This window comes from Zingiber officinale, chromosome 5B, assembly GCF_018446385.1.
Source record: "Zingiber officinale cultivar Zhangliang chromosome 5B, Zo_v1.1, whole genome shotgun sequence".
Taxonomy (NCBI): domain Eukaryota; kingdom Viridiplantae; phylum Streptophyta; class Magnoliopsida; order Zingiberales; family Zingiberaceae; genus Zingiber; species Zingiber officinale.
In genome coordinates this window covers 131,453,946-131,514,893 of record NC_055995.1, presented here as the reverse complement: position 1 = coordinate 131,514,893, position 60,948 = coordinate 131,453,946, and the positions used below count along the sequence as shown (strand labels likewise).

Below are 60,948 nucleotides of genomic sequence, written 5' to 3'. Positions count from 1 at the left end.
TGATTTGATTGTTCTCTTTGGTTAACCTAAAGTTATTTTAGGAAATTAAATATTAGCTTTCTATTAAAGGTTTTGTCTAATCGGTGGTGGTTACTCCCATATCCAAGAAGGCCATGTGCCTCGCCACGTCAGTACTGGGAACCTTTTATGGAAATTGATATTTAATGGAATTAATAACTTAAGGAGACTTGGGTCGAACGTGTTAAGTTCCGCAGGAGATCCAAGTCAAAACCTAAAAGAATAAATAGATTAAGTTTTGGATCAAACGTGTTAAGTTCCGCAGGAGATCCAAAATTTAATTTAAAAGAACACATGGTAGGTAGGAAAAGGTTCAGACCTTTGTACAAAATTTTTGTACAGTGGAACCTATAGGCTTTCCGAGTAGCAACCAACAGGACCAACATGAAGGAGGTAAATCATGGATGACTACTAGCCTTTGGAATAGTGACTAGCACATAAGAGAGACATTTACCTCGACTTTATCGAGATTCGAATCTCAGACCTTATGGTGGCAACACCTTATATGCTAGCCACTAGACCGCCCCGAGGGGACTGGTGCTAGTTTATACAAACCAGCACAAGTAGTGGTTCTGATTTGCGTAAACCAACACGATATTGGGCGCAAACCAACACCTACGTGTCGGTGCTAGTCTTTAAAGATCAGCACATTGGTACTAGTTTGCGTAAATCAACACCAACGTAGTGCGCAAAAGACCAACACCAATAGTGGTGTTACTTTGCACAAACCAGCACCAACGTACCGGTGCTGATCTTTAAAGACCAGCTCCACTTTGATGTTGATTTTTACATGTAAGAGAGAAAGCATACCGGAGAAAGAAAAGAGATATATATATATATATATATATATATATATATATATATATATATATATATATATATATAATTCTTTTTTAGTTTTTTAAAATTTTGATGATGTCAATAAAATTTTATCCTTATCATTTATCGTTTAGGGGAGGTTATAGTATTAAATATATATAAAAAAAAAATTACGTACATACCGGGTAGTTTTAGAGGTCGGAAAACCCTTCTATATACCCATCTTATACCGCACACCCATATGTATCCACAATATTTGACATTAATATCGACTGACCGGGTAGTCTTAGAGGTCGAAAAACCCTCTCTATCCCTTCGACACCATTCCATTCCTCACCACCCCACCGATCCTCCACCACCTTATCTCACGCCACTGGCCGCCGATCTTCCACCACGTTTCAGGGTTTTGATCGAAGAATTTGGTATCGGCTAGATCTACTTTTTTCGATTGATTTCATTTGTTTGCTAGTTCGATTTGCTCAATTATCCTCCATTTCGGCATATTTTAATCCTTGTGTCATCATAATAGGATTTATAGATCTGAAGGTGGAGATGGATGTTTTGCAGAAGCGTATCAAAATAATGGTAAGCCCTTTTGGAACCTCTTCTCCCTCATTAATCTGATGATCGATCTTATGATGCTTGCATTTAGGAAGCGAGCGGGGACGAAGGAGATGAAGGACAAGGAAGTGGAAAACAGATGACGGAGATGGGATCACAGGACGTGGAGGAGCACTTCCAACGCATCTTTGAGAAGGTCGAGCGCTACACTCACCAGGTACGGCATTGCTTACCTCGATTGAATGCAGATCAAACTACATCTCTATCGCGCTGTCCCTCTGTGGATTGCATTGGAAGGTCGAGGAGCTGCTGGAAGCAGGGAGGACGCTGTTTAAAAATCTATCTCCTGAATTCGAAGAGCGTTTGATCTCGTCAGTAACATTGGCTATTCTCTCGTGCCCACTACGTGTTTGCTTGTTTGTTTCGTTTGTCAGATTGATACTACAGTATGAATTTGGCTTTGATGCCGGACCAAAGGATACGCATCTAACCATTGCTTCCGCTCACAACGTCCAGGATTCACAAGGAGCAAATCGAGAAGTGGCAGGATGAGATCAAGGGCCTGCAGTCGCGTCACGCTGCCAATGAAGCAGCTGCAGCACTTCTTGGCAACGCTCATCACTTGCTTCGTAGTTCGCCGCAATTTTCCATCCACGCCACGAGCACACTGAGGGACTCTGAGGTAAAATCTTTCAAAAGCAAGCCTGAGATGTTTGCTTATGCCATGCCGAGTTCTCATCGAATCAATGACTTGATCCAACAGGCTGCTGTGTGAAGTATGCAGGGAAATTTCATAAAAGGAACAAATGTATCCTTCCGATACGATATAGTGTGTTGGAACCTTTGATGATTCTCTCTTTATTATTAATTTTTTTTGGGTATTTTGACAATTAAAATGTAGCAAGACTATTTCCTTCACTTATGTTCAGTTCGACTGTGGTGTGGATGATGCTATACCAGTTCACGGCCGAGAGAAACTATAGTTAAGAATAATGGGCCATTAAGAAGTGTCAAAATGGGATGCTCCTTCTTTTTCATGGTCTTAGTTTGATTCCCACATTTAGCTTGCTTGGCCACAACTTGGTCTCCATCTTGGTGCCCATCAAACTTGTCCACCACAATTTTGCCTCCTTTGATAACTTTGGGGCTGCCGCCTCGATATTCATATTGTGGTCCTTGCGAAGTACCATGCTATCATTTGTGTCAAATCAAGCTCCGCGAGCTGTGTGCGCAATCTACCACCACCCTACAGGCCTACATGGCTACAAGCACACATTAATAAAACAAGTAAACCTAATTTGAACCATTAGGTCACAATTGTATTAACAAGGAGTTAGGGTTAGGATGCGATTTGGAAAGTAGAGGAAACAAAAGATGTAGTGTGGGGAAGCTCCAACAATGTTCACATGAGAAAAAGAAAACAGGTAGAGAGGTACTGGGTAAAAGAAAATGACAAAAACATCTTAGACCTTGGCTTCACCTTCACCCGCATTGTCGCTCCTCAATCTCACGATGCCCACAGATCTCATCAACCCTTCAACTACAGACAAAACCTTCATCAACCTTCCACAACCCCTCCTAAGCCATAGGCACATGCTTTAGTTGACCTCGCCTGAACCCTCATCAAGCCACAGGTCTCATCAACTGCACAACTATGGAAGCAAATCTTCATCCCTACCACAATCACACCTAAGCCATAGCCAATGACACTTGTTCTTGGCTAGCCTCACATGTTGCTTGAATCTTCCTCCTAATGACTCAAGCCATTATCGATAAGCCGCATGGCTAAGTTGAATAGCCACAAACACAACTCACATCACAATGCCCATAGAACTCATCAACCCCACAACTACAGACGAAACCATCATCAACCTCCCACAACCACACCTAAGCCATAGCCAATGACACATGCTTGGGCCAGCCTGTGCCTATCGCCTAAACCTCATCAAGCCAATAGACCTCACCAACCACTCAACTACAGACCAAACCTTCATCAACTTCTTAAAACCACACCTAAACCTTCATCCAATGACACTTGTGATGTCTTGCATGTCACTTGAACCCTCATCAAGCTCACCATAACGCCACTCAGGTCATTATTGATAAGCCCCATGGTCAAGTTCAACAACCACAAATACACTCAATCAATACGCATATAGATAAGAGGAAAGGAAATTTCCCTGCAATTACATAGAGAAGTTGGCATCCTCTCAATTTTTGAAGCACAATTGAACACCAAAATCAATCCATCGAAGTGGAGGAATTCCACCTTAATTGTAACCTAGGTAAACAGTTCATCCGTTGAACTATCCATGCCCTACAAGTAGCACGTATTGAAGGACCTCAACAGGTGTTCTCTCAACTGTCTAAACTCCACTAAACGTCCATCAATTGCTCCTCCAAAGATGAATTGTACTTGGTTGTCAGAGAGGAGCAAGGGCGGCCAAGAAGATGAAACCGCACAAGAAGAGTTCAAGAGAGGATGAGCTGATACATCATGAAGGGAAAAAGACTGCACTCCCATAGAAGTATGACTAGTACTCAACCAGAAATTCCTTTTTTTTTTCATTTATCCTTCATTGTAATTGAAAATAAAATAAAATAAGTGAATTTTCAGTTTTCCAAAAAAAGGCACGAAAATACCAATAAACCAAATTAACATTTCTCTAATGTTTTAAAGGAACCATCCCTGAAATTTGTTGCCGATCATACAAGTTGATGGCAGTCGGATGTTCCACTCACAGGAAATATGACCCGATCATATGAACTGGTGAATTTCCAACGCATAAATTTACTTCAGACCGGCACCGATATGCCCTTACTTGTCAAATCATCAAGAATGTCATTAAATGCTTGGCATAATCCAGCAATCTGCCCAAAACAGACAAAAGTACAAAGCAAACGTCACAAATGCTAATCTCATTTGACAATAATTGAAAATGAAACCGAGACAGATAGTAATAGTTAGCTTATAGTTTATCCATATGCAGTTGCAGTATCTAAACGTGTATATGCCTTTTCAAGGAGCAGATAAGTTGAGAATAACCTTAGTATCAAATAGAGAAATAGTATTTCACAACCATAAATATAGTTGAGGATAAACATACCGTGGTTAAGTAATATGAATAAAATTAGCCGATGTGCTTGTAAAGGATGAAAAGACATGTTGCAGAGAGCTACCTCCACTTGAGACAGAAGAAACTAGACACCAGGCGCAACCAAGGGCCACACATGGACATTGGCTACAAAAACCAACCGGGGCCGACACCTACACCAGTGGCAGCAACCAAGGAGGGACCAACACAGCATCACTGTTGGTACCATGCATCAGCTTATCCCACTATCACATGTCAATCACTTGGAAGATGTCTATCCCAAGCCTAAAAATAGAGACCAGAGACCACATGCTTCCAACAATTTGGCCAACCTGGACTATATTCCAGCTAAACTTGGTGCAGCCTCCAACAAGATCGTACATAAAATCTATAATTCTGTTAGAAGATCTCTAGATCTGGTAATCATACCATAACATATCGATGCGCTAAGTGTGGGGTGGTTAGACATCGAAAGACCTACAAAAGTAAGGTCAGAATTTTGAATATCCAGAATGGATGAAGATACCATGTCTTGGGGAAGTATCCAACTCCCCATTTTGTTTAGCATGGCAAACACTGAGCCTCCTAAAACGTTGGTAGTGGAAAACAAACTAGCTTATAAACTCACAGTTAAGATTTATGACAAGTTGATGAAAGAGATAATCTCTTGGTAGAAGGAAAAACTGGGGCATTGGATGATCTAATGGAATGTAAGAATCAGATGAAAAGAGACAACCTACAAGAGCAAGAGATGGCGATAGAAGTTGGATCAAGGTGGACTGATGATAATGCACCACGGAAAGAACTACAGCCAAAACACAAGTTTGAACCCCTTTTATCATAGAGATTCAAGATGAGTCAATCCCAATGAACTTCCAAGTGCCATATATTGTCTCTTACAACAAAGTTCAAACCAACTGGTGTTTTGCTTCTAGCATGTCCTTGTATATTAGATGCTATAATGTGTAAGGTATTCCCAACAATCTTAAGAGTCGCACACAAATGGTAAATGTATCTGCCTTCGTCCTTCAGACTAGATTGGGAGTCACAAAGAGTTGAATAAAGGTCTGAACCTTATTTTGTACAGAGCAAACGTAGAGAACAAATGGTCAATAGCTTGATGATCATAAAGCAGGAGGTCGATACACCACTATTAAATTCATGAAAAGGTCTCATTTAGAAAGAGCAGGTTGATATATAAAAGCTTCTGAATTAAAGCTGAGTAAAACGGAAGAACCAAGGGTATTTTGGTTAAAATAACTGACTTTGCCAGAACCCCAGACAACCACAACAAAAGGAACTGATATCATAAGGAGCATGCATTCACCTGAAACAGCAGATCAAGTTAGAGAGAGAGAGAGAGAGAGGCAAAAGCCTAAAAAAAACAACTCGTCACTGTTTTGCCTTACATGTAGCGCCAAAATACAGTTGGAATTTGACTCTAATGAAGATGATGGGAGCATCAGTTTGGACCATTAAGAGAGACTAGTGATTGAGCTACAAAATTCGAATTCTTTGGTGAAAAGGGTGTTGATTGATATGACTTTTACCACGACCTATATAAAGATAGGATATTCCAAACCTAGAAGAAGGTACAACCTTACAGGGTTCATGAGCAATGCCAGCCAAGACATGGGGACAATGACCTCAACTGTGAAGGCTGAGGAGGAAATGGTTCTGAACAATTCAAATGCAGGTCCTGACGGCGGACCTAGCTTCAACCTACAACGTGAGTATAGCAATCCTATTGTCAGCAAGATGAAGGTCATGGCGTCCATCTACCATTTGGCATTAAAGTTCCATATTCCAAAGGGGGTAGCTGTGGCAAAGCTCACAACAAAAATGAGAAGAAGAGAGCTGAATGGTCAGTGATTTCAAAGGGTGCATAACAAGGAAACTTAATTTCTCAACTCAACCACTCAAGGGTAGAATAAAGCCGACTCCAAGACAAGGGAAATGTGAAGATAAACTAGGAGGGACTCTGTACAAACTGAAGGCCAAAATATGCCAAGGCCTTTGAAGTTGGAAACCATAAGATGGAATGAAATGTTAGATTGTGTGATGTGGCTAGAGGGGCGAATAAACACTCTTCTTTTTTGGGCTTTCGTTCATGTTCGTCTCTACGATTTGTTATTACGGAACAGAAACAAATAAAAACAATAGAAGCATAGATCCCTAATTCCAACTCCACGACTTATAATCCATTAGTAGATCAGCCTCGGATCACCGCTATCTTTTCTCTACAAACAAGAGAATTAGCAGGGTAATGAGATGTTGGAATGTTCAACAAAGAATGAACCTATGGACAAGCAACCAACAGGAGAATTAAAGGATGGATCATTTTTAAGGCTCATGAAATAGAAAAGAATCCACCATAACAAATTGCCACTTCAGCTTGACCAACTTAACCAGGGTGATAGTAGAAGGTTTCAGTGAGTTACCTCTCAAATCTGAAGATTAGCGTAAGCTTGTTCAACAAAGGGGTTGAGAATGAAGAACTGTAGGTTGAACTGCCCAAGGGTGACAAGTCAGTAGAAGCAGTGCAAGCAAGCTAAGATACAACTTTGATGATCCTTAAATCGGACACGTCAAAAGAAGTAAAATAAAGATAGATCAGGGCTTACCAAACTAAGGAAAATTCATACAGGAAAGAGAAAGGTGGAATAGAATGGAATCCTCCACAACAAATTGTTGCTTATCAACTTAGTCAGGGTAATAGTAGAAGATTTGAGTTGGTTACCTCTCCCATTTACAAAGATAAGCATAGGTTTGTTGTTCATAGATGAGGTTGAGGTTGAAAAGGTGTAAATTGGACTATCCTTGGGCCATGGAGGCACCCTCCTCCCTTCAAATCTGATCCTCCTGAGGGAGTATTGACATTGGTGTTTGCTTGCCGAGGCGGCTTGAACTGGCTTGACCTCTTGGCTGAAGAGGCTAAACCTTGGGGAGCTCCTGGCTTGACCTCGAGTGGGGTTTTGTTGGGGTGCAACTTTTGGAGTTGTGTGGGGGTTGTGTTGACATTGGCGTTTGCCTTGTCGGTTGGAGAAAGTCCCATTTACTCTGATGGAATTTGGTCACCGGGTGAGGCGGATGGTAAGGTCGTGCTGGCCATGGAGGCAGCCTCCTCCCTTCAACTCTGATCCCCCTCGGGGCATACTGACATTAGTGTTTGCCTTGTCAGACCCGCCTTGAAGTGGCTTGACCTCTTGGCTGAAGTGGCTTGACCTCGGGGACTAATGGCTTGACCTAGAGCGGGGTATTGTTAAGGGTGCTACTTTTGGGGTTGTGTTGACATTGGTGTTTTGTCTTGTGGGTTGATGAAAACCCATTATTTACTCTAATGGAGCCAGTAGAAACAATTTGAGTGAGCTAAGACACAACAAGTGATCCTTGAATAAGGCACTTCAAAAGAAGTGAAATAAAAATAGATCATGGCTTTGTGGAAAAATTGTATAAGAAAGAAGTCTAAATCAAAGAAAGAGCTGGTGATTTATAGCCTTGGAAAATTTATGAAGGATGCAAGGATGGGAGCCAAGCATCTTCTTGGAAATAAGTGGAATCAATGAGTTGATTCTCGATTAATGACAAATATCAAGAAATCTTTTCACAGTGAATTCCACATAGAAATCAATGTAAGAGGGAGTATCTAGCATGAGTAAAATTACCAAGTATACTTATGAGAGATTAAAGGACTCGTAGCAGTACCAGAAGACCACCATGACACCTGTGATGGAACCATGCACATAACTGTCCTCACCATTACATATCAACTTCTCATGTAGGAGGTGCACATGCTAAGTCCTACAAACAGGGACCAGGATTCCAGTTTGGTCAGAAACTAATTTCACTGATGGATATTCTCAATCGCAACTAAGCAGCTCCAACACTACTGCAGACTCAAAGTCAACTCCACTTCAGACCCAAAGCCATCTCCTCTTCAAGCTGATGAACTTAGTACATCTCAATTGTAGTCTTTGTAGGGCCTTCACACTTTATCTAGCCTTACACTTCAACTAAACTCCCAGTTAATTAGGATGAACCGCATATACTTCCAACAATATAGTGGACCTGGACTATAGTTCAATAAAAATTCTATTGCCTTCTCTAATCAGACGCTGTATGAGGCCGGCACTGACACATGTTACTAGGACTATATCTGTTGTAATCATATACCATTAAAAATTTACAGATAACAACAATCTAGAGATCAGTGAATTTGGAAATGCCAGTTGTGTACATTATGGTTTTGATAATACAATACATATGAAAGCTCAAGTTTCAAGTCTGGAAATTAACTATACTATTGATATTAGCATGAAGGTTCTGGAATTGGATTAACAATTTACAGCCAATACTCACCTGTTGGTCCCATTGTTGCAACTCCTCAGTATCATCCTCGAAATGAATGACGGCTTCGACCTGCAATAGAAAACATGGAATTCCAATTTTTTTATAGCAGCATTAAAAAATCTGGATAAACAAGACAACCTCATTTGATTTGATTATTCTACAATTTGGTAGCTAATTCTATGTTAGCTTAGTTAATTGGGGTCACAAAAAATATTTCAGTGGAAAACTTCTTTCTGATTTTCCAATTTTTTGGCTTCATGAAAATCATGATCAACAAAAAAATGTGTTTGACCTCCAAAAAACATGATCAAAAGAACTGATCGAAGAGAGAACAAACTCTCCCCAATTGTATGCTCCTATTCCAAAATAGTAACTCATGGTTGCCCACTTGGCTGCTGAGACAGAGCTGAGATTAAGCCATGTAGCACCATGGAGAACATCACCCTTCATCACACATTGGGTTTATATTGCCCATTGTCCACCATTGCCCGGCAAAAGGGGTTGTCAGTCATGCATGATCTATGTTTGTGTCAATCTATCACGCAGATCTATCCCACCACCTTTAGTTCCATCATCGCCATCAAATGAGCCAACTAGCACCTACCGTCACCCTTTGAGACCATCACCCCATTGTTGGTTGCACCAAAATCAGGTCAAGCTCAGGAAGTAGGAGAGGAATGGAAAATATGTTACTTGTATCTTGCCAAGCAACATAAAATAAATTTTCCTTGTAAACATTTTTTTTCCAAAGAAAGTTTTCCAACATAAAATGGGTTGTAGCTATTCTTCCCGGGCTATTCTTATCTGCATTGCATCATTGAATATTTGTCATAGTTTAACGATGATTGGTAACTTAATACAACCCTCCTCCTTTATACGGGCTTGGGACCGGTCATGACTGGTTCATCATGGGCAGAATTTCTACATCGCATCACGCTAATAAATCCCAGTGCTACTCCTAATATGCAGCTTATTCATGTGATGTTATGGAGAAAGATTTTCACCTCATTCTCAAATTAAATGATAAAAGTGTTACTTACTTGGTCGATTGATCCCTTCATCCTATCCTCATAGATCATCCTTGCTGCAATCTTTTCAGCCTATCAAAAATAAACAAATATGAGAACTAATTTCCTAAATTACTCATACTTGTTGCTAACAGGAATTTGGCAACATGCAAGAATGAAGAAGCTAGTAGAAAGAAAACAAGACAAAAGAAAGCTCCAAATGTAGAATCTCCTGAAGATTGCACAGCAAAGCCATACAGATAAAGGGACAAAACAAAAAAGATAAAGAATTCAAACATCATATAAAGATGTACACGAATTTACCAAGCCAATAAGGGACAGTGCTGGTTTGGGGTTGAGGATGTAAAGATTAGACTTTCAATCTCCTCTTAGTTCAAGCATATGCCTTTTTTGAAAAGAATATAATAATTCCCCTAAATCCCATAATGGATCCTTGCCCTGGACATTAACTTCATTTATTAAGCAAACACAGTTTTCATGACAATGGTTGCGAGAAACAATTTCATCCCTCTTCTTTCTAACGATAAAAATACCACCCTATAGATGTTAGATTGCTGCAAACTTCAGGAAAAATAAAAATTGCAAAGTATTACCAAGCACAGGACCTCATCACACTGCAATTGGGCATTAGGTTCATATAGTGACTACTCCATAAAATAATGAGAACACATTATCCAGCGAGGGATATCCAGAAGATAGTGTTCAGTAGCAGCAAATGTACTCCAAATTCTTTCACATTAATGCAAGAGCCAAGAAATTCAGAAAGGGAGGAGAATATAATGTCAATATTTTTTCTAGGACTGTTTACATTGGCATATGAAGAAAGCAAAAGAAATAAAAAGATATTGTAAAAGAAAAAAAGATTGACTGGTATTTTTTGGTTGGGTTGAAGAGTGGAAGGAAACATATATTAGAAAGAAAACGAAACAAGAAAATATAGAAATCTGTTAGTTGCTCCAACCAACTCAAACTTCAGAAAATTTGACTAGAGAACAGATTGAGATAAATTCAGTAATGTTGAGAGGATTGATTGGTTCAATTCAATCAAAATTATCAGAGTTTAATTAGAGTGGGAAGAGGGTCTGGTTAGGCCCAGCGGCAACATGTCCATCCGAGTAAGTAGATTGAGATGGAGAATGATTGAAGTTGAGATTGTGTCCCATGCGAACCTAGATATTTGTGAAACAGTGTAGCAGGCCTTCAGATATTTCACCTAAATCCCCTTCCCATGGGACTTTGATACCTTTTGCAGTCTCAAAGTGAGTGTTTGTCAAATAAAGATTCACCACGTGGCTAAGTTGTCCAGGTGGATTCAGTTCTCCTTGTACCCAATTCAATGGTTGGTTGGGCCTTGCTTTAGCACATGCCGACTTCTCTATGGTTAGGTTAAGAGCTAAAGGATTGAATTTCATTCTCAAGAAATTTTAATTTTCTTTTACTATGTGAGATCTCTCTCCCTAATGTTCTCCAGTTGGGCTCTCACCTACCAGTCATAGAAACTTCTATTGCCACTTCAGTAAATGCTTATGTTTCTCAGTATTTGCTCAAACTTGGTTCAATTTTTTGTTTAAGTTCCTCTTGTCCTGATAGAACAGCTAGGACCCCTTTAAGGCTGTATACCACAACTAACCTAGGATAAAACAATGAAGCTTAGTAGAGAACAGGACTATTCCAAGTCTTGATGCAAAACTTGACAAAAATAAGATAATAGCAAATTTCTGGCTTTAGCACACATCTTCCCCAACTGAGAGAGCCTATTTTTCTCCAAGTAGCAAACTATTTTTGAAGGTTCCTAGATGCTTGAATTTGATTTCCACTTCATCAGCTTACATCCAACTAGTAAAAACTTAGAACCTGACTATCGGCTAGTCTCTGTAAATCCATAGTATCATCACATAGTTCTAGATGAATACTATTCTGTAGATAAAAAAAAGTCAATGATAAGATTTTCCAATAAGGATACCAAGTCAGATTCACCTGGTACATCGGGACATATGGCCCCCAAACTGGATAAGAAGTCAAGGGTATCTCAACTTCCATAAAAAAAGAAGAAAATTTTTCTTTGTTACACCCATATTGGTTGACATCCACCTAGTGGGACTTATCTCGCACACTGCTCAACATCTCCCACAGATTTACTAAGAACAATACTATGCCAAAAAGTTAACCAATGGTATTAGTTCCTCGAAATAAGTGAGAAACATTTGAAGTTATAGGTATTTGCTATGGTCACCTAATCAAGACTACCATACTTGATAAAAATCCAACCATAGGTGATTCAAACTCTAGAGCTTCTACAAGTTTAAATCTCATACCAAGATGCTTTTTATTTCTTTCCTTGTTAATAACACATCATCCGCTCCAAATATTATTAAACTATGTTGTTTACTTCTAGAGAGTTCTTTTGTACATTTCCCTGAGCATTCTCCTTAGGCATTTGTGGTTTTTGAGACTCCTAAGGTGTTTTTCCATAGGATTAGGAAGTGACTCTAACCTTGATTTCCAAACTCCAAGATGAAAGACTTGTATCATTATATACCCAACAACTAGATGCATCAAATGAGTCGAAGTGCCCATGGCACAACAAAGTTGAGCATGCTACAGGTCATGCGCAGCCCAACCCATAAGCACATGCCAAAATGCTGGGTTGTGGTGAAAGGACTCGAGCAAACTAGGTTATCTCCATCGTGGCACTCAATGAAACACAAACTAGGTGCCCTCCTTCCTCAAATTTCCCCATCTCTGATGCCCGGGTTCCTACGTGCCTACTACCTTGGGCATGATATATGACATCGTGCTTTGCCTATGGCCCTTTTAGGCTCTTTTCTGGAACTTGACTTGTTTGTGACATCGTGATTGGCTCTGATCTATCCTCCCTTACAGAATGGTCCAACTTACCCTTTTGACATTGTGCTCTACCCTAACTTGCTTCTTCGGACTTATGCAAATGCACATGGGTTGTGTTAGGACAAGCCCTGTCACAAGTGTGGGTCCGTGTGTAAGGGTCATAGCCCACAAACTTAGGCGAAATAGGTTGTCCCCAGCATACTACGGGTAGAATTGTTACTTGAGCTCGATCATAAAGTCACTCTACTCCAAGTATTGATGTTGGCACCCACACACCTTACATCATCACATCTTCACCTCCACCATATCATTACAATGTCATTTAGCTATAGTGTTGTAGTGCGTACCTTAGTTAGGTCGTCCATAACCTCATGCACTCGAAATATTGCTCCATGCCCCAAAGAAAATTATCAATTTCTTCAGCAACTCGCTTCCTGCATAGACCATCAACTTTAGTACGCCCACCTTCATTGGTGTTTGGGCAATGGTCCCTCCTTGTCCCATGTTAGCCCAACATGTTGCAAGATCAAACTTAAGCTTGCTCACTTCAGTGCATAATGCTTCGATCATGACTTCTAAAGCATCATCCCTCTTATGCAAGTTATCTGCGACAACACTAAGAACCCTTTGTAGCTCCCTACAATTCCTCTTGAATTGCCTCAGGGTCAAGCTTCTTCCCCTCGAAGCCACCAAAGGCCAACTCCAACTTGGCCAGGCAGGCATTGAAGGCACTGATGATGTCTTGACTTGTCCTTGCGGTTGCTTGATTGCTCAAAGTTGTCTTCCTTGCGGCTCTTTGACTGCTAAGTGATGCTCGTGCTAAATTGGCGTGCGACACTTAAGACATTCCTCTTATAAGCCGCTAAGTAAGCCTAACTTAAGTAAGCAAGAAACTTAGCAAAGCTTGGAAGGGAAAGGTATCGCTAATGCTTTACAATACTGATAATTGGATGATTAATAAATGAAGAGTGCTAACCTATTTATAGCACTCAGCCTAGGAATGAACTACTAAGATCTAAGAAATCTAGTGGTGGAGACTCCAAACCATTTTTGAAGATATTTCTAATGGAGAATTCTAGAAACTATTCTACTACACATATCATATGTCTAGACTATTCTACAAGATTAGAGAAGAATCTCTAGAAAATCCCAAAACAATGAAGATACAGCTTGAAATGCTCCAGAACTTCTAGGAGGTCACAAACTGTGTCATATAGCTCAACACTTTAAACATTGCTCTCAACTGCTTCCTCTTTCTACTAGAACCACATCTCTTTGGGAATTTTAAAAGTGAATCGATGTAATTAGGACAAATCAGGCCACGACCAATGAAGTTTAAAACTCCAAAAAGCTACTAAAAACTAGCAATTACTCCTAACGATAACTTGGGAGACCATCATTCTACTCCAAGCAATGTTGTTGGGAAAAATCAGCAATTTTCTACCAAGTTTTGAAAAGATTATGACCTCTCCAAAACAATAAAAATTGTTATTTCTCTTAAAGGTACTTCCCATTTTCTTTTCTTTCTCTCAAAAGTAAAATAAATAGAAAGATTCATGGTTAAAGTTACATTTTACAACTCTTTTAACTAGAGTTTATGCATTTAGCAAATGTACACAGTTTGAGCTTTTCGATTTTGTAGGAAATGTCAATTCGCAAGGAAAAAGATAAAGAAAGAAATATTATTCGATTTCTCTTCTTCACACTAAACTCTCCCAGTATACAAATTGTCTATCACTAAGCTTAATACTAAAGGCAGCCCAGTGCACGAAGCTCCCTCTATGTGGGATCCCGGGAAGGATCCATTGTACGCAGTCTTACCTTGCTTTTTGCAAGAGATTGTTTCCAGTATCACTAAGCTTAATAAGCAAAAAAATATAAAATTGAAAAATGGTTACTATGCTAGAAAATTTTCTTGCGAGATTGAAGTATCATGACACTACGCTAACAGAAGAAACAAGAGGATATATGGTATGGACCATACTAACAGAAGATACAAGAGAATATCTGTCAATGGAAGTGAGGAAAATGAGAAACAAGATATTCGAGAAAACAAGCCCGAAAACATTGGCCATGAAAGTTAAGTACTAGCAAGATAAGTTCGTCAAAAGTTAATAAGGGAAAATATTCCTATAAAGTATAAAAGAAGATAAATGTTTATTATGAAATAGAACAAAGTTATCTAACAGCCAAAGGATCTACATCAAGAAAATTGAAAATACTAAATATACAGAGACGCACCTTCTGTGGAGGAATTCCTAATAGAGCTCCTAATTCTTCAAAACTGTTCATGAAAGACAAAAAAAAAAATCGAAAAATAAACAATGAGAATAAGGAACTACAGAACACATGTTCCCTCTCCTTTTCAAACCTTATATTTGTATATAATTTGCTGGCACTCAGGAGATTGTGCTCAATCATAGCCCGATCTAACACAGTAAAGTTATCTGGTAAAAAAGCTTTCTGATTGACAAGAAAGGCATCACCATATCAAGAAACTAGATGAGAAACATGAAAGAAGCAAATGATGAGCAAAATATGATTTACCTGATGTGCTTTCAGCTCCTCAGCAAAAGCATCAATTTCTGGTTTCCTCAAAATTCTCTCAAGATTCACCTAAATATAATCACAAGAATGAAACTGTAAAATATTGAAACGCTGAGAGAGTATACCTAATAATGAGATTCACAAGAAAAAAAATAGACAAATTACCTTCTGGAGAATAGGATAAATTTTTAGCTTTGAGCACCTCTCATCCTGAAAAGGTAACAGAGAAATTATTTTTGCAACAACACATAACTTTGATCCATAAGAGGCTGCCTTTGTTTAAAGCTTCTACTATGCCCATAGAGTAAGATTGTCAACATGAAAGGTGAGTCTCTTTGAATTATATCGTAAAACTTTATTTCTTCTTGAATTCTGATATATAGGAACTTTATTAGGTGTATAGTTAAAAATAACCAAATGAGATAATCAACTGGGTGAGGCTTCAAGTTCTTGGTTCCTTGGTCAAATAAGTGGGCCAATTGGATCAGCCAATGCAAATCAGTTTAATTATATACACTCGAACTTTTACATATTTATTCTTCACAAAAACAAAACTAGAAATTGATAATTGTAAAAGTTAAAATTTTAAACATGTAATTATAAATATTTAAATAAAATATCAATTGATCGTTGCTTTAATGGTAATGATAAACAATAGTTCCAAATATATAAAAATTATGAATATGATAAAGAACTAATATTCATGAAATTAAAATTAATATACATTAATTTTAATACAAATTAAAATTTTAAAATACAAATACTAATTTTAACTTAAATAAAAATGCGAATACTGATTAAATCTACATTTCCCATGAAAATAAATTTCACATTTATATTAATCAATTAAAACTTACATTGATGAGAAATTAATCAATTAAAATGACATATTTCTGCATTTCTGAAATGACAAGTACCAAAATCAATGATTTTATAAAGCTAGCATAGCATCATTGCAATTAAATAAATTTTTTAATAGAGAAGAGAAATATTATAAAATAACACTAAAATCATTTTCCACAGACGATTCAAAAATTTAAAGAGAAAATAACATAAATAGCAAAACTATTGAAGTGAACAAAAAATACCTCACTAATTCAACTAGACATCAAAAGTTACAACAACAACAACAACAACAACAACCAAGCCTTTTCCCACTAAGTGGGGTCGGCTGTATGAATCCTTTTACGTCATTGAGCTCTATCTCCTATTATATCATCATCTATATTTAAATAAATTTTATCTTGTTTTATTGTTGCTAACCAAGTCTTTTTTGGTCTTCCTCTTCCTCGTTTTATATGCATGTTTATCATAGTTTCACATCGCCTAACTGGAGCATTTATTGGTCGTCTAAGTATATGTCCGTACCATCTTAAACGTGTCTCTCTGAGTTTTTCCTCAATAGATGCAACTCCTACTTTCTCTCTAATGCTCTCATTTCTTATTTTGTCCATCCTCGTATGTCCACACATCCACCTTAACATCCTCATCTCTGCAACTCTCATCTTCTGCTCATGTGCTCGAGTCATAGCCCAACATTCAGCTCCATATAACATAGCAGGTCTAACTGCTGTTTTATAGAACTTACCTTTAAGTTTAAGAGGTACTTTACGGTCACATAAAACACTCGACGCTCCCCTCCATTTCACCCATCCTGCTTGTATTCTATGTAAGACATCTCTCTCAATCCCTCCATCATTTTGTAAAAATGATCCTAAATATTTAAATTTCTCGGTTCCAGGCAACTCGTCCTCTCCTATCTTAACAATTGTTTCATTACTTCTAATATTGCTAAACTTAAATTCCATATATTCCGTCTTTAATCTACTAAACTTAAAACCTTTCCCTTCTAGTATTTCCCTCCAAGATTCTAGCTTAGCATTTACTCCTTCACGTGTCTCATCTACCAAAATAATATCATCTGCAAACAACATGCACCACGGTACTGTGTCTTGAATGTGTGCAGTGAGTTCGTCCATAATTAATGTAAAAAGATAGGGACTTAGAGCTGATCCTTGATATAACCCTATCTTTATTGGAAATGCTTCAGTTACTCCGTCTGAAGTCTTTACTCTGGTCGTTACATCCTCATACATATCCTTAATTAGTTCAATATATGTTACGCTAACACCTCTCTTTTCTAAAATTCTCCATATAATTTCTCTTGGGACTCTATCATATGCCTTTTCTAAGTCAATGAATATCATGTGTAGATCTTGTCTTTGCTCTCGATATTTTTCAATTAATTGTCTAAGAAGATGTATAGCTTCTATTGTCGACCTTCCAGGCATGAACCCAAATTGATTTTCTGTCACTATGGTCTCCTTCCTTAATCTTTTTTCTATTACTTTTTCCCAAAGTTTCATAGTATGACTCATTAGTTTAATACCCCTATAGTTTGCACAATTTTGTACGTCTCCCTTATTCTTATATAAGGGAACTAGAGTACTTATCCTCCATTGATCAGGCATTTTTTTCGTTTTCAATATCATGTTAAATAATTTTGTAAGTCATTCAATACCTTGTTTCCCTAAGCACTTCCATACCTCTATCGGAATATCATCTGGTCCAACGGCTTTTCCATTGTACATCTCATTTAAAACTTGTTTTACTTCTGAAGTTTGAATTCTACGATAAAAATTAAAATTTCGATGCTCATTTGACCTAATTAAATTACCTAAGTTAAGTTGGTCTCCTAAACCTTCATTAAAAAGTTGATGAAAATACCTCTTCCACCGCTCTTTTATTTCTTCATCGCTTACTAATACCCTATTACATTCATCTTTAATACATTTTATTTGGCTAAGATCTCTTGTTTTCCTTTATCTCACTTTAGCTATTCTATAAATGTCTCTTTCCCCTTCTTTTGTATCCAATTTTTGATATAACCGTTCAAAAGTTTCATTTTTTGCTCCACTCACTACTTTCTTAGCTTCTTTCTTGGCTATTGTATATTTTTTTAAGTTTTCCTCGTTCTTATAAATATATAATTCCTTATAAGCTTTTCGTTTTTCCTTCACTTTCTCTTGTACTTTCTCATTCCACCACCAAGATTCTTTACTTAGTGGTGCATGTCCCTTTGACTCACCGAGTACACTCTTAGCTACTATTTTCAACTTTGATACCATCTTATCCCATGTTGTATTAGAGTCATCGTATATTTCACCTAATGCTTGTACTTCTACCTTCTCTTTAAATATATGTTGCTTCCCATCCTTTAACTTCCACCACTTAATTCTAGGAATTGCATATATTTTCTTTCTATTGATACTATGTTTGAGGCGTATATCCAACACTACTACCCTATGTTGGGTAGTTAAGCTTTCTCCAGGGATGACTTTGCAATCTTTACAAATCTTTCTATCCTTCTTCCTAACCATAAGAAAGTCAATTTGCGATTTATTATTCCCACTTTTGAATGTGACTAAGTGTTCTTCTCTTTTCTTAAAAAATGTATTAGCTAATATAAGGTCATATACTATCGCAAAATCTAATATAGTTTTCCCTTCCTCATTTCTCGTTCCAAACCCATAACTCCCATGTACTCTCTCATATTCCTCATTTTTCACTCCGACATGGCCATTTAGATCACCTCCTATTAAAATCTTAAGTACAATAAATATGGATTCATTAATTATCAATTATAATTTTAGGCTTTGATAATAATTAAAATTTTGTAATTAAATTTATTTAATTTTATAAATATAAAATTTATAAATATATATATATATACATATATATAAATATAAAATGAGTCAACATTGAAAATTTTATATTAATAATTTTTTAATAAAATTAAATTTGAAAATTATTTATACTTTCAAATTGAACTTTATAGAGTTTAGAGATTGTTTTCAATAATCTAATTTGTTGAATGCACATATTTTAATAAAATAAATTAAAAGTAGTGAAATAAATTATTTAATTTAATTAAATAAATTTTATTTAATCAAAATGTCATATCAAATTCTAATTGTTTCTTGACATTTGAATTAACAATGAAAGAAAATACAAATGAATAAAATATTAATTTAATCTTAGTTTTCTTGTCTGCTCGTGTAAAGACGTTTTAAAAATCTTTATCAATGTTAGTTATCAAATTATATATATATTTTTTAAATTTCAAATTAGCTTTTAAAATTTTTAAAGCACTAAATAAGCTATGTTTAATTTATATTTTGATTTTTTTTAGTAAAATTAGGGTTAGATGGAGCCAAACAAATAGACAAGGTGATTAAGATCAAGTGGGTCGGATTGTCATTCAAGTGGGTTGGATTGTCATTCTCTCTCCATGTTTTTTTTCTCTCTCATTCCTTAACCCTCTCTCCTGTAACTTCCTGCAGCTTGCTTGTCCCTCATCACCTGCCACCACTATCGGCCACACTCACACCCCTCCCATAACGCTTGCCATCACTGAAGTCTTCTCTCTCAGTTTCTTATTGGCTCCTATGCCGAATTCGATGCCTTGTCGATCAGTGAGCGAAATAGCAAATTTTGCTCATGTCACAATCGGTACAACACAACACTTTAACCCATGACGTGAATCTTATTCCTCCATTAGTTTCTATTAATTATAGAACATAATTGGTGGTAAATAATAAAGATTAGGGCAGTCACTATATTAGTTTTTGGAGCAAACAAGGTATAGTTTTTAAGTAATAGGTGATATGTATTGCTAACAAGGTATTGAAGGACGATTCCATGTGGTAGGCAATTAACCTACTACGTAACACCTAAGCAATAAATATTAAAATAATGTCAAAATAAGAAAGAGCAGTATCTTACCTTAACAATGATGATGTGTGTATTTCTTACATGATTTTAGCATTGCTTAGCATACATTCTGTTGCATTTCATGAGCATATTTCGCATTCTTGCATCCCCATTTTAGTTATTTTACTCTTTTAGTTCGGAGACTGCTCTCTGCTTGTTTTTATTGATAGGACGTATTTTTGGAGCAAAAATGCAGTTATTCAAGCCTTGGAATGAGAAGCTGCAGCAAGGAACACGCTCGGGCCGTGTCGCATGACACGAGGGTGTTCCTACGGATGAAATTCATCGAAGAATGGAGTGAAAATGGAGTTTTCAGCATTAAGCACGGTCATGCTTCAGCCGGATCTCATTTCTCCCCCGCCGAAAGCAACATGTCCAAAACGTGCTTCCTAGCTATAGAGCCAAACACAGCCAAGTCGTGCTTCCAAAACATGGCCATGTTTGGTCCTGACGCAGCAACAGAGTCAAGCACAACCAGGTCATGGTTTCGAAGCACGGCCATGTCTGGTCCCAGATCTAGCAACAGAACATGACACAGCCAGGCCATGCTTCCCAAGCACAGTCGTGTTGCATTCATCTCCCCTCAACGGTTTGAAATGTCCCAACCGTTTTTAGTGGTTGGGAGAGTTATAAAAAGCCCAAGAAGCCTCCTAACTCGAGGAGGTTTTTCCCTTTCCAGGGGAACCTTAGAGCAACCGTTGCAATAATTCGTCCACCATCAAAGCTTGGAGACTCTTCTGAAGACGCTGGCAACGCTTCGATAAATTTTCTCTTTTCTCTATTTCCCATTTTGAGTTGTAGAATGCTATTTTGGATGTCTCTCAATTGTTTCTCCATCTCTATGGAGTAGTTCTTCAAATTCTAGGATTATGAAGTAGCTCGATGTAATTGTTGACATTTAAATTAAGTATTTGTTTCTTTCTTTATTGCATGACGTGTATTTCATGTTCTCACCTTATTGAGCTTATACGATTGTGATACTAACTTGCACATTCGCATCTTATGAGACATGAAGAGTCGGTAACAAAGTAGAGGAGATAATCTAAGTGAACAGTGGAGCCCTAGTCACATGGATAGTCCTTCGAAGCGGACCCTAGCAATATCGCCTCAAATGTAAACTGATTTGCCACGAGGCGACGACTATCATAGACCCTAATGGGTTTGCTCCAATTCGACGTCAGGAAGTATAGGAAATAATCTAGGAGAACCATGGAGCCCTCGTGACAAGGTAGTCCATTGAAGCAGACACTAGCTAGGTCACCTTGCAAAGAGGCGTCAAGTTTGGGTAGACACACCGGTATGATTCCAAAAATCTATATCAGTATTTTGGGGGAGGTCTACCTACATGTGGATAAACATATAGATAGGAAAGTAAATAATACTTAGGGTGTCATCAATCATTGAAACGAAACTGAAATCTTAAAATCATTTCCACAAATCCAAATTTCTCCCTCAACCATTCGCTTGCTCACGACCTCTCAATTGCTATAGACCCTCTCTTAACTTTCTCTCTCTCCCTTTCTTTCTTGAACTTGAACAACTCTAATTCTCTAGATAACTAGTTTCACAAACTCAACCAGTACTTAATCAACAGTTCTCGTGAGATCGATATTTTATTATTTGACGACAACCGTGCACTTGCAGATTATACACAACAAATAACTAATATTAGTGTATATAGAACAATTGTATTTTTAATAAATCAAATCTGAACAAATTTACAATCACAAATAACCAAGTCATAATTTAAACACTAACATATAACTGTAATAAAACATTACATATTTCACTATTGCAACTAAAAAACGTAAAACTGAAAAAGAAAAAGAAATATTCTAAATGTATTGAAATTAAATGATGAAACATCAAACATAATTGAGAAAAATATTGACAAGACAAAAAGAAGTACATATCTAAGAAGGATAGGGAAGAAAAAATGACCAAAAATGCTCAAAAATTAATGCAAGGTACCCTACACCGAGTGAAAAAGGGCCATAGAAGTCGTGTGGGATAGGAGGCTTAGGTGACTGGGATTAGAGAGTATGGTGGAGTTTATATTATTTCCAAATATCAAATGAGCAAACTACTATAAGAAAAAAAAAAATTTTCCCTTAAATCTCCTAGATCAACTAGATAGTCTACCTCGATTATAAAGAAGAACGATCTACCAACTAGGAGAAGCAAACCCTTGCTCAAATGCTCTAGGTGGGCCACCTTTTAAAACAATGATGGCTAACAAGAAAATAGCTAATATGTAATAGGTAAAAAGATGTTGAATCGTTAATGAATAATAATTAGTAATATTTCAAATTTTTATAATTAAGAGCTAATTAATAGTGAAAATAGTATAACAAGGTAACTATTTGATAGACCATAAATTAAATTTTAATTAATTAATTAATTGATTATAATGCTATTGAACTTTCATGGTTATCTACATAATTATTTCGGAACTAAAAGTGAAATTATTATACAATAATATATCAACTAAATAAATACATGGTTAACATCACTAAAAAATATTATTATTTCATCATTATTTGGCAAATAATATTCACTAAGTCATATAATTTATAAGATTAATTAGCAAATTAATAATATAACTAGATATAAAAAAATAATTACAAAATTTCTAATTATTAACATTTATTGATTTTACTAATTACAAATATAAAATTAATTACATTAGTTAATGATTAATTTGTAATAAAAAAAGGCAGCGTGGTGCACGAAACTCTTGCTAATGTGAGGTCGGGTCTATTGTATGCAACCTTACTTGTTTTACAAGAGGCTATTTTTCAGATCTAAATCTGTGACCTCTAGTTCACAAGGCAACAACTTTGTTGCTCCAAATTTGTAATATTCATATTAATATTAAATAAATATTTTAAATAATGATATCATCATTAAAATGAAATAAATAATAAAATAATTTATTTCATTATATAAATTATATATTTATTTTTGCATAAATATTTAGTTAATTTAATTTAGTGATAAATTAGACAATATCAAAAATTAATAATGAATTAAATTACACAATACCAATAATTAATGATGCTACCTGCTATAAACAGCAAACTAAATTAGATTACTTGCTTCACTTAATATTAATATTTATTAATCTTAGTTGATATAAATTATAACAAATAATTAGATTATTTACATGATTAATTAGTAATTTTCATATTTTTATATTTGATTAATATTTTAACTAATGCATCATCTCCAAATATGAAAATAAACTAAATATTAATTCTATTGAATAGTCATTTATTTGATTAATACGAGAAATAATATCATCAAATATATAATTATTTAGCAACAACATTCAACAACAATATTCAATTAGAATTGCATTAATAATCTAATTAATTAGATTATTGATTAATCAATCTAATAATCCGATTTTTTTTATTTAGTTTTTGCCAACAATTTTTTTTCTTCTTGAAATTCAAGATACAGATATTGAATGAAAAATAAGATGCATCATTCCTAGATTATGATCTTTCTTATCTGGTATATTAAAGACTTTAACTTTTATTTTATTTTGGCCTTACAAGTAATTTATCTGTTATATTAGATTTTGGGCTTACCAGTATGACTTTGGGGTTATATGTCGCATGCTACCAGTGAATCACTTATAAAAACAATATTTGAACCACCGTAAAGCACTAAACATGATAATGACTATCAATATCAAATATGAACTATCAAGGAAAAAAAGATATTTAATACATAATCAGCAGATTTTCATAATTGGAGAAAAAATTACATGGAAAACAAACTAGTTAATCAATAACTGTGGCAAGGAAATGTGTGGTGAAGTAAATTTAATATAGGTGCGTGTATACCTTGTACAGGGTAGCAAGAACACGGGATCGCTGAGGTCCAGCAGCAGCCAATATTGTGCACGTCACAGCAGCACTAAGAGCTTGTTCCAGTGCTTCCTCATTGATCTCCCTGTGATCCAAAAAAAGTAACAACTCAACACCACATGAAATATCAAATATGTGCAATACAAAAAAAACGAGAATGGAAAAAAATGATGAGACTTCAGATCATGAAACTTGAAACAACTTCTACCATTTCAAACCCTTGAATAAAATAGGCCTTATTCACCTGTGTTGTATGCTAGGTTTCATGAGAGTAACACACCAGGTAAACCGTCCATATTTATATAATGTCACTATCTTTCCAGGACTCAAACATAGAATTCGATTATACATGCAGAAAGAACAGTTACATCATTGAAACAAAGTGCTCATTACTTCAGTAAACCTTCCTCTTATAAACTGAATCGAAATCATAAACATTAAAAACTCTAAGAATTAAGAAAACAAATTAACAGGTAGAATAGTTCTGATAATTAGGAGATACAAATTAATATGAAAAGCATATAATAACATAAAGTAAAAACAAGGAAGCCCATATATCATTAGTTTCAAACTAACTGATGCCTGTAAATCAGCTGAAAAAAAAGAGATACAAAAATGATGCCTACTAATTTGACAGTTAATGGAATTTTCTACTGCAAAATTTCAATCAACAATATTACAAATAAACTTACTCATCACCAATTTGGCGTTTCTCAATCTGGGAAATATCATAATAACGAAGTGCAGCTTCCAAAAACTTTCTCTTCAAATCCAGTATCCTAGCATAACAAACCTTTCGATCAAAAAAATACATAAAACTGACCATCAGATATCCAGTGGATGAATAAGGGGAAACAAACTATTCATACTTGGCTTACCTTGTACTGTAAGTTCAGCACTTCATGCGGACTATTGCTGACTAGGAAAGAAGCTTTGTTAATAAAAGCCTCAGCATTAACAGCATCATCATCCTAAAACATTTCATCAGAATTAAACAAACAATATATAAATATTTCAGGGCAAAAATCAGAGGAGCGCCCATCTTTTTCTGAAAGATGTTGTTTTTTATTTATCATTAGAAGGTGCTCCTGCTACAATGTCATGCCAAAAAAACACCAAATGTTGGTTCATATGAGTCATTATTTGAATAACCCGATTCAGATGATCTACAGTTAGATCACATTGAAATTGTCCCTGACCGTTCATCCTTCATCCCACTAACGCGATCACTTTTCTGTCAACTCCTCCATCGATGAACCCACCGGAAGGCAACTCTGTAACACATTGAAGGGTAACAGTGTGACCTCCTACTCCATCAGCTCACCCATTGAAGGACAACTCTATGATTCAACAATGCACTCACTTCCAAAACACACCCACTCAATCCCAAATTGTGCCTTCACAGTCGTCCAGCCCAACCTTCCACCTCTTCTTCCCCCCTCCCACACACCACACTCTAATTGATGCACTACCAAACCCCAGGCTCAACGAGGCACCAACTCTTCATTGACTAGCACAATAAAGCATTGGTTACTCAGCGCTGTCTACCACCTTCCCTCTGCCTTTGTTTCATCTTCCTCTAAGCACAATAAACATAATCGGCATAGGCCATTAGCTAATATCGTCACCATGATGATCTTGTGATTCTACTGATGATTTAAAGTGTCGTGCCGAAACGGTCGAAACGGTCGAAACGGGCGAAACGTCTCGTTCCGCTCGGCGATCGGCACCGGCACAACCTCGGCACCAGATCCACGACAAGTGCGACGTGTTACGCGACCCCGTGGTCACAGCAGATGGGTCGCTCGACCCTGCAACAATAGCGGAGAGATCGCATAATCCTTTCGCTGCCACCGTGGAAGCATCGTGCAACCCTGCGCTCATTGCAGAGGGGTCGCACTACCAATGTGGTCGCGCCAAAAAAGTCATGCAATCCCCGCGGCCATGGCTGGTCGCGCAACCCTGCGACAACACCGAAGTGGTGCGGGCTCGCGAGTAGTGTCGGATTTCAGATTTTTTTAAAATTAAACTTAGGTTAATTTTTTTAATCAACTCCTAGTTATGGTGGAGATAATCTAAAGAGACTTTATTAAACCCTAATAAAATTATCTAATTAATTTTATATTTCATTTATTTTAATTTAAAAATTATAATAAAATTTTTATTTATTTATTTATCTATTTTCGTATCTTTTCCTTTTTTAAAAGATTATTTTTTATCTTCTTTATTTTTTAAATATTTATGTTAAATATTTTAGTTTTTAATTAATATATTTTTATATTTAAAAAATACCGAAACTATATCTGTACAGCACGATACGGTACCAAAATTGTATCGTTCCAGTCCAGGACCGAAACCTCGGCACGGGTCGAAATTTTAAACCTTGATTCTACTAACATTGATTATCTTCAATAGTTGAATCTGATTACTTTTCTTAAGTTTTGACATAATGAACTAGGTTTAATTGTGGCGCTGAGCATGACTACTAGTGACTACTAGGTTATTGCATAAGGGACATGCATCTAAGCCTCCACAATTAGGTGAAGTATTGCACTTAGTAAGCGCTCAATAATTGTGAAGGAAGCTTTTGCATTGTTTATTTAAACTATTTTTTATTAATTATAGTTGAACAAGAATCTTTCAATGATACATCTAGTGGTTCGACACATTCTCAAATTTCATACCACATGTGAGGAACGAGCTGCCCAGATCATTTGAGATAGTTGCTCAGCCTTTCTACTAGAGTTCAGCGAAACAAGGCTTCAAGAACGTCATACTATTGTTTTGAGAACTCTTATTGGTAATTTTGTTGAATTACCTAATAACACATTTTCTAGATCTATTCTTTCTCTTATATTTTAATCCCAATCAAATTTAAACTTTGAGGTGAAAGGAGTAACATTTAGCTTTTCGCCAATTGATGTGTCCCTAATTCTTAGCTTACTCCTTCGCAGATCCACGATAGGTACCAATGTTAAAGCAGAAGAGCATATGTAAGATAAACACTTTCAAATGGACTCTTGTAATACAAGTAGATTAGAGGAGTAACATCATAGTCTTCAGGCCACATGATGAGATTGATCATGGTATAAATCTTCATAGGCTTTGTATGTTTTTGTTTTTGTTTTGTTTTGCATGATTGAACATATGCTAGCTAGCTTTCTATATGAATGACTTCGACATGATAGTAAGTTATAATTGGCCAAAAGTAGTGTATGCCATCATGACTACTAAGATTCCAAAACTTAGAGCAAAGGCTAAGACTTTGAAGAATGGAGGTTTGCAAACCATCTTGGCTACTACTTATAATTTAAAATCATATATTTTGACTAACAAGGTTGTTTTGTTCTTCTTATATTTAGTTTTTTGGACACTAACATTTTGAAATCAAAGTCTTTAAGAGATGTGCCTAGGATTTGGAGATGCGGGACCAATCTGCATGATAATTCACCGGTTAAAAAACTTTCGACATGAACATTAGAAGACACAATAATTGAATGCATTAGTTATTATATATTCAATATTTGTTTACCTATAATATGTACACATGAGAATTACTAAATTGGCATTATAGATCTGTTATCATAAAAGGAAGAAAAGATTATCTTTGTCATCACAAGGTACCGTACAATCATCTTGTATGTAACATTCTTGCAACAAAATTAGCACATTTTTATCTAAGATCCTGAACAATCATCATAATTCACCAAATGTGCTTCATGCCTAAATATAGTAGAAGTCCCATAGGAGAAATGACAGATTAGTGCTTTAGTAGCATTTTTTTAAGGGCACATGTGCATTCGATAGTTGAGTCTAATAAGATGGCATTGAAGTAAAGTCATAGGTACACAAGAGCTTACAAAGCCAAAGAGCAACAAAGGATGAGAATGGAGCTTGAAAAGACAAAGAAGATAAAAGAAGTTAAAGAGGATGAAGCACTTATAAAATTCTCTTCTCCCCAAAAAGAAGAGAATTTCAGTCATATTAAAATTTTAAGAGAAGCATAAAAAAATTAAACTATACAGTTTTATCAAATTATGTAGGGCATCATTGCTCAACTTTAATTTGTCCAATTTCTATAATCGCCATATGTTTTGGGGAGAGGAAAAAATATTTATACACTATAATAAGATAATGCTAGCATGAGAATCTATGAAAGTTTGAACTATAATTGTAGGCAAAATTATAATCTAGATAACTTCACCAAAAGGGTACAATTTCATTCTGGACTATTGAGCACATATACTATCATGAGTGACTACTAATATGAGTTATATGACAATTTTTTTTAGTTATCGATATCTTACCATCCAACTAATCTTAGAGATGATCAGACCAGCCCTGTGGAAGTTTCCGCCACCTAAGTAAATCGGGAAGTGCAAATGGATCCTAGCAAACGGCCCAACATCACAAAATCTTCAAACTTCCTTGGGGTAATGTGCCTAGGGTGAGATTTGAACCATTATTGAGTAGGAAGTCCGTCCCACCTCTTACAATCGCACCATAGCCTCGGAGGCATATGACAACTTAAACTATATAAGCAAGGTAGTTTCATCAAAATTATTTGATTGCATTCTATTGCCATTATGACTTTTTTGGGAGAAATGATCATCGGGCATATATATATATATATACTATCATAAGGAAATGCTAGAACAAGGATTTACAAATATTTAAACTGTAATTATAAAGAAAATTATAAAATTAGACAATTTTAACAAAAAAAAATTAGGTACATATTGTCCAATTTTCATAATGGCCATTATGCCATGCTTTAAGGAGAAATGATTATTGAGGACATATAACATCATGAAATGCTAGCATGAGCTATAATTATGTAAGTTTGAGCTATAATTATGAGCAAATTTATAAAGTTGAACAATTTCACCAAACTTGTTAATTTCATATTGGCGATACAACAAAGTTAGACATTTTCAGTGAAACTAACAAGTTCTATTTTATAAATTGTCACAATGGCCAATATTAATCTAATTTGATAAAATAATATATATAAAAAATCTTAAGGAGACAAAATATATTGAGAGTAATTATATCCGACTTCCAAAAGACAATACAAATTCAATTTACATATGCTTTTAAAGTTTTGATCCTCCCTCGCTCTCAATGAACATCCTTTGTGATAGAATATATAGAAAAAAAGGACAATCTAATGCACGAAACTCCCGCTAATGCGAGTCCCGAAGAAGAATCTATTGTACGCAGTCTTACCTTACATTGCTAGAAGCTATTTCGCAACTCGAAGACCTCTAGTCACATGGCAGCAGATGTACCGTTGCACCAAGGCTCACATTCTTGATAGAACATAGCAAGGGAAAATAAATGCAAGCTTGTTTTAAGTTTTATAGATCTTTACCATAAAAAGATCCAGGTAATTAATGGTAGGAGAAGTTGTCCAGTCCAGGTATCACATTGAACTGAGTTGCTTAGGTAATTAATGGACAAAAAATTAAGTATGTTTTTGGCATGACAGCGTAAAAGAGGCACTCTTTAGATAATAAATCAAAAAAGAGCACCCCTTTGATGTTTTAAAGAGGAAATCATAAATAGAGTAATGACACCAACAAACCTCAAGATAAAGGCGAGTAATTTGGACACATTTTGAGAGCTTATAAGTATCATCAAGCATCCTGATAGTTTCAAGCATAATGATGTGATCATAAATTAGCCAACAAGACAAATAAATATGTGGAGTAAAAAATGAATTTACCTAATTCCAGAATCGAGATCAATCCCACTCAACATTTGTGCTGCTTTTGACCACTGTTGTTCAGACTCGTAGAGTTCAGCCAATTTCTCTCTGATGATCAACACCTAAGCATGATTCAAAAGTAGACAAAAGCTCTAAGACGACTTCTTCAGTTCATTATCCAAAGTATAAAGAGAATTCCATTCAAACAATGATATTCCAGAATTTAGGATTAAATGAAGAAAAGAAATATACTATGCAAATACAGGACAAATTAACTAAATAGGTATGCACAAAAGATATCATATCATTAAAAAAATCATAACTTATGTCTTCTAACAAAATAATTGGAGTCATGTATTCAAATTCAGATAAATTTAAAAAGGGCAATTGAGATATTATCGATTACTGATTGTAAAGATTCGATAAGCAAAAAATATGAACCGAAGTTACACCTAAAACCCAATCTTTGTTCAATGTAATTAAATTGCATTAAAAAGTTTTATGTGTTTAGTTTTTTTCCTACTTTACAGGTGAAATATTTTCATTAACCCCCCCCCCCCCCAACAAAAAAAAAAAACAAAACACCAATAAGAATCAACCAGTCCATTATGTTTTTTTTATCAATTAAGTTTTTCTCCACTCCACAAGTAAAATATTTTCTTACCCCACACCACCCACTAACCACGTGTTTTCTTCTCCATTGTCTTGTAAGGAATTACTGTTTATCTTTAGCGCACCCCCCCCAAAAAAAAAAAAAAAAAAACCCTCAAATCCTGTCCACCACCGGTGTTAAAAAATATTTTTATGCAAATATGTCATTTTAATGAAAATTTGTGGCAAAGATATTTCTGAAGAGATCCCATGTTCTTAGAACTTTATTTTAGAAACTATGATGCTAGATGCATCACATGCCACTTAAAAAGCTTTGGAAAAATCTGGTAATCGAAGAATTGGTGCTTCAATCATGTGTTGGTTCAAGCAAAATCGTCTCTTTTTGATACAATAAGTTATAGGGGCCATAATAGTACTGAAATCTTTTGTGAATCGCCTACAAATGTTGTTAGGCCATGAAAACTTATGACTTCTTCTGGTGTCCTAGGCAACGAGCACTCTTGGATTGCTTTTACCTTGTCATGATTTGCTTCTAATCCTCTGACACCAGAAAACCCAAGAATACCACATAAAAGGTCATAAAGGGGCATTTCTTTAAATTTATGTAGAGCTTCTCTCAGCAAAGACCTCTCTTTCTCATAATTTACTTATTACAAACATGTAAGATAATCTTTTTACTTTTGTTATAAATTAAGATATCGTTAAAATAAACAAGAAGAAACCTTCTAATAAATTATTGCAATACCTGATTCATAAAGCACAGAAATGTGATGGTGTGTATTGTTAGAGTGTATACTAAAAGCTTAACTTTTGTAAACATTTATTTTTGAAATAAAAGAATCACATTAGTCAAATGTCTACATTTATTTGTTAAGTGTAGTTGTTCAATTAATTTATATTGTAGATAACATGGTGTGTGGTGTCACACACTGAAGATCATGTTATCAGTTCTTTATAAATTATAAACAGATGCTCGCGACTAAGATGGAAAGGAACAAACCATTGGAATAGTCGTAGTGTAATTAGGTATTAGTTTATCTTGACTAATAAATTACACTAGTACACTCTAAGTGTATTGAGTAGGACCATTTTAGGTAAGTTCTTTTTATACTGACTTAATAAAAGAACTAGACCTTAATTATTATGGAAGTGTGTGCTCTTAATCCTAATATAATAACAAGCATATATATTTAATATTTTTAACTTATCAAAGGGTGAGATTTAGCTCGATAAATCAATATGCCCGATAAGTTGGGAAATGATATTACTTATAGTGTGTGTTGTTGATTATAGAAGGAAACTGTGTCCTAGAAATCTAGGTTGAGAATGTCCTCAAGAGGAGCTCATAAGGATTGTCATGTTAAACCCTGCAGGTGGACTTAGTCCGACATGACAATGAGGTTGAATGATACTACTTTTGGACTAAGACATTAATTAAAGTGAGTTGTCAGTAACTCAATTAAATTAATGGACATTCGATATCTTAAACAACTAACACACTCATGATAAGAAGGAGCCCATAATGTAATTTGGGATTGGTGCGGTAGTGCAATAATAACTCTCTAGTGGAATGAGTTATTATTGATGAACTTAAGTTGTGTGTTCGGGGCGAACACGGGATACTCAAGCTCATCGGAAGGCCAAAACCAATTTCTCCTCTAAGTCCCTGTCGTAGCCTCATTAGTGCCTCATAGTCCACTCATGAAAGCCCTTCTTGGTGTCCAAGAGGGGGCCGGCCCATGGCTTGGTGACCAAGCCATAGGGGCCGGCCAATTCCTTCACAAAGGGGTCGGCCCTTTGCTTGGTGTCCAAGCAAAGAGGGGTCGGCCATAATAAATTCAAATAGGAGAGGTGTTTTGAATTTTTAAAATTTTCTCTTTGTAGAAGACTATAAGTTTTAAAAGAGAAATTTTAAAATATAAAACTTTCCTTATTTGAATTAGGTCACATGGTTTAAAAGAAAGTTTAAAAGTTTTAAAACTTTCCTTTTTTAACCATCCTCATGATTTTTAGAAAAAAGGAAGAGAAGTTTTAAATTTGAAACTTTCTAATTTTGTAACCATGTTAGAAAAGGAAATTTTTAGAAGAGATGTTTTAAATTTTAAAACTTGCTTTTAATTTTTAAAACTTTCTTTTTTTAACATCCACATAAGGAAAAAGAGCATGTAAAATTTTATAAGAGGATTTTTTCTTTTATAAAATTTTATTAAAAAAATTTTCTCTTGATGATTATGTGGCCGGCCACCCTTGCTTGGTGTCCATGCAAGGGGCCGGCCATTAAAAGCATCCAATCATCCATGATTCAATCAATTGAATCAATGATTGATGATTGAATCATTCAAGAGGAAAGAAAAGGAAAAATAAAAAGGAAAAAGGAAAAACAAGAGGAAGATTTTAATTTTTGTAAAAAGTCTTTCCTTATTTGCCTTGGGCAAGTAATATAAAAGAAGAGGAGGGGAGACCTCAAGAGATATCAATTCTTATTCTGTTGTTGGAGCTCTTCATTGTAGTCGGCCCTCTCTCTCTCTCTTTTCCTTTTGCTCTCTTTGGTTCCTTGTTGGTGGTGGTGGCCGAATACTAGAAGGAGAAGAAGGCTTTGGGTGGTGTTCATTTTGGAGGATCATCGCCCACACGACGTCCAAGAGGAGGCGAGGAATATGGCAGAAGATCTCGAGGTTATTAGCATACAAAGAAAAGGTATAACTAGTAGTTTTCTTCCGCATCATGCTAGTTATTTTTCTTTGTAAGAATTCCAAACACAAGAGCCATTAGATTCTAATTTTTCGAATTTGTTATTCGAGTTTGTGTTTTTTTTGTTTTTCGAATTTGTGATTCGATTGTTCCTTTTGGTTAAACCTAGTGTTATATAAGGAAATTAAATATTGACTTTCCTTAAAAGACTTTGTCTAGGCGGTGGTGGATAATCACATACCCAAGAAGGACTAGTGTCTCGCCATGCAGTCATGGAAGCCAATTTTGAAAATTAATATTTAATTGAATTTATAACATAGGTTGATTTGGATCGATAGTGTTAAGTTCCGCTTACGATCCAAATCCAAACCATTAAGAACAAATAAGTTAAATTTGGAATCAATAATATTAAGCTTTGTTTGCGATTCCTAATTTAACTTCTAAAGAACACAATAGGTTGTTTAGAAAAGGTTCGACACTTGTGCAAAATTTTTGTACAGTGGAACCGGTACGATCTTCCTAGGACCAACCAACACATATTTGATGATACCCACGTTTCAAATCAATTTTTGAAAAGATACAAGATGCGAAGAGCCAACCCCACCTAGTGGGATAAGGTTTGATGGTTGTTGTATACAAGGAGCGAAGAATTGGATGATTATCTTATTGATTGCACAACTAACGAACACACATGTGCCTTCTAGCATCTTTTTTTAGTGTCACCAATGCAGGGACAACATATAGGCTTACACTTTCACGAATTAAATCCTTGGACAGCAGTTCATTCACTTACCTTTTCAATTTTGCGTGACTGCTTGGATTCATCATCCAATAGGATGGTAGATTGGGTAATTCTGAAGCGATACAAAATCAATAGCATGCACAATTTTACACATTCGTGAAAGATCACCAGCTAATTTTACACATTTCTAAAGGAACTAAGGAAACTTTGGTAGTAGTTACTTCTTTGATTATAAGACTATATATAGAAATTTCTTTGGTCTACTACTAAAAATTTTCGTAGTTGGAATATGATGCGGAACAACATAGCTTGAGTTTTGGGACCGTTTTGAGAGGTCATAACTCTTGACTTAGGGTTAAATCACAGGACTCATAATATATCAAATCGAAACTCGTTCAGAGATCTACATTTGTTACTGGATTTACTCGTGAAGACCGTCTTGAGTTCAAAAAACATCGTTTAAAGACTTTTCGGAGGCTCAGAATAATGTCTTTTTATTATCTTTTAGGGTTTATAATTAAGGTTATTTTCATCTTTGCAGAGTTAAGGCTTTGAGACTTTTTAAACCATTTGCTTAGTTGATTTTAGGGAAGTTTTTTTATCATCAATAATATTTTTTGTTGTTCCTTTTCTCAAAGTTTCTTGTTTTGGATGCCTATTTCCTCATTTTCTGATGAACAGGTCTTTACAAGATTGTTTCCGGCGTTCATGTTCGAATCAAAAGATTCAATAGTTTCCATTACGTCAGAATGTAAAAAGAATTTGCACTATTAGTAGCATTTTTTACCCTCACTATTTCTTTATTTTAACCGTCTGCATTAATTAATAATACTTTTTGATTGTCGCTCATGAAAGTATGTGTTCTCCTTGCCACAATGATGCACATCTCAATCATGTAGCCTATGTTGCATGGATACCGATACGGGTATCATATCAAATACAATACAGATACGACGATACAGCTAGGATATAACAATTATTAAAATATATATAAATATTAATATATACACCAATGATGAGAGGAAGAAGGCCGATGAATTTTTCTATTCACTCAGACACATGGCTAGGGCTAATGGGCTATTAAGCCCAATTAGTTTTGAGTTATTTCTTAATCAGTCCCCCAAAGTTCAATTTCTTTCGATTTCACCCCTTAAACTTTTAATTTTTTGCAATTCCACCCAAATGTGTCATAAAAACATATCACTCCCGTGTTCAAGGCGTATCCAAGTGGTCAAACCTACATAAAGTCAACGATATTGATTTTGCCGTATCCGACGGGCGTATAGGCATATGGCGTATTATACTCGTATCGTATCCACATCCATATCCAATACTTAAAAATAAAAAAATTAGAGTATCCACGCTACCTAGCATATAGCTAAGTTATATGAGTTACTTTCATAGGGATAACGTCACACTAAATAAAGTTATCATATTTTCACAAAGAGAAACAAGGCAGCATTGTGTCACCAAAATAGACGCACTCCAACCTTGTACGGTTAAATATGTGGTTGTGTAGAAAGTTTGAGGTGCTCTACATAAATGTTGAGACAACATTCATGCAACTTCCTCCATCAATGATAAGCTTGTGTATTTGATTCCCACAATGAACCAACATTTGAAAATAGATACCCACCAATCTTCACCTTTGACTTTTGGATTAATAAGAATACATCTAACAATAGTTGCCAAAGAAATACCTTCATCTTCTTCCAAATCATCTCCATTATAAACTCCACAATAAAAAAAAATAAAAATCATCCCCTTCATTTATTTGGTTTTAAGAATCATGTTCATGCTTTACTCTAATGTGTAGTTTTTTTGGACAATTGTAAGCCATACGGCCTCGCTCTTCCTCCATCATGATAAGCTTGTGTGCTTGATTCCCACAAGCTGCTTGTGTGCTTGATTCCCACAGTGAACCAATATTTGAAAAATAGATGTCCATCAATCTTCATCTTCTTCCAAATCATCTCCACTATAAATTCAATAATCAAAAGAATTTCCATCCCCTTCATCACATTGGTTTTCTACATCATGTTCACGCTTTACTCCAATGTGTAGATACTTTTTTGGACAATAGTAAGTCGTGTGACCTTGTTGTACACACTTGAAACATTTGCTACCCTTGTTCTATGACTTGAATGATTTTGAAGATGATTTAAAGTCACTATGCTAATTAAATGGGTTGTCAAATCCTCCTCTTGCAAGCTAATTAGGTTTCATGGATCCTTTTATTCATTGTTGAAACTCCAAACTTCTTATAAAATGAAAAATCCAAATGCTTCTTCATATCCAATGCAACTTAGAAAGCTTGCTCCACGCTGTAGAGTAGTTATCTTAATAATTTTGTTCTAATTCCATACCATAAACCTTGCAAAATTTGTTGTGGATCTTCGATAATTTGACTCCTCATCTTTAATTCATCGTACTCAGCTATAGACAAGTTATTCTACTTTAGATTAATAAGTCGATCCCATAGTTTATCTTAATAATTTGTTGGCAAATACTTCTCTTGTAGCTTAACATTCATCTTCTGCCATCAGTTGATTGGTGCTTGCCCCATTCTCCTTATGTTTGCTTCAACACCAATTCACCATATTCTTGATAAACCCACGAGCTTCACTTGAGCAACCCTTACTGTTCGATCATCTATCATGCAATATCAATTGAAGTATTCTTCTATTAATGCAGGCCAATCAATAAATAAAAAGGGGTCAACTTTTCCATCAAAATATGGTCCTCAGTTCAAACCTTCTTTGTGATATCTCCAGAAACATCTTGGTAATTATTTTCTGCCTTGAGAAATCCTCTAGCCAACTCAAAAAAGATTGTTGTTGTTGTAATGTTGGAAACCCTTCTTAAATCATGTTCTGGTTTGCTTGAGATGCTTCTCCTTGCTCTCCTTTGGCCTGATTATCTTTAGAATGAGAAATCAACACTTCAACACCGTTTAGACAAATTTGCATGACATCAAGTTGCTTCATCATGTGAATGAGTCAACTTCTATAGAGGAAAGCTCCTTCTGGATCTTATAGACATGCTAGCTTAGGCTCTAAATATCAAATATGATGTAGCATAAGAAGAGAGATTGAGTGTTAGAAGGTTTGTAGGAATCTGAAAGAGAGCATAGGAATCTAAAATTAAGTGGTAAACAAGTGTAGAAAGATTGAGGAAACTTAGGTATCACACCTAAGGGCTCCTAGGCATTACCCCATAGGGAGATTGCATTACACAACCTATGAGAATGTTCAAAAACTCAATTCCTATTCCATATTCCAGCAATACAAGAACATACATATTTAAACTATCACGTAAACTCACAAAATCATAAAGGCATAAAAGCTAATATAGGAAACATAAAGAATTCATAAGCGCTCATGTAGAAAATATAAAGACTCATCAAGACTGGCATAAGAAATATAAATATTCATAAAGACTCATAATTGACACTTCAAATTTTCAAGCATTAGAAGTTAAAACACATCGGAATTGTAGGAAATTTATAGCTGACTTTGACTTTCGAACTTTGACTTCATACTTTTAGAACTGCTGGACTTTATAGCATTTCCCAAATAGGCTCATCATTTTTCGAAGTATGCCAAATTAAAAGTTGGGCATTGGAATCTTTATTTCTGCATTTATAAGCCTTTTATGGAGATTGCCACTTGTCTCCATCAGACTACAAAAAGGATCACCAGACTTCCACTAGATTCAGACCAGGGGCTCATTTAATAAGTAGGGTAGAAATGTACTCTAAACCATGGTTTTCATCCTGAACCAATCAAATGCAATTTGATATTTCCAGATTAGCAATGAAGAGCATGGATCTAATATGCCATTTCATCTAACAAAATTATTTTCAAACTAATAAAGTTTGATCTAAATATTAATAGAAACAAAGGAAGAGATATTATTCATAACAACAGCCACTAAAGTTAGGAGTAGCACTAGAAGCTGTTGATGATGAATAAACAAAAACAAGTACTAGTAGATGTTGATGATAAATGATGTATAGAGCCATGTTTGCAAAATCACGATCTTGGATCGTAGAATCACATGATCCTACGATCCATAACACTGAATCGATCCTGGATCATGCAAGATCATTTTTTGCATTTTTGCATTGGAATTATAGCAGGATCGGCGGGATTTAGGATAGAGCAGGATCGGTAGAAGCTTTGAGAGGTCATAACTTTTGACTCGAGTTGAATCACGGGACCTATAATATACCAAAATGAAGAATGTTTAGAGATCTACAAAACTCGTAACCAACCAGTCTGTGGCCAAAAAAACATCGTTTAAAGTCTTTCAGAGGCCTGAAAGATTTTGTCTTTTTTTTTATTATCTTTAGAATCTTTTATAATTTTGGTTATTTTCATCTTTAGCAGAGTTAGGGTTAGGGTTCTAAAACTATTTAAACATCTATTTAGTTGTTTTGAGTTAGTTTTTGATGAATATTATGTCGTTTCTTTTCCATAAAACAATGAGTTTTTAGATGCATATTGTCTGACATTTTGTGGAATCAACATGTTTTTAGAAGATTGTTCCCAACATTCGTGTTTGAATCAAAGGTTTTGATTGTTTGAATCAAAGGTTTTGTTGGCCTTTAAATTGAATAATCTTGTGAACCAAGGGAACATTCTTGAGGTTGAATGCGATTATTGTTATTGTGTTAAAAGAAATTTTATACTCTTTTCATTTTGTGATATGAAAATATAAATATTATTAAGTGTTATTGTGCTAGAATGTAGTTAAATTACTAGTTAATTTAAATTTGTATGTAATAATATCATTTGTGGTGTCGAGTATCGACGATGGCATGTATATGCAAAAATTATTAATCTATTTATATCTAAATGACCTTTTAAATCATTTTTCTAATTATTAATCATGTGTCATAAAATGTCAAGCGTTTTTGGTAGAATCACACAATTCTACAATCTGATCCCGACCGATCACGATTTTGCAAACTATGGTCCAGAGGATAGATAGATCCTTTTGTTCCAAATTAATTAGGCAAATAGCTGAAAAAACACTTAAATTCATTGCTCTCTAATAGGAAACAGTGACAAGGTGTTTATGTACCCGGCAAGAGACTGAGTCCAGGCTTCAGGCTCAGAATTCGTTGTGTGATCCTCTTTTTCCCTTGAAAATCCACCTTCTATAGGGAGGAAGTGGTTAAACTAAGAAAAAAAGGAAGAGTCAGGTGGCAGACAGTGGTGTGTTGGCGGAGCGACGTTCAAGATTAATCAGAGCAGAGAGAAAGCATGAGGGGTAGAGAATTTTTTTACTACTTTGATGCCATTGCAAAGTGTAATTTCTCCTTTTATAGACTCTCAATTTCAGTGATATAATAACTCAATCTACCTATTAACAAATTCAAAGTTTATATAATATCTTTAATGCGAACATTTCTCTCAACTAGAGCATGTAACACGTCTCTCCTTTCAATTCCAGTTTAGACTAATTCCAAATTATTTAGTTTATAACAAAAGGAACCACAATAAAATCGAAAAAAAAATACCAGACACTTTCTTTCCTAATTATATCAAACAATCAAATCATCTAAGTGCAGAGTCAAAGATGATGAGTCTTAACATAATACCTGTTCCTCAAAAGACACAACCCTCGGCTGAATCTGAGCTAGAGCATAATGAGCGATCTCCTTCTGGATGTCTGCCTCTAGCCTTCCCAACTCCTGGGCGAAGGTTTGGAGCAATTGCCTGGAGACCACCAGAGGAACCTCGTCCGACACCACTAACGGGCAGAGGGAAAATCCCCGAAACCGATCAAAAATTGCAGAGTAAGGGTAAGTAAAAGGAGTACTTAGCTACAAGGTATTACTATGATCGATGAAACGCTTGGCTTGTGAGACGTCGTTGGAAGAGGAGAGAACTGATGCAAGAATGAGCTTGTACTGTTCAATCTTTTGCCTTTGGTCCGCAATGGAAGCGGCGGTGGCGAGGGCGCTCTCCATTATCGCTCCTTTTTCGAGTTCGTCTCGACCTGAGAGTACGATGAGCCGTCTCACGGGCAGGCCTCAGTGGAAGTTAGGGTTTCATTGTTTCAACTCGACTTAAGTGCTTCACATTTTTAATATTAAAAAATTATTTATAAATTATCAAAATTATCCAAACTTTTAAGATGATCAAATTCACTATATAATAATAATAATAATAATAATAATAATAATTAGTTGTTATAATATATTATAACAATCAATTAATGACTGTTATAAATATTTTACCATAAATTTTCACCATATTAAAGTAATTTTGATTAATTTGGACTAATTAGTGATTGTTATACTTATTATGTAGCAGTTATAAAGTATCTTTTACTGATGATTTGAGTAAATCATTCTAAATTTCTTACCTGGAAAAATTTATTTTCACTCTATGTAAACTTTTCTTACTTTAACTTCCTAATATAAACCGATTTACTAATCGTACTAAAAATTTTAGGTATAAAAAATCTAAAATAAATATAATTTCTTCTAAATTCAGCACATTTAAATTAAAATTTATAATATTTTTTATCAGATTGAGTAAATTATTTTTCCAATTGACCAATCGATTGATATACTAGATTCTGGTTAAATTGTGCTAAATTTATGATAAATTTATATCATTATTTTTATAAAACATAATCTATCATTTTTTTTATAGGTAAAAATAAATAAAATAAAGTATAATTCATCCTAAATTTAATATTATTTAACTAAAATCGAGTATATCAATTGATTGATTAGACGAAAAAAAAATTGTACTCAATTTGATAGAAAATATACTAGATTCTAGTTTAAATGTGTTACATTTAAGAGGAATTATATCTCATTTTAAATTTTTTGTACCTAAAAAAATTAAAGATAATTAGGTAAATCGGTATGCAATAGGTAATTGAAATAAAAAAAAATTTATATGTACAGGAAGTGGAAATAAATTTTTTCTACTGTAATAATTAAAAAAGAAATTGAGTTTGTTATTAGAAATTTTAGGATAGTTTACCGTAGTTTTATATATAAAAAATCATTAGCAATTTAATCAAAATTATTTAACATCGCTAAAATCATTTCAATATTATCAAATTCACTATAAATTTTTTATAACAATGATTAATTAGTTGTTACAATATTAAAACAGTCAATTAGTGGTTGCTAGAAAAATTTTATGATGAATTTCACCATGTTAAAGTGTTTATTTTCATGAAGATGGAGTGATTTTGATCAATTACTGGTTGTTATATGTCCTTATTCTAATGTACAGTATTATGGTAAAAGGTAAATACGCTCGTCCCTAGCGCCCCTGTCAACACATCTCAGAGTCAACACGGAAGAGGTAAATCACGAATGGCTACTAGCCTTTAGAATAGTAACTAGCACATAAGGGAGGTATTTACCTCGGCTTTTGTCGAGATTCGAACCTCAGACCTTATTGCGGTAACATCTCATGCGCTAGCCACTAAACTCATCCGAGGGGACAAAACTAAGATAGGGTAAACTTTTTAAATTGACTGGCCCCACCGCTCCGCGACCCCATACCCCAGAAACCCCCCAAGGGATTTTTTGAAGAGCCTCAGTACCACGTATCCGACGGATAAAGAGTTGATAAGAAGACTTAAACGCGGTACCTCAGTCAATAGTGCCCAAAATAAGAACTTAAATATAAGAGCATGCGCATGTGGGGGCTCGAACCTGACATCTCAGTCAATAGGTAACAACGTCATAACCAGAGTATCCGTAGTTCGGTTATTGTAGTAACTATGTATAACATGTAGCAATTATAAATGAAAAAAATAAATAAATTCAATTTGGTTTAAAAATATATATATAACACTTTTATATCAATTTTTTTTTATCAATTTATTAAAATTTAATATAATCAAATTCACTATAAAATTATCATAACAACAATTTATTGGTTGTTACAATATTACAACAATTATTAATTAGTTGCTACAATGTGAAGCAACCAATTAGTGAGCAGAAATCCTCTGATCCACGTGATAATATAGTTAAGTTTAAAGTTAAATTCGGTTGTAATCCAATAAAATTTTCAAGTTTGCAAGTGCTAGTAACTTGACGGGATGCAAAAACTTGATTGAGAATAAAAAATGATAAAGTCCTTGTGGGACTAAACGGGGTAAATCTTAGTGGGACTAGCTAGGCGGATTAAGTTTTTGTGGGACTAGGCAATTTTTTTAAATGTATGTATGATTTAATTATCAAGCTTCATTTTTACTTTAGTCTATTTTTAATGTTTACTTAGAATTTCTCTCTTTTTTATCGTATTTTTTATTGCTTAAAATACATGCTTTAATATATGCTTTACACACGCTTCCTTCACTTATTTTTTATTTTCTATTTTTATGTAAAAAAAACTAGGGAGAGAAAAGAAAATGTTTTAAAGTTTTCTCAGATATAAAATTCTCTGTATTTTTAAAATATATAAATATATAAAGGGAGAGTGTTGCATTAGGGGAGAATTGTTTTACTTAACTGAATGCATTAATGCATAATTGCATATTCATTTTCTTATTTTTATCATGCATAAAGTGCATATTTGTTTTTCCCAAAATTAGTTTTTGACTAACTTTAAACTTAGTTAACACCAATACGTGAACACCATATTGAACTAATATTTTAATATACGATTGAGTTTAAAGTTAAATTTGATTGTGATTGCAGGTGCAAGTAATTTGCCAGGATGCAAAGATCTGATTAGGAATTAGGAAATGACAGAGACATAGTGGCACCAGGAGAAGCAAGTCCTAGTGGGACTGAGTAGTAGTGGAAGACATGGTTGGGAGCTAGATAGTGAGAAATCTGAACTAGGTGTAAGTTCAAAAAAGTTAGTTGGGAACTAAGGTATTGGCAATGGACATTGAAGTGGGTCAGTTGAGAGTTTAACATCGGGTAAGGTTAAAGTCGTAGAGGTACTGGGTAAAGGTAAGCTAAGTTTCGGACAATGGATGTTATTCAAAACTTATTATTTTATTACTATTATATTTTTTTTCTAACTCTTTATCGCTTGAAGTGACTTGGTAATTCTAGGCGATCTGATAAGATTCAGATTACTAGCTAAGGGATAAGTTTTGACTGCCAAGTTAATAACTTCCAAGGCACCATAGCAAGATCTGGGTAATCAGAGCAGCTTCTAAGTGATCGGTGTAGGCATGATCCAACGATATGGAGAAGACGATCAAAATAGACGGTTTAAAGATACTTCAAGCATCCGGAAGGAATCCAGACAACCAAAGTCCACTTAATCATTAAAGAATTCCAATATGCTTAAATAGTGTTAGATCAACATTCGACTTAGACTCTATAAAAGAAAAAAAAAAGGTCAATGCACTTATTTTCACAATACTAAAGTGCTTTGCTCTTGTACTAATCCAAACACTCATAGTTTTGATCCTCAGTTATAGTAAATTTATAAAATTTATTTTTTCAAATGAAATGCATAATTAAAAGATGCTAAATTTATAAAATTTATTTTTTCAAATGAAATGCATAATTAAAAGATGCTGAATTTCTTAACCGTCTGTCACAGGAACTTTCCGATTTACCTGATGACAGGTAAAAAAATTCCATGAGATCAGATCGATCATTCCCATGATTAATCAATGACGCTAACTAAATTATTATTATTATTTTACTCTTGGGTTGACGCACTGCTCCCATGACTTACAAAGTTGAAACCACAACCATGACTGGTAGCTTCTTTCTCTTTTAGTTGTCGTGCATTATTTATTAGTGTTTAACTTTGCAATTCTTTTTAAAGAATTTCTCCATCTCCAGAATTTTATGGGAAAAAATATTTAATAAAATCCTAACTTTTATTTAATTTAATATTGCATATTAATCTTGCTTAATCTTCTATTAAATATTACATGTTAATTGAAAGTGTTTAATTAAATTTTGTATGCTAGTTTTGTTAAGTATTTTACTAACTATTGCATGCCAGATAGGCCCAGACTTACATTCAAACTATTCGTAACCCTACTATGATATTTGAAACTTTTGTTAATTTTACCATAAATCCATTCTTACAATTATTTTTTAAAATTTTATTACTGAAATAAAAACACCTAGTCCTTGATTTCATAAAAATGTTTGGTCAAGATGTATTTCAGCATTTCAAGCATGCATCCATTTGAACTGGAAAACAATTGATGCATCAACCCACAACCCAGTATTGGCCACCAACCATTTAAAAGAAAAGATATATTACTTGCTTTATCTAGCATTCACCACCCTACAACGAATATAAATCGCATTATCATAATTCATGAACTGAATTGCTAAATTTAGGATGACAATTAGCACAGAAATTAATAGACACAAAACTCATTCTATGAGTACTAGAACTATCAAATAGACGAGTTATATGAACAAAGATATGGAGCAACTTACAGCACAAACTCCATGATTATGGGAAATAGAGAATTAAAATGAGCAATAAACTCCTTGCCTTGAAAGCACACGCGATTTTGTTGTAATTGCTCAACCTTAACACAGTTAAGACGCACAAAAACAACAATTCCTTTTCCTACATTAACGGAGCAAAAGGAGGGATATGTGGAAAACACGATTAGGACATCAAAACTGGCTCCCTCTCCGACCACCCATCCTACCTCGTCCACCACCCATCATCCTTCCTCGGCCATTTCCATAACCCCTCCCACCTGCCCTTCCACCAGGCATTCTGCCTCCACCATATGCTCCACCTATCATTTTTCATGACATATTTAGTCAATGAATTTCCAATCAACAAAATACATTTCTTTTCCTAAAATGATGTTGGAGAACATGTCAGTTGCAAGGAAATTTTCTATATTGGCAGTAGTTTCCAAGTTGCGACATGGAATGTTTATTAAGGTTACACATTTAATCTATACAAAGATTGCAAGTACTTCAAGTTTGTACAAAAAGAGAAGTAGAAGGTATACTTACCACGATAACTCCAATTGCTTCTACCACGCCCTCCACCTCGACCCCAATTAGAGTTCCAACCACCATTATCTATCATATAGAAAGTTTGAGTAAAGGTAAATTGCTCTTTCTGTGGTACAAGCTCATTTAACAATATAAAGTGTAAATCTACCTTGGTTGTGGCTGTATCCACCTTGGTTGTATCCATAACCACCATATCCACCCTGATTGTTTCCTCCATAACCACCATATCCACCCTGATTGCTTCCTCCATAACCAGCATACCGACCTTGATTGTTGTCATATCCACCATAACCACCACCATATCCTCTTCCCCACCCTCTCCCTCTACTTCTACCCCTTCCTCTTCCCCGTTGAGCATAAGAATCTTTGTTGAGCATTAACAAAAATAAATCAGTAAATTTTGGTGAATACTTTAGAAGACAATACTATCCAATGAATATCATGATACAAGATTTGTACCTTCACTAAGCTGACCTTGTGCTTGGTTTGATTGAAGTTGTTGTTGTGGTTGAGACAGTTGCCGTTGTTGGTATCTTTGCTGGTGCCTTGGCTGTTCTAGATGCGAGGGAGCTTGATACCTACCAATCAAAATAAAGTCAACAAAGAGTCAGTCATTACCACACTCCTGCATCCAAGACACCTTCTTCAAGATAAACAAGTAGACTTATGAGAGAAATCATAAAAAGCAACAGATATATACCCAGGGGAATTCTTGTTAAGCTCTCTGGTTGACAAAGAGATTGAAATCATTGAAACATGTCGTGTCATCTCCAAACTGAACAAAGACAAATATAAACTGCCACTTGTCAAATATCTAGAAAATGTTATCCAGGAACAGCAAAAAGAATAATAAACTCACGGCACAAGACCCTCTTCAATTGGTTCCCAAACGTCAGTGATGCTAACTGAACTGATTTGTGTTTCCTGATATAGCCCAGGCATTCTTTTCTGCACTCAATGTATAAGGAAATTAGAGTGAAGCCTGATGCAACTTTAAGAAACACAAAGGGATAAACATTCAAGGAACCTTTATAATTTCTGCAATAGCTACGGCTTTGCTTATTGCTTGCCCCATTGCCTTTAAGACAATCTCCCTTATATGTTTCTCCTGTTTGAGATGTCACAACTTGTTAAGATTTTTTTTGGAGGGAATAGACATCGAAGAACAGAAGTATAAAGGTACACTAAAACTCAATCTGAATGAAAGAATTTAGAAGGCAGCAAACATGATAGAATGAATGAACACCGTATAGATTTGGTGATTAAACACCCTTGTTATATTTAATCTCTTTTGAGGAAATATTTAATGAAAAAATATAACTTAAGGTAAACTATTAAGATGACAAGATTCAATAACCAGTCATTCAGTAAGATTATTAGAAAATTATATATTTTATGCAACTTCAACAAAATTTACATCCAGTGCAGAAACTGATTTTTTGGATTATGAACTAAATTAAGGACCTGTGTTACTAAGTATTCTATGAATGACATTGAGATAAAGCACAAAGAAGTGATAACAAGAATTACGATGGAGTTTTATTATGTTGATCTAGGAGGTTTTCCTCACTATCATGCATGTCTTGGCAAATGTCAAAGAGTGCCTTTAGTAACCATCTCAGCCACCATTAAGAATGACATTCATATTACTAGATTAGATAGAAATTTGTTGAATTTCCCTGAGCTAATGATGCCACTATGATTAAACAAAGTTTAGCTTCCTAATATTCTCTATCAAAAAAAGTTTAGCTGACCAGAAAAAGAATATAAAATTATAAACTAAGGTCAAAAGTAAAAAAAAAAATAGTAATAAAAAAAAATCAGAGCTAGAAGATATAATAAAATATGGTTTCTTCTTACTGGTTAGTTGAGAGCGTTAATCTCATTCGTCAATGAAACTATAGGTGACTAAATGTACCTAGAACATTACGTTGTGAACTTACTGAATGACATCAGGAGACATTTCTTATTCTTTACTAAGAGATTCCCTGTAAGCATGTTAATAAGACTTATTTATCTAGAGAAGATGATGGACGTACAGTTCGTCATGATGGTTCTAAGAATTTGAGATTCATTCGTTTAAACAGCTGACATTAAGACGAAACAAATGTAGGTTTTTTTTAGCAGTCCTTCAGAAAATTAAAAGTGCAGTCTTTAGAACATTACAATGCATTACAATATATATTTATAGAATGCCCGTGTGTGGTTCATCAACGGTGAAACAGTGCGAGGTCGACAAAATTTGCAAACTTCAAAAAATTGGATTGATGCCGACCAGGTAGAACGCGCAAGCATCTGGAACAAGACACACAGTGAAGGCAAAGGAAAGAGAAGAAAAGTCACAGATCCGTACCTGGAGTAGACTCGTGGCATAGCTGACGTAGTTTCGGATGACACCCTGGCCAGTGATTCGAATCTCGTTCTCATTGATGGTCGACTCAGGCCGGGGCTTCTCCACCTTCTGGTATCTGTCCATGTCGGGGACTAGGGGAGGCGACGCAGAGCAAAATGGATCGATGTGTTTAGGGTTTTGATGGGATGGAGTTTGGAGCGCTGGTGGCTAGGGTTCTGCGGCGGGAGCAGAGGAGAATGCAGGGCCAATAAAGGCAGAGAAAAGCCTCCGCTGTTGGTTATTTATCTCTAAATAGTCATTTTTTGGATCAGGTGTCTGGTGTCATGGGGTGGACAGCGGATGGATTATTTGTGGGCTACATCCCCGTCCAATTCACGCCATCAAGTTATTTTTTTGACCACTTGCCTTGTTTTCTGTCCGTCAGATTAGAAGACAGTTTTTTTTTTTTTTAAAGTTATTTAGTTATCGTGACTAATGTATTTACCGTTCGATTTCTACACTGTATTTACAAAGATTTTTTTTTCACTCACAATCCAGAGATATTAAATTTCTAGATCGTTTACGTGAATATTTTCAGATTTATTTTAATTATAAATGTAAAATTTTCGTGAAGTTAAATTGATCGTTCTAAATCCAACGTTTCCTAATCAAATTAATCATTTATAAATCTCAAATAGGATTCATGATGTATTTCTTTTGTGTTAATTTAGGGATGAATTAGTTAGTGTAAGATGATATTATCATCATAAAATCTGTGGATCAAATTTCGACTAATAGCTGAGTATCTATCCTCTCATGTACTATTTGAGTCCTTGAAATCCATTAATTTTAAGAATCATCAATTTAATCCTATAAAAATTTCCTAAGTTATTATAATGTACCGTTGAGATCCGATCGCTTAATATTCGATTAACCACATGAAGACCTAATCGAGATCCTGCAAGACGGTATAGAAAGAATTATGAATAACACGATAAAAACAATGAATTCAAATTCTCGATAATTAACACACACAAATAATAAATGCTTTTAATTTATAAGCATGATAAAATAATAAATTCAATAAGAAGATAAAGTAATAAAAAAAAACTCAAGATTTAAGCGGTTCGAAATCATAAATTCCTTATCAAGTCAACTTATAAAAAATTATGAATAATTAATTTTTTTTCTTCTTAAAAATCTTTCAAAAATAGAAAAAAAACTTAAGCTCAAGAAATAAAAATAAGAGACAGTAAGTAAAAAATAATAATAATAAAGAGCACATGATAAGAAATTGATAAAGGAATTGTTGCAAAACAAAAAAATCTCTTGGCTGTGTATCCTAATTTAGAAAAAAAAAATCTATAAATATACTTTAACTAATGATTGAACCATGAATATGATGTATAAGTGACAATTTAACAATCTTTCATGCACCATAACCCCAAGGATTAAAGAAATTGTTGTAGATTATTGCTTGTTTAAGAGTTTTTACACGATATTTATGAAGTGAAATTGATTATAGTTAATTAACTGATTCAATGTTAATGAACAACTCAATTGATCATTGTTTGGCTATTACTTCATCCAATTGGCTAAACCCTTTGACAATCGATTATTTGATCCTCAATGAACTCCACTAAATCAAAGTTTGACTCAATATTTTACTCATCCACTTCTATTTCGCCTTATATAATGATCATTTTCTCGGGTAACTATATTTCAAGTCATCTCTTTATGAAAAAGAAAGTGATTGCTAAAAATTAAGCTTTGAAAGTATGTGCATGCGTACCTTTGCTCATGAGAGTCAACTACTTTTTATAGAATCGAATCTCTCTAGCACGTTTTTTTCGTGCTCCCTCGTTTCTCACTGCCGTGGCCAAGTTCTCCGAAATAAATATCCATTACGACTCATTTATGTCAGAATTAATAGATGCGCTTTCCGTCTTCTCGTGATAACGACTGCATTATTCATTATCATCCAGGAATAGCGTAACGCTTCGTTGCTCTAGATCTAGATAGCTGAGACTGTTTCAATTTAGTTTGAGGGAGCTTGAATGCGAGTCGAGACAATCTGCAGTCGAGAGTCGGGAATAGCTGGGAGTCGGATGCCGAGCATAGTCATGAGTCGGGAGTCGGGGGTAGTTGGGAATCGGGCACTGAGCGTTGCCAAGAGTCGGGAGTCAGACACCGAGCATAGCCGAGAGTCGGGGTAGCTGGGAGTCGGACACTGAGTGTAGCTGGGAGTCGGGAGTCGGGGGTAAATGGGATTTGGCCACCAAGCACAGCTAGGAGTCGGGGGTAGCCGGGAGTAGCCAGGAGTCATCCCTTGTTGACCTAGCATGTCATTCTGGTTTGATCATTGACCTTCTTAATCACGTGGCACTTAGAAAATACCCTTGTATCACTAATCCCCCTTTAAGTCTAGTCAAAGATGTAGGATCGATACACACGTGAGAGTAGGAGGGTGAATCACGTGGTTTTAAAAACTTGTCTTTTAGATTTATAAAATAAGTACGCAACGGAAAACTAAACATGAAAACAAAACAAGCACAATAACTCAAGGAGTTACTTGATTTGGAGCCTTCGGCAACTCCTACTCCAAGACCCAGGTTTCACGGACCTATCGATGGGTAATCCACTAAAGAGCTCTTCCAGAATCACCATAAGGGGGAATCGAGTACAAATAAAAGAATAGGAAAGTGTAACAAGTTATAATTTCCTTTATGCAATAATTAAGTACACAAAGAAACTTTGTTACCCAACACTTGTAGATTTAATGAATTGAGCTCAGTGTTGGACGACTTCCTCAACAGCAGTTGAACGCAGTAGCGTCATAGCAGAACAACAGCATGAAGTTGGAGCGATCGGAGCGTCGAACGAATGCCCAAAAGCTTATAGAAGAGTTGTTTATGAGTTATATTGAAACCTTGGCCGAGTAGCCCTTTTAAAGGGGAATAAAGGCGCCTTCAACGCTAATGGAGGCACCTTCAATGCAAACTTTTATCCGTCAAAAGCCGGCTCTTATCATCGACGAAGCCTTTTGCCTTATTTGATCGAAGGTGCCTTTAAGTATCTCCAAGGCACCTTCCATTGCCTAACTCAAGGTGCCTTCAAATGAGTTGAAGGCGCCTGAGGTACTATTCACCCACTACAAGAAAATTGGGATTTAACAACACTTGAAAGACAACGTTTTTTTAAAAAAGCGTTGTCTTTTTTTTTTTACAACGCTTTTAGTGAAAAGCGTTGTCTATCTCTTTATTTTCTTATTAATAGACCACGCTTTTTTAAAAACTGTTGTCTATTACTGATTTTTGTAGGTCAAAGACAACGCTTTTTGAAAAGCGTTGTTTATTAGCAATTTTTTAGTGTCTATGACAATAATTTTTAAAAAGCGTTGTTTATTGTCAAGTTCTCATATAAATTTGGGATGATATGAACCGTTGGATAAGAAGTAGAAAAACCCTAGATTTCACTCGGCACCCACTTATCTCCCGAATACCCCCGAACCCCTCTCACGCGTCTTCGATCTCCTCCAGAACCCCTCACACACAAACCTCATCTCACACCTCTCCATCCAACTCTTCTCAGTTGAACTCTTCCATGAACCTCTCCTCCTAACTCCTCTTTGCCAAATGAAGCCAAGCGACATTTCCTTTCCCAGGCATATAGGCAAGAGAACGTGTTCCTAGGGGCACTCACCGTGAGGGAAACCATCAGCTACTTGGCCCACCTGCGACTTCCGACTGCAGGCAAGAGGGAGGCAGAGATGGCAGCAGTGGTGAAGGTGGTGGAGGTGACGATCCTTGAGATGGAGCTGCAGGAGTGCGCAGACCGGTTGATCGGGAACTAGCACATGAGGGGGATCAACGGCGGTGAGAAGAAGAGACTGAGCATCGCGCTGGAGATCCTGACGCGGCCGTGACTCCTCTTCCTTGACGATCCCACCACCGGGCTCGACAACGCATCCGCCTTCTTCGTGGTGGAGACGCTGAAGCACATCGTGGTGGACAACAACAAGACCATTGTCTCCTCCATCCACCAGCCCAGCAGCGAGGTCTTCAGCCTCTTCGATGGCCTCTGCCTCTGATTTGGCGGAGAGGTCGTCCTCTTTGGAGATGCTAAGTTGGCTACCCAGGTAACACTTTTAACAAATATCGTCGTTCAAGGAGAGGGGATGATCGCAGTGATTGAATTATTGATCTATAACTTGAGGAAAGATCTAAACTCTGATTTGGTGTTGTAGTTTTTCGCAGATGTTCGAATTTTTTTGACATTTTCCCCTCAATCTCGCTCTTTCTTTCGTTTGGAAGTTGAGCGCTAAAGATGATCAGATCGCCCTGAATGGTTAAATATGTTCTGTGCGATTTCTAAAGGATTGTTGGTAGTTGCTCGTTTTTTAACGTGAAATTATCTTATGTAGGCTGTGATTGTTGAAGATAGGATAACACACGCTTGTAATCAACGCTTTCGATGTCGGCGACTTTCGCACCGCTTCCTCCTAAAAGAGATATAACAGAATTATCCAAATTGACCGGATCAAATTACCAAATCAAATCATATTAGTATTTGAATTATTCTAATAATTCTGTTATAATTATTCTCAGAATTATTCTTATAATAATTCTGTTATTTATTAATTAGTTATTTGACCAAGTACTTTTGAACATTATATATTGTATTATCCTTAGGGCAAATATCAATGAACAATAGATTTTATTATTCTCATCTTATTCCTTCCTCTCTTCCTATTCTTCTTCTTACATGGTATCAGAGCCATCTCTCTCTCTCTCTCTCTCTCTCTCTCTCTCTCTTTTATCTTCCCTTAATTTCTTGAGGCGGAGATCGTATAAACGACGAATTTTAAATTTTTCCCTCAAGCCTCTTATTTTCTCCTACGTGTTTTAATTTTCTTATTTTTCTCTATTTTTCATAACAAACGAAAAATACTTATTTTCTTCCGCTGCCAACCCCTTTGCTTCTCTTTCCTCTTCCGTAATCTCTATTTTTTTTCCCACTACCACCGGACAAGTTATTTTTTACTTTAGATGTCAAATATTCGACGACATCAAAGAGGACAAAAGCAAAGTCCAGACCGATGTCAAATTTATCACATCGTTGGTCATACTGGAAATATATGCCCTAAAAGACTTGATTGGTCTAGGGTAAAATGTCAAATTTATCTTGGAATTGGACATTTTGGTATTCAATGTCCTAGTCCATTTGATTCAAATTTCATTGGTGGTCCTACAGCCTCAAGACAACCATCTATTTCACAAGTATATCCTAAAGTTCTTTCGTCTGTGCCTACTTGTGGTAAAAACCCAGAGTTCTCATCTACTGATTGGTATATTGACACTGGAGCAACTCATCATGTCACATCAGATTATAATATCCTTACAGACGTAATGTCATATTATGGCTCAGATACGGTGCAAGTAGGCGATGGTTCAGGTTTACAAATTGTTAATCTTGGAAACACATATGTTCATTTATCTAATCGAACTTTTCACATGCGCAATGTCTTTCATGTTCCATCTATCACTAAAAATTTACTTTCTACACGCCAGTTTTGTCTTGATAACAATGTCATTTTTGAATTTCATCATAATCATTATCTTATAAAGGATAGAGGAACAAATGCTATTGTGTTTTATGGGAGAATCAAAAATGGCCTCTATTGTCTTCAGAGCTCTTCAATCAAAGCTTTTGTTGGTGAACGCACAAATAAACCAGCTTGGCATGCTCGACTTGGTCATCCTTCCCTTCGTATTGTTCAGTCAATCATCAATAGGTATGGTTTACCTACTTCTATTACCTCCTCTCCATCTTATTCATGTAGGGCCTGCATGGAATCTAAAAGTCATAAGCTACATTTCTCTTTATCTGATCATGTTTCTAATTTTCCACTTGAAATAATCCATTCTGATGTTTGGGGCCCTGCACCTATTTTGTCTAATCAAGGTTTCCAATATTATGTTACATTCATTGATCATTTTAGTAAATATACTTGGCTTTATCCTATGAGAAGGAAATCTGATTTATTTGATATATTTTGTAATTTTCAAATTCAAGTTGAACGATCTTTTAATCATAAAATACTCTCTTTTCATTCTGATTGGGGAGGCGAATATCAAGCTCTCCATCGTCATTTTGTCTCTTGTGGAATTGTTCATCGAGTTTCTTGTCCTCACACTCCAGAACAAAATGGCTCTGCTGAGAGAAAACATAGACATATAATTGAAACTGCCTTAGCTCTTCTTCATCATGCATCAGTTCCGCGCAAATTTTGGGATGAAGCTGTTAGCACTACAGTATATCTCATAAATCGACTTCCTACACCATTGCTCAATCATAAATGTCCTTTTGAAAAACTTTATAATCAAACCCCTGATTACACTTTCCTTCGAATTTTTGGTTGCGCATGTTATCCATGGTTACGCCCCTATTCTAAATACAAACTTGACTCTCATTCACTACAATGTGTTTTTCTTGGTTATAGCAATTTGCACCATGGTTATCGTTGCTTGCATATACCAACAGGATGAATTTATATTTCACGACATGTTACTTTTGATGAGTCTTTATTCCCTTTTTCGATAGCTTCTTCAATCTCTCCTCCAGATACAAGTGACACCTTCTTAATGTCACCTAATATTATCAGAAGTGATGGAATTCTAGGTCATGCTCCGGAGCTCTCTAATAACTCTCCTATACCATCAGAATCACCTCCGGTTGCTGCTCCAATCTTAGAAGTCTTGCCGATCGAAGATAATATGCTCTCTGGTTCCTCGGATAATGCAAGTCCGTCATCTACATCACCATGTCAGCCTACTTCCTCGTCGTCATCAACAAGTGATTCAGATGATAATACTCCTCGTCGCATGCTTTCCATTAGTGATATTTATGAGCGTTGCCCACCAAATGCAACTTGATATCCCCTTCCACGAGCTCTAGTGGTTTCTTCCAAATCTATTGAACCAACCTGTTTTACACAAGCAAACAAGGATCCAAACTGGCGTAGTGCAATGTCTACAGAATTTGATGCACTTCTTCGCAATGAAACATGGACTCTAGTTCCGCGCACTCCCTCAATGAATGTTGTGGGCTCTAAATGGGTATTCCGTCTTAAGCATCGAGCTGATGGTTCTCTTGAAAGATACAAAGCTCGACTTGTAGCTAAAGGATTTAGTCAACAGCCAGGTATTGACTTTAATGACACTTTCAGCCCAGTCATCAAAATTACATCTGTCAGACTATTATTATCAATAGCTGTTAGTTCTAATTGGCTTGTACGATAATTGGATATTTCAAATGCATTTCTCCATGGTCATCTTGAGGAAACTATATTTATGAAGCAACCACCTGGTTTCATTCATCCACAATTTCCATCTCATGTTTGCCAACTCAAGAAATCCTTATATGGTCTTCGACAAGCTCCTCGTGCATGGTTTCATTGACTATCTAATTGGTTGCAAGCTCAAGGATTTTCTGGATCAAAGACTGACTCGTCTCTATTTCACAAATATAATGATGAAAATATGATATTTTTTCTTATTTATGTGGATGACATTCTGATAACCGGCAATGATCACAAGGGTATCACAACTTTATTAAGTCTTCTCAATCAAGAATTTCCTACTAGAGATTTGGGTATTGCTCGTTTTTTTCTTGGTATTGAGCTTATTCCACATGAGGATGACTATCTTCTCTCTCAGAGCAAATACATTACTGGACTTCTTCAAAAAGCCAAAATTGATGGAGCACGTCTAGTCTCTACGCCAATTGCTATAAACAACTCTCCAACTTCATCCTCTCCTGCTCTATCTGATCCACAAATTTATCAAAGTATTGTTGGGGCCTTACAATATGTCACTATCACACGTCCTGATATTACTTTTGCGGTAAATCGTGCTTGCCAATTCATGCATGCTCCAACCGAACAAAATTAGAATAATGTAAAAAGAATACTTCGCTATCTCAAAGGCACTATTCTACATGGTCTTCTTTTATATCGCCAATCATCTCGAGATTTACATGCATATAGTGATGCGGATTGGGCAAGTTCTTCCGAAGATAGACGCTCTACTAGTGGATATGCAATATTTCTTGGACGAAATCTTATCTCATGGAATTCGAAAAAGCAACCTACGGTATCTCGTTCAAGCACTGAGGCAGAATATAAAACTATAGCAAATACAACGTCAGAAATTATTTGGCTTCAATCACTTCTCTCTGAACTTCATCTTGCATCAAATATTGCACCAAAAATTTGGTGCGACAATATTGGAGCAACATATCTTACAGCAAATCCAATCTTTCATGCTCGTACAAAACATGTGGAAATTGATTTTCATTTTGTTCGTGAACGTGTGGCAACTCAGCAGTTATCCGTCTCTTATATTTCTGCTGAAGATCAAATCACTGACATCTTTACTAAGCCACTATCCAGACAACGTTTCAACAAGTTAGCAAGCAAACTCAACGTCAGAGATCTCCCGCTGAGTTTGTCGGGGGGTAAAAGAGATATAACAGAATTATCCAAATTGACCGGATCAAATTACCAAATCAAATCATATTAGTATTTGAATTATTCTAATAATTCTGTTATAATTATTCTCAGAATTATTCTTAGAATAATTCTATTATTTATTAATTAGTTATTTGACCAAGTACTTTTGAACATTATATATTGTATTGTCCTTAGGGCAAATATCAATGAACAATAGATTTTATTATTCTCATCTTATTCCTTCCTCTCTCCCTATTCTTCTTCTTACACCTCCCTTTTCTCCGCCATGCGCCATCAAGGCGACGCCAACCTCAACCATTACACGCTTCCCCTCCTCAACTGTGCCTCGGAGAATCAGATTAAGCTCTGAGAAACCTTCCATTCCCTCGCTATCAGGATTGGCCTCGCAGGTGATGTCTATTTATGCAACACCATGATGGAGGTGTACGCTAGGAATGGTCGAGTCCCCTTGGCCCGCCGGCTGTTCGAAGAAATGCCTCTTAGGGATGTGGTAACTTGGACGTCCTTGTTATCCAGCTATGTTAGCGCGGGAGACTCTCCCGAGGCCTTCCACTTGTTCTGCCAAATGCGAGCGGAGGGTCTTGAGGTGAATCAAGTCACAATGGCGGTCTTGCTTCGAGCATGCTATGGTTTCGAAGACAAGGTCACAGGGTGCCAACTACAAGCATTTGCGAACAAGGTAGGCCTCCAAAGTCATGAGTTACTTCAAAATTCAATTTTGAGCATGTTCAGTAGATTGGCTTGCTTCGAAGAGGTCATGAAGTTTGCCATCATTCAAAACAGGAGCATTGCCTCTTGGAATATCCTCCTATCATCCTACTCTTTCATAGGGGATGTTTCCAGAGTAGTCAAGTGCTATAGGAAGATGAGACTAGAGGTGACTCCTAGCAATGAGACTCTAACTTTGTCCATCTCTGCATTCGCCAAGTGTGAGCATCTCCCTGGTGGAAGAGAGGTACATTGTAATGCCATCAAAACTTGACAGATTGACTCAGTTCTACGTGCCACTCTCGTCGATTCTATACTAAATGTGGTGAATTGAAATCAGCAGTCATGTTGCATGATGAATGCCAAGTGAAGAGCAACACCATATGGAGCATCATGATGTGGGGCCTTATTCAGAATGGTGAATTCTTGGAAGCTGTCAATGTCAACGTGTTTGAAAGAATGCAAAAGTCTGTAATTAAGCCTTGTAAGGATGCTCTAAGGGCCTTAGTTGTCACATATACTAACTTGGGAGCTTTGTTGTTGGGTAGAGGAATTCATAATCTTATGTAGGATGTGATTGTGTAAATAGAATTTTTTTTTGTAAATATTATAGTTTTTGTAAACATTCGAATTTACTATTGTGGTAAAAGAAAAATAATCATTTTTTAAATATAAAAATAATAATTTTGTAAATAGATTTTTGTTTATTTTAAAAAGACAACGCTTTTAAAGTGTTGTAAAAGTATTGTTTTTTGCAAAAAAACAACAACGCTTTTAAAGCGTTGTAATAATGTTGTTTTTGAAAAAAAAACAACAACGCTTTTAAAACGTTGCAAAAGCGTTGTCGTTGCTACAAACGACAACGCTTTTAAAGTGTTGTCGTTAAGCAGACTTTTAACAACAGTGTTTTTAACAACGCTTTTTCAGGCACATAGACAACGTTTTTAAAGCGTTGTCTATCAACTTTTTTCTTGTAGTGACCCTAGACTGAATTTTCTTTTTTCATCCTGTAAAATGTGTTTAGTCGAAAAACCAAAATATGCCCTGTAAAATGAAGTTAACACAATAATAAAATAGTGATATTAATTAGTTCCTATCCTTCCAAGACTAGAAACTAGTCATAGTCTCAATTTATATTTCTAAAATGGACCTATATTGGACTTGCACCTAAAGTTCCTAATTGAAACTTGTCTTTACTAGAACACTCTCCTCCAGTGACTTACCTTACTTACCTTGCAGAATCACTTGACTCTACCTTGGTCCACCAGATATGTAAAATGCCAGAAAATGGTAGATAATAATAAGGGTATTTTCCGAAATTTTTGAAAATTTTCCGGGAATTTTTCAAAGCTCGTATGGATGAGTTAACGGGGATAAAAATAGGCCCCGGGAAAGCCTGTTTAGGCTACCACATTTAAGTGAGGAAATGTTGATTTTTCCTTTTTATTTTTCTTTTCTTTTTCTTTATTTCTTTTTCCCCGTTTCCTCTACCGTGCGCGCTTTCTTCTTCTCCCCGATCTTGCCCTAACCGCCCGGAGGGTTTTCTTCTCCTCCTCTCCTTTTATTTCTTCTCCTTTCTTCACCTCTGCACACCGCTGAGAGCCTCCCTTTCTTCTCTTCTCCTCTGCGTGTCGATGCCGACCCCTAACCGCCGTGCCCCAATTCTTGGTAGCGCCTTCTCCACCCGAAAGCGCCGCCGCCGCACGGGACAACGCCGGCGACACTCGAACCAACGCAGCCGAGGACCCGACTCTAGCCTCTGCCCCGACTCCAGCGATGTCGTCCCTGTGCCCTAGTTCATCACCGCCGGCCCCTCTCCTAGCCTCCAGCCACTATGCCCTAGTTTTGCTCTTTACTGTGGTTCTGTTTTGTTGTTCCAGTAGCCACAACAGTTGTGGATTGAGGTAAGGGAAGCTAGGTTGATGTTAAATTGTAGTGGTGTATTAATATTTTGGTTGAGCCTCAATTTTTCTTGTGATCCGGGCAGTGTGGAGGGTTTCCAGCAACAGTTACTTTGTCCAGCAGTAACTTTCCTTGGTTGTGAATTAACAGGAGTGGCTAAGAAGTAAGGTAAGGGTTTGGTGTATGGATTGAGTTGGCACACTCTTGATACATGTTGTTTTAGGTATGAATTGATACATATATAATTGGATTTGGATTTAGGTTAGTTTCTCGGGGATATGATTTAGCTAATTAATTTATATGTAATTAGCTAAATCCGTATATCATGTTGTTACAGGACTGTGGTTCGAGATTGGGCGTCTCGACATCGGATTGGTTCGATTCGATCTATATCGGAGGTGGGTACCTCTTGACTTATCTTTTATGATATTGTCAATTGGATATGCATAGTATTTTATAGCTACAAGCAATGATCATGTTTGCCTTTGGTATGTCACTGTTTGTTACCCGTAGCATGTTCTGTTGGGCGTTTGTTATGTATCCATGTTTACGTTTCGTGATTATTGCCATGAGTACCTTAGTTCCTAGAGTAAGTGACATACCATGCTTTACTGAGTTTAGGACTAGATTCTGGATTTTTATTATCTGACATGTGTATCTATATTTTTATATCATACCTGATCTGTGTACCTAGACCTTTTGCTTTGATCCATATACATTGTTGGTACATATTTTATGGAGGTGGATAAGTTCATGACCTAGGTTGTTATACCATAGAGGACCTGTATACCTTGGATCTGTGGATTTGACTTACTTGTACTAGGGTACACATTTTTATATATATATGTGGATTTGGTTCAGGATATTGTCATGCTTAGTTTCATGCACCATTCGCATGATTGCATGCTGCGTGATAGGCTGCTCCATTATTAGGAGCATATCGCCAGTTTCATCACTGTTCGATGCTCCGTTGGTCCGCTCATGGGTAGCATGACGCAGCGTGGTAGCACGTCAGTTTTGCTCTGTTTGGTGCTCCGTTGGTCCGCTCATGGGTAGTGTGATGCAGCGTGGTAGCACGTCAGGGATCCCTCCCCATCATAGTGTACCGGGAGATGAGAGCATTGCACTCCCCCATTTATGATTTGGGGTAGGAGTATGTGTGTACTCCGACAGCATTCCGTCCATTCGGTCACTCATCAGGAGCAGTGACGTCAGAGTGCACGGTTGTCACAGTCCTACCCACTCAATCTCACCATTGTGTGTGAGATGACTGACTAGCGTCAGGGGTGACCATGTCATTGACATCATATGCATTTATTGCATTTATTTGCTTATGTTTGCTGCACTTATATGCTGCATTTTGGTGGATGTATTTGTTTGTCATGCATACAGGAGGCATATTGTGTATCTGGTTTGATGACCCTTTTGTTTTGGATAGGAGTTCCTGGTGAGTACAGCTTCCTCAGTTACCTTTCAGTTTTGCATATTTCCTATATATGATTAGGAAGCTGTATTTCCATGTTTATTGCTGTTAGATATTTCTTACTAGGCATGTCTATTGGTATTCGCTGAGTTGTTGAACTCACCCCCGTGGACACTATCTTTTTCAGGTACCAGGTTGGTTATGATGTCGCTTGGAGTATCCTGTTTGCTGGTCCCCACGTCACCTCAGAAGATCTATCAGTTTCACTTATGTTTTGTTTGTTTTATGTGTCAATGAGTTTAGTTTGTGCTCCGGTTTTGTTCTGGAGTGTTGAAGTTGTTATGTGATATTTTGTATTGGTTGTTGGTTGTGTAAGCCTAGCCGGCTAGCAGTTTTGTGTTTGGTTTGTATTTGGTTTCAGTCATTTTCCGTTGTATTTTGGTTTTGGTATAGCCGAGTGGGCTGCTTTACATATAACTGCGTGGTTGTGTTTTTATTGTATCAGCCGAGTATGCTGTATCATATAACTGCGTGGTTGTGTGTATATTCCAACCGCCTGTGGCTGATGTATATTGTGCATGTAGAAATGATTCAGATTGTCAGCCGTACAGGGGAGGTGCTGCCGAAATTTCTTCGGACGGGGACTCCCCCGGGGCGTGACAAGATCTTCTTGCCAGTTGTCAGGTCCGCAGGTCTAATTGGACTTCGGCCAACTGTTAAGTCTTGCGGATCCAACCGGACTTCCCGCCAGATATCGGGTCACTTCTTGACCTATCTGGATTTCTATACTAATTATCAAGTCCTCCAGACATAACTAGATTTTAGCATGGTGTCAGACCAGTTAAATCTTGTACACTCGGTAAAAATGTTAGATCACACAACACATCTAAATTTAACTTATTTATCATTCATCAACACTCAAGTTTGATCATTGGCGCCAACTGTACCAACAATCTCTCCATTTTTAAAGTAATGATAAGTTGGGTTAAAGTTAAAAAAATACGCAAATATAGCGATAAAACTGATGTAAAAGAAATCTAAATGAGCAAACTTTTTGTCTTGATAATTTCAGGGTTAAGTCTTTCAAATTTTCTTAGTTTATCTTACTTAAACTTTTACCCTCCCACTTTAACATTCATCAAAATATGTAACTATGACAAAGTTTAAAATAGGGAAATAGAGCAAGTGAGCAACTTAAGTATTTGAAAGAAACTATGCTTAAAATTTCAGGTCTATATTAGGAAGGATGCTTTTCAAAACAAGTCAAACATAATCAAACATTTAAAGACAATTGTTTTGAAAAACCATTTTCCAAAATAATTTTCAAAACACTTTTGAAAAGTAATTTTTAAAATAATTCTTAAGGTAGTGTTGCAAAGTAATTTTTTAAAATTTGATTTTCAGTATAACTTTTAAAAG

The 60,948-nt window shown here is 35.9% G+C and overlaps 3 protein-coding genes and 1 long non-coding RNA gene across 5 annotated transcripts; 2 read left to right on the top strand and 2 right to left on the bottom strand.

Annotated features, from left to right (window-relative positions):
• The first annotated feature begins 1,075 nt into the window (after positions 1–1,075).
• Positions 1,076–2,563, top strand: LOC121986051. Its single transcript, XM_042539824.1, has 7 exons — positions 1,076–1,259; positions 1,367–1,422; positions 1,490–1,615; positions 1,696–1,769; positions 1,915–2,080; positions 2,162–2,206; positions 2,328–2,563. The coding sequence occupies exons 1-6, from the start codon at positions 1,079–1,081 to the stop codon at positions 2,171–2,173; spliced, it is 615 nt and encodes a 204-aa protein (XP_042395758.1). The 5' UTR covers positions 1,076–1,078; the 3' UTR covers positions 2,174–2,206; positions 2,328–2,563.
• A 1,370-nt stretch (positions 2,564–3,933) lies between these two features.
• Positions 3,934–39,740, bottom strand: LOC121986050 (COP9 signalosome complex subunit 4-like). Of its 2 annotated transcripts, XM_042539823.1 has the most exons (14): positions 39,519–39,739; positions 39,280–39,431; positions 29,645–29,748; positions 29,504–29,564; positions 24,795–24,887; positions 24,609–24,709; positions 23,893–24,001; positions 15,431–15,475; positions 15,266–15,334; positions 15,090–15,181; positions 14,960–15,002; positions 9,884–9,943; positions 8,853–8,912; positions 3,934–4,269 (listed from the first exon to the last, which is right to left on the bottom strand). In XM_042539823.1, the coding sequence occupies exons 1-14, from the start codon at positions 39,649–39,651 to the stop codon at positions 4,195–4,197; spliced, it is 1,197 nt and encodes a 398-aa protein (XP_042395757.1). In that variant the 5' UTR covers positions 39,652–39,739; the 3' UTR covers positions 3,934–4,194. The 2 variants fall into 2 exon arrangements, with proteins under 2 accessions (XP_042395757.1, XP_042395756.1); XM_042539822.1 differs by having other exon boundaries at positions 14,960–15,181; positions 39,519–39,740.
• Positions 39,741–44,002: 4,262 nt separating this feature from the next.
• LOC121986048 (keratin, type I cytoskeletal 9-like) lies at positions 44,003–47,247 on the bottom strand. Its single transcript, XM_042539821.1, has 8 exons — positions 46,985–47,247; positions 45,659–45,739; positions 45,491–45,579; positions 45,332–45,406; positions 45,091–45,209; positions 44,780–44,995; positions 44,629–44,697; positions 44,003–44,402 (listed from the first exon to the last, which is right to left on the bottom strand). The coding sequence occupies exons 1-8, from the start codon at positions 47,105–47,107 to the stop codon at positions 44,275–44,277; spliced, it is 900 nt and encodes a 299-aa protein (XP_042395755.1). The 5' UTR covers positions 47,108–47,247; the 3' UTR covers positions 44,003–44,274.
• An 8,896-nt stretch (positions 47,248–56,143) lies between these two features.
• Positions 56,144–56,621, top strand: LOC121987887. The gene is made up of 3 exons (XR_006113757.1): positions 56,144–56,175; positions 56,280–56,451; positions 56,548–56,621. It is a non-coding gene; the product is annotated as an uncharacterized LOC121987887 (long non-coding RNA).
• The last annotated feature ends 4,327 nt before the right edge of the window (positions 56,622–60,948 follow it).

Coding starts and splice junctions, on each gene's coding strand:
- LOC121986051 (XM_042539824.1), top strand. CDS start 1,079: ATGTATCCACAATATTTGACATTAATATCGACTGACCGGGTAGTCTTA. Junction 1,616..1,695: donor TCGAGCGCTACACTCACCAG/GTACGGCATTGC, acceptor TTGCATTGGAAG/GTCGAGGAGCTGCTGGAAGC. Junction 1,770..1,914: donor TTCGAAGAGCGTTTGATCTC/GTCAGTAACATT, acceptor CACAACGTCCAG/GATTCACAAGGAGCAAATCG.
- LOC121986050 (XM_042539822.1), bottom strand. CDS start 39,651: ATGGAGAGCGCCCTCGCCACCGCCGCTTCCATTGCGGACCAAAGGCAA. Junction 24,888..29,503: donor TTACTCGCCTTTATCTTGAG/GTTTGTTGGTGT, acceptor GAAATGTTTTAG/GATGATGATGCTGTTAATGC. Junction 15,182..15,265: donor AGGAGCTGAAAGCACATCAG/GTAAATCATATT, acceptor CTTGTCAATCAG/AAAGCTTTTTTACCAGATAA.
- LOC121986048 (XM_042539821.1), bottom strand. CDS start 47,107: ATGGACAGATACCAGAAGGTGGAGAAGCCCCGGCCTGAGTCGACCATC. Junction 45,740..46,984: donor ATGCCACGAGTCTACTCCAG/GTACGGATCTGT, acceptor CATCTCAAACAG/GAGAAACATATAAGGGAGAT. Junction 45,407..45,490: donor ATTGAAGAGGGTCTTGTGCC/GTGAGTTTATTA, acceptor GTCTTTGTTCAG/TTTGGAGATGACACGACATG.